This window comes from Mytilus trossulus, chromosome 8 (assembly GCF_036588685.1).
Source record: "Mytilus trossulus isolate FHL-02 chromosome 8, PNRI_Mtr1.1.1.hap1, whole genome shotgun sequence".
Taxonomy (NCBI): domain Eukaryota; kingdom Metazoa; phylum Mollusca; class Bivalvia; order Mytilida; family Mytilidae; genus Mytilus; species Mytilus trossulus.
The window spans coordinates 39709274-39781362 of NC_086380.1; the positions used below are offsets into that span (position 1 = coordinate 39709274).

The 72089-nt window shown below is 32.4% G+C and overlaps 3 protein-coding genes across 4 annotated transcripts; 2 read left to right on the forward strand and 1 right to left on the reverse strand.

The window, feature by feature from the left end:
* Positions 1–2160: 2160 nt before the first annotated feature.
* On the reverse strand, positions 2161–18007 carry LOC134680933 (uncharacterized). Of its 2 annotated transcripts, none has more exons than XM_063540245.1 (7): positions 17882–18007; positions 12506–12944; positions 10438–10500; positions 9773–9994; positions 8696–8824; positions 7323–7466; positions 2161–6427 (listed from the first exon to the last, which is right to left on the reverse strand). In XM_063540245.1, the coding sequence occupies exons 2-7, from the start codon at positions 12913–12915 to the stop codon at positions 6352–6354; spliced, it is 1044 nt and encodes a 347-aa protein (XP_063396315.1). In that variant the 5' UTR covers positions 12916–12944; positions 17882–18007; the 3' UTR covers positions 2161–6351. The 2 variants fall into 2 exon arrangements, with proteins under 2 accessions (XP_063396315.1, XP_063396314.1); XM_063540244.1 differs by having other exon boundaries at positions 12506–12960.
* A 1167-nt stretch (positions 18008–19174) lies between these two features.
* Positions 19175–32846, forward strand: LOC134727659 (lachesin-like). Its single transcript, XM_063592041.1, has 8 exons — positions 19175–19232; positions 23803–23921; positions 25027–25069; positions 25777–25962; positions 28473–28642; positions 29659–29890; positions 30986–31222; positions 32821–32846. Exons 1-8 carry the CDS (start codon positions 19175–19177, stop codon positions 32844–32846), a joined length of 1071 nt encoding a protein of 356 aa, XP_063448111.1.
* A 13683-nt stretch (positions 32847–46529) lies between these two features.
* On the forward strand, positions 46530–68602 carry LOC134681914 (hemicentin-1-like). The gene is made up of 11 exons (XM_063541546.1): positions 46530–46720; positions 47112–47224; positions 49033–49075; positions 50359–50544; positions 60545–60717; positions 62237–62468; positions 63622–63858; positions 64992–65164; positions 66685–66916; positions 68073–68309; positions 68545–68602. The coding sequence occupies exons 1-11, from the start codon at positions 46678–46680 to the stop codon at positions 68574–68576; spliced, it is 1701 nt and encodes a 566-aa protein (XP_063397616.1). The 5' UTR covers positions 46530–46677; the 3' UTR covers positions 68577–68602.
* Positions 68603–72089: the final 3487 nt, after the last annotated feature.

Genomic DNA, 72089 nt, shown 5'->3' on the forward strand with positions numbered 1-72089 from the left:
TCATAATTATTTTTACTTGACATCCATCATCATTGGCTAACTTTTACAAACGTCTTCTTCTCTGAAACAACTTGACAAAATTTCCCTGAAATTGTACACCATTATCATCAGATCATCTTAAAATGTACAACTTACAATCATACATACATCAAATAAAGCTGACCAATTGGTATATACATGTATATTGGTATCTGAAAAACTGACAAACACACTACAAAACATAAAATTGACAAATGCATCATGAAATGAGGTCAAGGTCAGATGATACCTGCCAGCTGACTAACATGTACACTTTACATTCATTCCATACACCAAATAATATTCAAGTATAATTACTACTTATAGTATTTGAGAAACAGATCAAGACACAAAAAGTAAATATGGACAAATGAACCATGAAAATTAGATTGCTGTCAGATGTAACCAGTTGGACTGAAATGTATTCATTATAATCAGTCCATACATCAAATACAGTTGACTTATATCTTCTGCTGATAGTATTTGAGAGAAACGACCCAATTATGTAATTTTACCCTTCATCAATGATCTATGAAATGTGTTGCATACTAGGACTTGTTCACTGGCGAGACAAAAACTAGCAATGATCTGCAAAGATGAATGGTCTGTTGACTTCTAATATTAGTGACTGCCCTCATATGACAAATTTCACCCTTTTTGTGTTTTGGTAAAAAAAAATAGAGAAAGAAACTGCGACCAGAACAAATGACCAGTAATTAAAGTTGAAAAAAGATGAATTCCAATAAAACTAAATCAAGATATAAATAAACTCATCATAGATACCAGGATTAAATTTTGTATGTATGCCAGACACACATTTCGTCTAAAAAAGACTCCTCAGTGACACTTGAATCCAAAAAAGTAAAAAGGTCAAATAAAGTATGAAGTTGAAGAGCATTGAGGACCAAAACTCCTGAAAGATTTGCCAAGTACATTATCTTACATTATTAACCAACTTACTACAATATGTAAAGAAATGCCCATGCTTTATAAAAGGAAAATTTTCGACATCTGGTCATTACGAACGGAGAAATTGCTGCAGCCAGTCATTACGAAATCTCAGTCATGCATTACGAAATCACACCCGTGCATTACGAAATCACACCCGTGCATTACGAAATCACAGTCATGCATTATGAACAGATGAAACTGGACATCGATTATATCAAAATGTTGTTTATTTCTTTAAATAAGTGTTACATTTTTTTATTTTTTTTAAACTTAATATCATAAAAACAAGTTTAAATGATGTTCATTGTTTTGTAACGACTTGAAACGGAAATATTTCACAGCCTTTTAATTTATGAGTACGACTTTCCATTATTATCACTGTTTCATTTCCATTGTTCAATCCTCATAATGCTGACTTTAAGATTAGTTAAACTGTCTGATTTATTCTTCCCAGCTACTTTATATTTGCTAGATGAAATGAATTTTAATAGCATACAATTAAGTACTTGGATGAGAAATCAGAAATTACATCTGACCGTCACAATGTCAACCAAAATTCCATGCGAAATTGAATGCAAAAAGACAAGTTGAAGTTCAGCTATGAAATTCCTGTATCTTCTTCACGGTAAGTTTATTACTCTTTGTTAAATCGAAAAATTAAAACCGTTTAATATTAATGTTATAAAACTGGCTTTTTCTGTATTGGTCCTGTTGTAGCTGTATAATTGTGGATCCGGAATCGAAGACTGTTCTTGAATAAATTGCCTTAGTTGGTTAATAAAAGTATCAATATATGGAATTTTTCATATTGGCCCTGTAACATCCCCTTGATATTAATAATGGCCTCCGACAGTTGTAATGGCCCTCGGCGTTGGCTCAGGGCCATTACAACCATCCTTGGCCATTATTTTACTCGGGCATGTTACAGGGCCAATATGAAAAAGTCCATACATTAATACTATATTTTAAAAATAACAAAGTTGCTTACTTTAAATATGTTTTATTTTCATTTCTTCATTGCTGTAACAACAATAAAACATTAATAAACAATGAAATACATTGTAAACAATGAAATTCATTATAAACAATGAAATACATTGTAAACAATGAAATACATTATAAACAATGAAATACATTATAAACAATGAAATACATTGTAATGACAAGTTTTATTTACAAAACAGTCTGGTTACTCAACTGGTTTTTCCTTGTAATTAAGCACATTAATTTTGTCTGAAAGTGCCGGACTAAAGGATGTACTTGGGTGAAATTAAAAAAAAAATCTAGACTTTCGAATTGATACTTTCAGTCAAAAGAGCATTAGCTAAGGAACAAAATACTGTAAACAAACTTAGTTGCGCAAGCAATTTATTTTTGCGACTTTTGCGAGTTGAAAAATAAAGTGAAATTAAATTGTTGTGAATATGTTTTACTTAGATCTTTCCCTATCAAACTACATCAAGTAAATTAGAAAATCGCGAAACTAAATCGCCGTGAATTAGACTAGCTGGGGATAAACGTGAAAAAAAGTATCCACCAAAATTAGTTGGTTTACAGTAATCTAAACATATTAATAGGTTATAGAACTCCTTTTCAAGATATTTTTGAAAAATACCGTACATTCTTGCATTGGTAGTATTTGGGCATCAAATCATATCCAAGAAATCTAGAATCTGCTTAAGGTTTGGTAAAAAGTCTTTTATGATCTATTGAAGTCTTCTTTATAAAAAGAAAAATGGGTGTTGTGGGGCAAACTATTTCACCCTCTAGGTAGGAAACACTCAAAGGAGTTTGAACATCTGACAGAAATTCCTAAACCTTACCTACATGTAAGTGCATCCTTAAATGACTAATGACTTCAATAGTCTAAGAAATATAATTATATAATTATCATGATTATAAAACAAAGGTTAATCAATATTAATTCAAAAGTATCAATTCATGACAACAAAATAATAACATGCACATGAAAAGACTAAAAGCAAATTTAAAAGAATCAAAAGTCAAAGTTGAGGTCTTCAACAGAGAAAAAATCTCCACAAACTATATGTTCTTTGCTACCCTAGTGAAAAAATGTCTCATAAAATACTATAAACCAACTTATTTTGGCAAAAACTTTACTTTGGCAAATACTTTATTTTGTGTACAGCCCTTTCTAGCTGACCTAGCTGCAATTTAATCTCACTATTTTCTAGTTCAACTTAATGTAGTTTGATAAGGAAAGTTTTAAATTTTTTGCAATTATCTATATTCGCATTATTTTTCTTCATGTCGAAGGTCGCTAAAATAAATTGGTTGCAAAAATAAATTAGTTTAGAGGATTGATTCCCATGCTCATATAAATATTTAGGAATAACCTTGTCAGGTATATTTGGGAACCAAAATGGACTAATGAGCCACCAAATTATATTTTTAAAATAGACTGTTCCAGTAATTTAGGTATTTAAGTCCAGCCAAACTGTATGAAATTTATGCAGTAATTAATATTTGGGAATAAAGTTCAATATTCAAAGACCTTTGATTAATTTGTTTTAGTACAATATTTTGCCAAGATCTAATCTGTTTTATATAACAGTGTTGTTCTATTACAGCTCTATAACTTTTGGTGGATTCAGAAATTAATTGCATGCACTTATGATTGCGAAATCTAATCAATGAGATTGCAAAAATTTTATAATGGGGAAATTACTAATGTAGGTGATCATTATTGCGAACATGATGTTATAATTTTCACATTAATAAAAAAAATATCGCAATAACTTAGAATTAATAGTACTTTAAACAACTTTAATAAAGATGTTAAAATTCTTGTTATTGAAATAACAACTATTTCACACAATGGCTGGATATCTTGATAATAAGTAATGCTTTTTTCAATAAGGACTATTCCAGAATGATTTGTACATGTTTACGGACGGAAGCGACCAAATACTAATAACCATGGGATAGGGAGTTTTAAAACAAGTTTTCACACAAATACAAAAGTAGTGTTAGTTATCTGAAAGATTGCAAGGTTTCATTAAGTGCCAGTCTTTGTTAGAATTTTGCAATTTAAAAGAATTTCAAAGCAAGGCAGAAAAAAAGCATTGACCTAACTATCCTATTTTGAAAATATCTGTAACCTGAATTAGAAAAAGAAGGTTTTTTGTTTTTACATGTCTAGTAATTTGTGAAATCTTTAGATAATTTTTGTTCAAAATGATATCAAATTGCAGAGTAATCTCCCCATAATTGTTAATTTCTAGTGGATTTTAACCAAATTTATATATCATGGAATTCCAGAACAAGAAAAGGAAACATGTTATATCTGTGTACCATTATACATGTACATTCTGAACTAAAATTAATTTAAGCTTGAATAGGTTTTTGTTTGTTATGCTTTCAATTCACTACTGTCTGAAGCTTTTGCAGATTGGCACTTTAGCAATAAACATCTTGTCCAAATCAGAAAGGTAGTGAAAATAAAGAGATTAAGCAATAGTTAGAAATTGGATGCAATTAAACATCAATTAGACTGAAAGTCACAAATGTTATGATATCTAAATATTTCTAAGAAGATAATAGCACTTCACATTATATCTTAAAACTGAGCATTTGGCTACAAAAGAGGGTTACCTGATCATGATTAATAGCAGGCACATTTATGGGGTAATTAACAATCAACTGGTACCATAGGCAGATCCAGGGAGGGCCAGGGCCCCCCCCTTTTGTTGGAAAAATTTGGTTGATTATATAGGAAATCACTAAAGCATGACTGCAGCGGGGCCCCCTTAGGTCAGTCAGCAGGCCCCCTCTTAGGAAAAGTTCTGGATCCGCCACTGGGCTTATTCAGCTGTTATTGTCTTTATGAAAGTTAAAATATGTAAGGTATTGGAAGCCATACAATAATAGACAATTTTGATTTATTTGTTAATGGCTAACTGTCACCAGTGTGAACCTGTATTAATGCTATATAATTGTCACAAATGTTTCAAATGCTGTATGACAATGCATGTTTTATTAAGCTAACAATGAGGCCAGATAAAATATAAAATCACAACATTGGAAAGCCCCTTTCTAAATGCTATAGCAAATTTATAATCAATGAGCAGACAGGTATGAAATTTGATTATGTTTTGCAGTGTGGTTTCATATCTTCACAACTAATGATATTTAATGCCCGCCCACCATTTGTATACATTAATACACATCAATATAAAATATAAACACTGTTCTTTTGTTCCATGATCTCACAGTTTATATACACATAAAAGTCTTAAAACATTGTAAAAAGTAATCTTAACAATACTACTACTGATGGTCATAACTAAGGGCGTTCTAAATAATGTTACCAAAATACTGTGCCCCAACTAATTTTTGTGAGCGATTTAATTTCACAAATTGAAAAATAGTGCTAAATTTTAAAATAAATCATCAAGGGCTTAAAGTAAATTAATGTATCAGCACAAAAAGAATGGTTTACAGTACTGTAAATTGATGTAGAGCTATTCTATAAATACATACTGGTACAAAGGACCCAAGGAAGATAACTTGAAATTGTAACTATGGGTGGATGAGAAATATATGTATTATGTTGGTACAAATTTAAAATGTATGCAGGTCTCTAAAATTGCTTATAAAGGTGGTTTCTCTACGTTAAAATTGCCTTCCTAGGTAGAATGTATGTTTAAATGAAACAGTCCTTAGTTTTGTGATTATCAAGTTTCTGAGGAGAACCATAATACACAAAGTATTTATTTGAACTAGATATATATATATTATTTAGTTTATTCCAACTAGCAAGGGGGCAGTTCTTGCCAACAATATTTTATTTCCTTCTTATATTTTAATATTTTATCTACAAACTGCTTTGGAATAACTCATCAAACAAATTTTCACTACTGTCCAGTGTATATGGCAAGATTTTGTCTTGTCAAGAAATACTCCCTCACCATTGATGGATTCAGTTGGGGTTTAGCAGGTTAACACCTCATCCTTTGGAGCGAAAAAAAAAGAATTTTTAGAAACAATTTTTAACTTTTTTTTTTCTGAAGGCTATTTTCAAAATTTAGAACCCTTTCTATAAAATCTAAAGCTGCCACTGCTCACAATGAGCTGTGACCATCAGAAGTATTATGGTTCTGTTACTGTGGATTCATTTATCTTAGAAGGTACTAATTTCCGTGGATTGATAAAATCTTGCAATTTTGTGGATATTTGTTTTGCCGAAGTCTGAATACAATATGGAAAATTTGTAAATATTTGAACAATGATAATGTACCTACAAATCCACCAAAATTAGTATCCCACAAATATGAATGAATCCATGGTATGTTACGGTTTATCTCTAATAATAGTACAATAATTTAGCTGTTAATTGCAGTCCCTAAAACTAGACATGTTTCATAAATCCATATCATCGTCATATGTTTCCATACAGCTTTCGGCTTCCATGTCTTTTGATGAATTGCTATCTACACTATAAAACATCAAAGGTAAATGTTATTAACATATAGTTAAAAAAAAATTAAGCGAGACAGATATATAAACTTTGAAACATAAATAAAATTTTCAATAGTTTTTTTGTATGTACTGGGTTCTTTTCTGAAGTGTGTTATAATCAACACTGGTCTTTTTCAGTTTATAGTGATGATGTTATGTAGAGATATTGGAAAATAAGCTCCAGGGATCATTTTGTTACTTGATGATCAGTGAATTGTCAGGAAACTTATATATGAATCTACTAATTTTACCTTTCTACTATATTGTTATTCCTGTTTTAATCTTAAGGATCTAACGGCTATAAAATGTAAACTTGGCATTTAGCAGCTAATAAATATCCTCACACAATCAAAATTAGGTTGAGTATTTTGAAAAACATTTATCTGTGTCATAGATGACCGACCTCACATATATATGTCTAAATTATTGTAACCACAATCCTGTCCTTTTCATAGATGTGACATAAAAAAATTAAACTGATTATTCAATTTGTCCTTAAAATGCATTTCACGATGGATGCCACATGTGGAACAGGATCTGCTTACTCTTCCAGAGCACCTGAGATCACCCCAAGTTTTTGGTGGGGTTCGTGTTGCTTAGTCCATAGTTTTCTATGTTGTGTCTTTTGTACTATTATTTGTCTGTTTGTCTTTCTCTATAGATCTACGAGTTTGACTCTCCCTCTGGTATCTTTCGTCCCTCTTTTGGAATAGCATCTGCTTACCCATGCTGGAGCTCAAGTTTTTGGTAGGGTTCCTGTTGCTCATTTGTAAGTTTCTAGGAAGTGTATTGCTGACATGCTTGTCAAATATTTCCCATTGAACATGAAAAAAAAATCAATCTTCAAATAAAACTATGTATTACTACCATACCTAATTTGAAGAGGTGGTGACACTAATGGTTGCTGTGACGACGTTGTGACTGGTGTACTAGATGTGTCTTTGATTACTGTTACTGATTCTGTAGTAAAACCACCAGGACTCTTCCATAGCACAACCTCCATACATGGCTTTTGACTGTAAATCATTAAATTACAAACATTTGGTTTATGGAACGAGACAATGTTTAGATTATATCTTTCAATGACAAATCTTAATACTTAGATATATAGGAAGATGTGGTATGAGTGCCAATGAGACAACTCTCCATCCAATTCACAATTTAAAAAAGTAAACAAGTATAGGTCAATGTACGGCCTTCAACACGGAGCCTTGGTTCACACCGATCAACAAGCTATAAAGGGCCTCAAAATTACTAATGTAAAACCATTCAAACCGGAAAACCAAAGGTCTAATAGCTATTAAATATTAAATGCTTCAATATTTGACATTTTTTCCTTTTTAAAAAAACTTCCTATTTCAAACATTATCCAGCACTATAGGTGCCTTAAGCTGAAATTCGTAGTGGTTATCGGAAAAATAATCTAAACTGTCAATCAGGTTCACTCATGATATAGTTTTTCACTATCCATTCATAAATCGCAAAAAGAAAGACTACTACTGACCTACCTTTTAAGTGATTGCACTGTGATAATCCTGATCATCACATTTTCCAAGACTATTTTGAATGGTGGAATCTGCCATTGTTTTTACCGGAAGTGTTTCCATGGAGTTCAATTTCATAAAATAGGCATAAAGTGCAGGAAACTTAATCACATCAATGAAAAGAACATTACAGAAAACTTCAAAAGTGAAATGAGTCATATGTAAACAAATGATCCTCATAGAAACAAAGATGGCATAATAACAATAGAAAACATTCTGGAAAATGTGAAGGTCAGGATTATTACAGTGCGATCACTTAAAAGGTAGGTCAGTAGTGGTTTTTCTTTTGACGATTTATGAATGGAATGTGAAAAACTATATCTCGAGTGAACACGATTGATAGTTTAGATTATTTTCACCGATAACCCCTAAGAATTTCAGCTGAAGGCCACTATAGCTAAGGGGTAAAATTGACAGTTATATTCATACGAATTCAAAGAGGTTAAATTATTCACTTGCAAGTAAATAATTCATCATAGATGTTTATTAGCCTATTATGGCAAAATTGAACCATGCTGGATACAAAAAGTAAATTATCATTTCACATTATCAGTTTCATTACTGGTTGAACATTTTTTGTAATTTCTTGTAGCTAATCCTTCTTAAAGACTATTTTGCAAATTAAAACTAATCCCTTTACTGCGACTTACAAATTATCTAGTATTTTCTGTGGTATAAGAGGTTGTGACCCAGTGACTTACAAATTATCTAGTATTTTCTGTGGTATAAGAGGTTGTGACTCCAGGATATTTTTTGCTATACTTTCTGTTATATGAACTTTCACTCCATCTTCATCTGGAAGATCATCATCTTCTGATTCTGAGTTTAATCTGAAATTTGAATAAATACAAGTATGAAATGATTACAAACAAAACAACTTGTAGCAACCTGTAATTTGTTTTTTAATTATCCAACATCTGGGTTCATAATTAAGAGCATATTGTACAGTGGTTGTCATTTACTAGTGTGGTTCATAGATGTTTCTTGTTTTTGTATGGAATGACTGTTGGTTTTCATGTAGGAATTGTTTATCACTAGCTATTTTGGGGCCTATTATATCTTGCTGTTTGGTTTATGTCAAGTTTCTGTGTTGAAGGTTGTACTTTGAGTTTTGATTATTTATTTTCTATACATTGTGACTTGAATAGAGAGTTGTCTCATCGGCACTCATACCACATCTTCTTATCTATATTCTTAATGCATAGATATAACTTTGTTGACATCTACCATTTGTAGATGTCTGATGTAAGAAGGCTTGAATATACTTTTGAGATGAAGAGCAGGAATACATTAGTATGTGTCTATGTTTTGGGTTTGGGTTTGGTCAACATGGTCAAGCTTAAGTGTTTTTAGAGGATTTATGCTTGCATTCATAATTAAAATCTTTGACATTGCATAATGAGCACCAGAAATGCTTTATTCTTTCATAATACTATAATATAAGATGTAGTAAAAGGAAAATCACTTCTATATTTCCGTAGGTAAAGTAAATTCAGAAATTTTTGCGATGTTTTTATCATTGTGATAATGGGTGCCTGAAAGAATTAAACAAAAAATATTATCTAAAACTAAAACTTTTTGTAACCAGCATTTTTTTTTTTAAATTGTGATACTTAAAATATTAATCTTGTAATTTTTTTTAAAAATTGTTCAACAATCACCATAATAAATGCACGCATAAATTTCTGAATTAACAGTATCTAAAGTGATTTAAAAAAGATGTTCTCTAGATCAATTTCAAAAAGAATGCTAAAATGGATAGTGCTACATTTCCTGACCTGTTTTCTATTTCCCTGAATCTTTCCCATCCCCCAGACATTGTTGAACAAGTTGTACTGGATGTAGTCATGTCAGTTAAGTCATAGTCAAGAGCTGGTTGGAACTGGTACTCTGTTCTTTCACTACCACTAGGGGAACCAGTATTCATTAGAGATAACCCTTCCATTCTGGCAACCATTTTCTCAGCTGTAACTCTACATTTTGAATTTGGTGCTTCTTTTCTGAAATGAAATGTGTAATTTTGAGATTGACAAAAAAAATAATCTATGTGTCAGTAAAAGAATGAAACTGTTGGCATTTTAAATCGAACTTTTTCATTCAGATGTAAATTTTGTAACTTGAAAAAGTATCTGTCCAAGTTGTGTAACATGTACACTTCATGATAGTTTGTCAAACATGACAAAGTTATATAGATGTCAAATATTTTTTTTACAAACAATACTTGTTATGTCATGTATGTCAACTACTAAAATAGCCAAATAAGTATAACAAAATCTGTCATCATACCACACTAATTACATCACGAGGTTTTATCTAAATGTATATGTTTAAATCTTGTTGAAACCACTTTTTTGCCTACCAGTATTGACAATCTATTTTTGCATGGACATATTCAAAACTTCCAATTTAACAATTTTTTTACAGATGCTTTTAAAAAACTTACTCTATATCTACTGAGTGCCGACGTTTTGGTCGATTTGGTGTGGTACTGCATGATGGTATACTACTACAATAAAAATCAACCAATCAGAATAAAGATATTTTTTAATATAAGTAACTATTAAAGTAGCACTAGCTACGATATATATAAAAAAATAAAGTATGATTTTTTTTAAATTAATCATTAATTAAATTGGAATAATGAAATAATAATTTGCTTTTGGCAATCAATTTGCTTTAATTTTGTTGAAATAAGCGATTATACATAATTTTTGACTGATTCACTTGCAAGTGAATACGTCATCATCATTCTAACCGGTATTCATGTGACCTTCAATTTAACATCTAGCTAGAGACTGACAACGCATGCATTGTACGTGAACTGGTTATTTAAAGAAAAAAAATGTCAACAATGAAAGTGAAACTACGGTAAATCATTTGATTACTAATTCGATCCACATAAATCATTCTTATTCGGTTAAAAACAATGAGAAACTTATATTTTTAATCTATAAATTCAAATCAAACAAACCTATAAAACTCCAATTGCACGTGCTGGTTTAACCTATTCATATCTTTATTTGTGTTTACATCGCTTATATGGTCATCTGAGGTCAAATCGATAGTTAATTAGATGGCATCTGGATTTAAATACACACGAAACGAACCTACATATCATCTACCCCATGCTCTGTAAACTGTTTATTTTTAACGTTTGATAGATTGGATCAATGTTTTACATTGTTATTAATCAAATATGAGAATTTGAGTCAAATTGGTGACCATGAATTTGACAGCTAGTGCCCCTTTAACATAACAAAATAGATTTAAATATATACACACATGGTCATTTTCCATCTGTAAACAATAATCTATATCAATAGATATATGATTGTAACATATATACACTTTTGTTGTTCTGACAGCTACTGTGGATTAATTCTTTTTCATTGATTACCAAATTTCTTATATTTCAAGGGTGCATGTGAAGCTCAAATTTAAATGTTCAACAAATTACAAATTTTCCATAGGCTTGTATGCAGACTTTGGCAGAACCACCAAATTAAATGTCCAGGAAAGTATAAGTTTTGTTCAATCCACGAAAATTGGTAACCACAAAAAAAAATGAATTCACATTATTGTATAATAGATATAGGAAGATGTGGTGTGAGTGCCAATGAGACAACTCTCCATCCAAACAACAATTCAAAAATTAAACCATTATAGGTTAAAGTACGGCCTTCAACACGGTACATTTGTTGTTCATAGTGTTAACATTGTATGTCTGTTTTATGGTCTATGCTTTCAGACATCTCAGATAAAATATTGAATCTCTTGATGTTGATCATGTTGATGTCAACATTCAGATTGCATCTATAAAAAAAAAGCTTAAGATTTTAAAGAACTACGTGCACCATTACATGATTACAAATAATTGTTGTAAGCAACTTTAGCTATTTGAGTTAAAATTGAGAATGGAAATGGGGAATGTGTCAAAGAGACAACAACCCGACCAAAAAAAAAAACTACAGCAGAAGGTCACAAACAGGTATTCAATGTAGCGAGAAATTCCCGCACACAGAGGCTTCCTTCAGCTGGCCCCTAAACAAATATATACTAGTTCAGTGATAATGAACGTCATTCTAATTGTCTTCACTTGCATTCTTTAAAAAAAAAACTAACTTATAAACTATGAATCATGCAACAAAATATTTTTTGTCATTTCAATAGTATTTATTGTCTGAACAAAAGAAAAAAACCTTTGTTCATTTCAATATTGCTTAGGATTGATGTGATTTGCTATTTCTTTGACATATACTTGTACATGATATACCCTTCATTTCCTTTTCTCATATAAAAATTTCCTATTTCTACATTCAAGAATCAACAGATTGTACTTTTTCATAATGAATTTGATATTCTCAGTCATACTAAAAAGGTAGATCAAACTAACTCCCAACTATGAGGTTCTGCACAGTAATAGCTCATTCTTAAAAGTCCACATTTTATAAGACAATGTAAGGAAGCTTAAGGCAAATGTACTAGTTCTAATTAATTAAGACAATACATACCTGTAAATACTAAATGAAGGTACAGACATGGTTGGTATGGCTGTAAATGTAGTTATTCCAAAGCTAGTAGTAGGTGCAGTCCAATTTTCTGTCCATGGCATCCGACTAGGTACTGAATGTTGCCATGACGCCCCAAATCCAGGCACCATACCCTGCTGACTAATTGGGATAGAATAGAGTCCTCTTGGTTGGTGGGTGTGGCCTATTTGGCCCAAGGTATATGAACTGGCCCGGGTTGGGACAGCAAATGTGAATTGAGCTCCCTGATTGGTTGATGGCAGACGACACCTCTGTAAGTATCCATTGTTTCCTTGGTTACTAAACTGTCCAATATCAGGCAGGTAGTTATTGTTTGAGAACATATCAATTCCTGGGTTTTCAGTTATGTCAGACATTGTGTTACATACCATTCTTACAACATTTCTTCTTTCACATTGGTCTAAAAAAATAATAAGCTGCAAATCAAAAATTAATTAATTGATTGATGGTTTACAATTTAAATAAACATTCAGTCAGGGGTACTACTTGTACAAGTTATTTTTATTTACATGTACTTGAAGAAGTAAAAAAATATATGCACACATAACATGCATAAGTAAATAAATAATGTTTGAATTATAATCTCCCCTTAATGTTCTTAAAAATTTACTTGTATAAGTAATTTTTTCTTACAATCCCACAAAATTCTTCAAGTTTTGAGATTTTAATTCATGCCTTTAATGATTTTTCCCAGGTTTGCTCAAATTTTTTTATTAGAGTTCAATGTTTCATCTCATTAATTCAACAAAGAAACTGATTGTGCAAAGATCTTAAGTATTTGCGCAGGGTCCAATAAATGAAGATAGGATGACTATTTTACTTCTACTGTCTATTTTTTTTTTTTACCTATACAAGTAAATAAAATTCACTTGTTTTATAAGAAACCTAAAAGTTAATATTACTTCTTCAAGTAATTAAAAATAACTTGTACAAGTAGTAACCCTGACTGACATTAGTGTAAGTAAAAAATACAAAATTAAAAAAAAATAATAAAAAAAATAACAGAATGTTAATCATTGTTAATCATGTTAATTAATAAATACAATTTACACTTTCAAAATGTTCAGGTTTGCTATAGACACATGTACACGGACTACATTTGTACATTCAGTGAACAAAGGCCTGCCAACTCACTCCACTTGTGAAAAATAGTAAAAGCCCTAATAATTGATAATTGATTGTATACCAAATACATAATGTATGTTAACTATATGGTCTGCAAAAAGTTAAAAAAATAACATAAGGACCTAAGAACTATATTGTTCCCCAGCTATACACATAATATGAGGCAGGCATTACCTGTAAAAGGGGACGAAGTCTGAATGCATTATTCTTTTTTAATTCAAAATTGGTATTATGTTCCTTCTTATATTTTACTAAACTGATAAATATATATTTTACTCAAAGTCTCATTACAAACATGACAAACTGGACCGGAAGAAGGAAGTAGATGTCTGAGGAAAAATTTAAAAAGCATGGAAAATAAAAAGTTAATGATTATGAGTTCATTAGAAGAAAGTTTTTTTTGAGGGAAATATATATGTATTTTTTTTTAAACATAATAACATGAATAGGGCCATTAGTGGACTCTGTCCCCTAAGTATAGACATATCCAATAATTCAACTGGAATTTGAAGAAAAAAGGTGCACACAGTGACCGACGAAAGTGATTTGTTTAAATGCTGTGTGTAGGGTGCTTATGTGTAATGTAAGCAAATTCGAGTGGTTCTCATACTACAGTATAATGTATTGATGTGTTCTACATGCTGTACAGATACATGTATTGTAGCAGTGTGATTGTCCTACAGGCTACAACAGTACAAAGGATGTTTAGATTTGGAAGACGATCACAGGAGTTTTGAAATTTTAGCAATAACGGTGTATAATTATAGTCGAGTTTGAGAGAATCTCTACTGTGATAGTCGAGTTTGACATATTTATACACCGTTATTGCCAACATTATAAACTCATGAGTTCTGTGGCTGTGATGAGATCTACTATACCTTTATACCTTTATACCTTTATACCTTTATCTTCGGGTCGTTTTAAATAAGCCAAAGGCTTCTACTGACCCCTCATCTTGGATTGTCGTATATGCATTTCTCTTCTCATAATTAATATATATATATATAATATATATTAAAACTTATAGTAAAAAACACTTATTTGGGTGTGCGCAGCTGAACGCTTAATTAACACGAACATATGAATTTATAAGGGTTCCAGTTTTCGCCATTTAGTGCAGACTTAAAATTATTTAGAGTCTTTGCCGTCACTGTTAAATCAGACAGGTTATTCCACTGATCCACTACTCTAATTGAAAAAGTATTTAGTCTATGTGTGGTCTTACACTGTTTTTTAAACAGTTTTAATGAGTGACCTCTAGTATTATTAGATGGTGCTAAAGTAAATAGCTTCATCCAGTCGATGTCATCTATACCATGCAACGATTTGTAGACTTGTATCATGTCATTCCTATCCCTACGATATTCCAAAGTTGGCAAACCCAATGAACGTAGCCTGTCTTCATAATTAAGATGACAAATATTTTTCACCAGTTTTGTGGCCCTCCTTTGTACAGATTCCAGTTTACGGATGTCTTTTTTAAGATACGGTGACCAGACGCATGTCGCATATTCAAGCAGCGGACGCACTATTGATTTATAAATAGTAAGAAACATATCTTGATCCATGTAATCAAAAGAATGATGAATAAGAGACAACACTCTCTGCGCTTTGTTATAAATATCACTTATATGTTTTTCAAATTTCAAATTAGACTCGAAAGTTACTCCAAGATCCTTTTCTTCATTCACTGTAGATAATGCAATAAAATTTCCAGATTCATCCAACATGGTATAACGATATTGCAGGTCATTGTCAGGATTAATATGCAATACTTTACATTTAGCAGCATTAAATTTTAATTTCCACATATCTGACCATTCACATAATCTGTCCAAATTTGCCTGTAACTTACTTTGCTCATAATCTGACGAGACTTTAGAATAAACTTTACAATCATCAGCAAAAATTTTCACTATGCCCTCTACTACATCAGGAAGATCATTTATAAATGTTAAGAAAAGAACTGGTCCTAAAACACTTCCCTGAGGTACACCGCTCACAACGTCTGACCATGTTGATGTTGTGTTATTTATACGAACACATTGCTTACGCCCAGATAGAAAACTTTTTATCCAGTTTAAAATGCATCCCTTTATTCCAAGTTTTTCAAGTTTCAAAAATAAACGCTGATGCGGTACAGTATCAAACGCCTTGGAAAAATCAAGGAAAATCGAGTCCAGTGGAAAACCACTATCAATTAATTCTGACCACTCATCCAGAACCTCTAGGAGTTGAGTAACACATGATCTACCAGGACGGAAGCCATATTGACTACTAGTAAAAAGATTGTTTGTAAGAATAAACTTCATAATATTGTCTCTAATAATGGATTCACATATCTTACATACCACTGATGTTAAGCTTACAGGTCTATAATTACCAGGTTTTAGTTTTTTCCCTTTCTTAAATATCGGTGATACTATGGCATTTTTCCAATCGTCTGGAACTTTCCCCTCTTTGATAGACTTATTAAAAATTAGAAACAATGGATAACAAATTGCATGTCTAACTTCATATAAAACTTTCGGATGGAGACCATCAGGTCCTGCAGATTTATCTGTCTTTAATTTATTAAGTTTCTTTATCACATCTTCCTGACAAATATTAATATCATTTAAATAATTGTTCGACACTGAATTAGTATCATAATCTTTCAAGTCCTCCGTTTGAGTAAAAACACTAGTAAAAAACTGATTTAAAACTTCAACTTTGTCAGCAGTACTGGATGCTAAAGTACCATCCGGTTTCTCAAGCGTACCTATTCCTGATCTAGTCTTGAGTTTACTGTTAACATAATTCCAAAACGACTTTACATTAGTCTTTGATTCTAAGGCCACTTTTTGTTCAAAACTAAGTTTGGCATTTTTAACAGTATTTGTACATTCATTGCGATCCTTCACATATTTGATATATGACAAATTATTTCTTGAATATTTATATTTTTTCCATGATTTACGTTTCTTGACAATTGCAGACTTAGTAGCTCTATCCATCCACAAAGGTGGGCTTATAAATTTACGGTCATTTTTCTTCTTCGGAATAAATCTATCAATGTTATCGGACATAACAGTAGAGAAACATTTCCACATTTCATTAATGCTTTTATTATTTAGCAGAACATCCCAGTCAATGTCGTTTAGAGTCTCATTAAAAATCTCATAATTACCTCTAAAATATGAAAAACGATCGCCAGAAGTATTCTCATTATTCAAATAGCAACAAAAATCGAAAGTTATCATGCAATGGTCACTCTTCCCAACTGGCGAATCCATTTGTATAGAGTCTTTGGATATCATATTTTCTTCATTCGTGAAAACCAAATCAAGTAAATTGGCATTTTGACCAGTACGAAAACGTGTCGGTGTACATATATGTTGAAATAGGAAATTGTTTTGCATACACTCATAAAATTTAAAAGGATCTGTGTTAATACCACTTGATACTTCATTATCAACCCATTTGATTTCAGGGTAGTTAAAGTCTCCCATAATTAAATAATGGCTGTACTTTAAGTTACGAGCATGACATATTAAATCATTTAATTTCTTATTATTACAGGATACAGACGACGGACTCCTATAAATACAGCCCAATAACAGTTTATCAGTTCCTTCTAATTTAACTTCACACCACACCGATTCATTAAAAGCAGATTCCGATAAAATGTCAACTTTAAAAGCAGTCAAAGACTTGTGAATATAAATAACTACACCTCTATCCCCCACTTTGTCCGGTAAATACTTTTCATAATCAGCTAGATTTAGCATGGATGATATAGATTTATCCATAGAGTTCTTAGGATATATTTCGCATAAACCTATTATATGTGGCTTTTCAATTGATAAATGTGCCTCAAACTCTGAACGCTTATTTGACAGGGTGTCAACATTTGAAAACAAAACTCTCAACGACTTCAAATTATCCTTCGGAGTAAATTTCTTATCCTCCTTAACTGGTTGGGTATTGGAAATACCTTGCGACATATTTAACTCATTTGTACTGTCATTAACTGTAACTTTAACATAACTATTAACTGGAACAAAATTATCAACATTAACTGTTAACATATTTACATTTGAAGTATCTGAATAATCATTGTTATCATTATGTATCTAATTTTCAACACCTTTGTCTGCTTACAACCGTACCGGGATTCATGTAGAATGTATTTTCCCTGATATACTAAAAGATCATATAACAGATACTTACTACTGCTAATGTATTATGGTATTTAGTTTAAAATCTTTTAATATCACAAAATTCATATTCTGCGAACAAAAAAAAAGTTACCGGAAACGCACAGATTTACATAAAACTTTACTCATCTCGGACTAGACGTGTTAAAAATCCGGAAAACTCTATTGTTGACGGAAAGAACTTCAGCTATCATTCTTGCCAGTATTTGTCAACACTATTTACTCAGAAGAAAAGCACCGACTGCACATGTACCGTTTCCTTCGTCGTATGTAATTCCAATCAGAAACACTATGCATGATGTAAAAAAATGTTTTAAAAGCTACTGCATCAAACATGCTAATTAAAACTGAGTTTCACTGAGTTTAGTTACTATCAATGACGTACGTACAACATGTACGTTGTATAATTATCTATCATGGGGCATTAAAACGTGCTCATTTGAATATAACAATCACTGAAATTCAGTTCATATAGTTATATAAATATTCAAGAAAGAATGACATCTACTTATATTACATATTTAAAAATATATAACCAATGCTTATAAGTTGAACTTTTAAACGAATTGATTTAATTTATTATAAAGTAATTGACCATACCAGAGACATATAATACAATTATATGTCTCTGACCATACCTAATGTAGAGTCTCGGCGCATTAAAAAGAAGGGTACGTAATGGTTTAGTATAGAATCTCGCAAAAGTGCCGGTGCAAAAAGAATACTAATTAAAATACAGTCTCTCAGGAATTGCGTAATACCCTGCTATAATTATTTTACCACTGGGTTTGTACTAACATGACCATGATCATTCACATCTGAAGCAGGATCTTGTGCACCATTCCGAATCACATGAAATAGGCAGAGGCGGATTTAGGGGGGCAGGGGGCCCGGCCCCCCCCCCCTTTTTGGAAAAAAAATTGGTTGCTTATATAGAGAATCACTGAAGCGTGACTGGAGCGGGTCCCCTCTTAGGTCAGTCAGCGGGCCCCACTAATGTAAATTCCTGGATCCGCCACTGATAGGACCCATTTTTTGGTGAGGTGCTTGTTGCTCAGTCTCTGCTTTTTATGTTCGTTTGTGTTCTGTTTTCTGTCTGTTGGTATTGTTAAATAGCCATGGAGTTATCAGTTTATTTCTATTAATGAATTTAAATGTCCCTTTTGGTATCTATTGCATTTCTTCTACTACAACCATAATTAATATTTATTGTGTTTTTGACAAGAATTGAATCGAAGTTACAAATGATTGGAATGCCAGGGACTTAAAACTTTACTTAATTTGTGATTGTCCAATACTTATAAAAATGTCGCCATTGTTGCCAAGGAGAACAAAAACGATATATCTAAGACAAACAGACAATAGTAAGACGAAAGAAATAAAAAGACACACACCAGTCTACTGAACATCGAATTGAAAGAGGACAATTTCATAATCACGAATATCATACAAACGTGTCTATATGTGGTGTTGTGGAATGGAAACAAATAGATATAGGAAGATGTGGTGTGAGTGCCAATGAGACAACTCTCCATCCAAATAACAATTTAAAAATTAAACCATTATAGGTTAAAGTACGGCCTTCAACACGGAGCCTTGGCTCACACCGAACAACAAGCTATAAAGGGCCCCAAAATTACTAGTGTAAAACCATTCAAACGGGAAAACCAACGGTCTAATCTATATAAACAAAACGAGAAACGAGAAACACGTAATATATTACATAAACAAACGACAACTACTGTACATCAGATTCCTGACTTAGGACAGGTGCAAACATTTGCAGCGGGATTAAACGTTTTAATGGGCCCAAACCTTCTCCCTTTTTCTGAAACAATAGCATAACATCACAACATATAAAAACATACGATAAAATATCAATTAGCAGACTTAACTCAATCAAAAAACGTATGATTAACTCTACATTCAATTCCTTTCTATATGTTGTTATAAAACTATTGTAAAAGTTTTAAAAAATTGAAATGAAAATTTATAACTGCAAATGTCCTTGGGAACTGTCAAAATAAGGGACTCATCATTTGTAGTACTTAGCGTAATTCATCTGACCTTGGTTTTCTAGCAAAATAGATTGGATAATTACAACCTTCAAATCATCACAGTTCATTCCAGCTGTCTTTAGAATTAAAAAAATCATCATCATTGCTGAACTTTAAAATCGCCTATTTCAAGCACGTTTTTATAGTGAAATATTGTGAACTAATTTTTGAAACGTATATAGTGTTAATATTCACACAAGAGTCTAAAAATGATAGAATAACTACTCTTGACTCACTATTAAAATAATTGGTTATTAAAAAAAAATAACATGTTTTTTTTAGATTATAAACAAATAATATCTACTAACCATAAGAAAAAAAGGACGGCACACTGATTATTTTGAAGGGGTTTGCAGAATAGAGGAATAAGGCGCAAAATGTGGAAACATATAAAAAGAAGAAAAAAGACAGAGAAAAAAATGAAAATAATAAATATATAAAGGTAAGTGTATAAGGGTAAGAATAAATAAAGAGTAGAAAATATAACGAAGGGCCCCTATATATTACGATCCTCTTAACTGGAAATGAGACGATTGAAATGTCCTTTTTCAACAGAAAAATAGTTTGTTTAATATCAGTTTTGTTTAAAAAAAAAAAGCTTGTATATCTTCTGTTTTGATCAAGTGTTCTAAAAATATTGGACCCAATAAAACTAGAGACTCTAAAGAGCCTGTGTCTTTATGTTGTACTGTTATACCACTCGGTCCCAGGTTAGGGGGAGGGTTGGGATCCCGCTAACATGTTTAACCCCGTCACATTATTTATGAATGTGTCTGTCCCAAGTCAGGAGCCTGTAATTCAGTGGTTGTCGTTTGTTTATGTGTTACATATTTGTTTTTCGTTCATTTTTTTTTACATAAATAAGGCCGTTAGTTTTCTCGTTTGAATTGTTTTACATTGTCTTATCGGGGCCTTTTATAGCTGACTATTAGGTCAAGATCTATCTGCCATGAAATTTTCAGATGAATCGGACAACCGGTTGTTGGGTTGCTGCCCCTGAATTAGTAATTTTAAGGAAAATTTGCCGTTTTTGGTTATTATCTTGAATATTATAATAGAGAGAGATAAACTGTTACTAGCAATAATGTTTTGCAAAGTAAGATTTACAAATAAGTCAACATGACCGAAATGGTCAGTTGACCCCTTTAGGAGTTATTGCCCTTTATAGTAATGTTTTAACCATTTTTCGTAAATCTTAGTAATCTTTTACAAAAACCTTCTCCTCTGAAACTACTGGGCCAAATTAATCCAAACTAGGCCACAATCATTGATGGGGTATCTAGTTTAAAAAGTGTGTCCGATGACCTGGCCATCTAACCAAGAAGGTGGCCACGGCTAAAATAGAACATAGGGGTAAAATGCAGTTTTTGGCTTCTAACTAAAAAACCAAAGCATAAAGAGCAAATCTGCCTGAGGTAAAATTGTTAATCAGGTCAACATCTATCTGCCCTGAAATTTTCAGATTGATCGGACAACTCTTTATTCGATTTCTGCCCCTGAATTGGTAATTTTAAGGAAATTTTGCCGTTTTTTGTTATTATTTCGAATATTATTATAGATAGAGATAAACTGTAAACAACAATAATGTACAACAAAGTAAGACCTTCAAATAAGTCAACATGACCAAAATGTTCAATTGACCCCCTAAGGAGTTGTTGTCCTTTGTAGTCAATTTTTAACAATTTTCATAAAATTTGTAAATTTTTACTAACATTTTCCACTGAAACAAATGGGCCAAGTTTATTATAGGTAGAGATAATTGTAAGCAGCAAGAATGTCCAGTTAAGTCAGATGTACAAACACATCACTAACACCAAAACACAATTTTGTCATGAATCCATCTGCTCCTTTGTTAATATTCATATAGACCAAGGTGAGCCTTTAGTTTTGTTCTCAGTGTTTGTTTATCGGTTAAATCTAATCTAAGTGTCCTTTTTTTACTATCAGTATAACCATAATATTTGCTTAAACATAGTTTTGACCACACGGCTTGTCATAGTTATTACAAGTAAGCCATGACATAATACCCAGTTTTATAAAAATCAGACCTTTTACTTGCTATCGTTTATGTATATGCTCCAACGCGGTATATGAGAAAACGACAGTACTGAGAGGTTTGATTCAAACAGTGATCTGAAGGGAAAAAGATATCGGTTATTAGATCCTTATAACGATTCAATATCAAAATGAAGAGATGTGATGTAAAAATAAGAAGATAATGTATGATTGCCAATGAAATAACTATCCACAAGTAGTAAAATGACTCAGGCAAAACTATAGATTTCCGTATGGAATTCCAAAATAAGTAAACCCAAAACCGCAAAGTCTACTTTAAAATCCCCGAAATAACATCAGTTATTGTAAAAACTATCAAAAGACAATACAAACTGCCTGATTAATGTACAAAAAACGATTTACAGCAACAAACTACTACCACTGAATTGCAGGCTAGCTCCACACTAGAAAATGACACCTACAGAATGCAGCAGGATGTAATTAGTTTGAAGTCGACAACCCTCAACTTACCCGAGAAATTAATTTAATAGTTCAATTAAAGAACAAACTTTCAGTTGAAAAGTGCTTAACTCATCATATAAATACGAAGTAGAAATAGTTCAAAGTAAAACAAACAAAAATATAGTGCACATATGCCTAAAATGATGTGGTTGCAATTGATAGAATTTATCAACTACTTAGAGACACATGACAAGGAAGTATTCAACTACTGGTCATCATATGGCAAACAACATTATAATATAATGATCACTTATTATATTAATACGTCTATCAGTATATAATTACCGTTTTAGATAATGACAAGATCGTTTAAAGTAAAATTGTATAAATATGTAAAAGGAAATCAGTACAGAGAAACCATTTAATCTGATACAGGCTCTTGTTTATGTCCAGCGAAAGGGGAAAGGTCCGAATATGTTTTTACTTTTACTTTTAACATTGGGAGTTCTTCATATAGGTAAGTACTATCTTAATCATTACCTTTCTTAATATCTTAAACGGGTTTCAAAAACAATAAAATAAAAATCATAGTTACCTCGATTATATTTTTAACTTAACTTAAACACAATACTGCTTTATAGAGCTAAACTCATCTTGGTCAAAGATAGAGAATGACACAGTGAAGTACAGAATAGTTTACAGTATAGATCAAAAGCAAATAATACTCATAAAACAACTAAATTAAATAGAGATGGTATTTTAAATCGGAGAAAAGTACTATTTGTTTCATAGTAGAAAAAGGAAAATTTGAGTACTGTTATATACGAGCAATTATTTTATTGAATATCATTTATATCGCAAGTCAATAAATAAGACTGTTGCATCAAAAACACTCAAATCAAATGTTTGATCGGAAGGAGAATTTAAAAGAGTAGTAATGACCGTTACCGTCAGCCATTGACTACATTGTGCAAGCCCTCTGATAGTATGCTTTGTTTTATTTTTAACTTCAGTATATGTACATAGTTTTTTATAAGCTGGATCTGATTACTCTTTCAGACCAACTGATAGCCCCCTTGGTTTTATATGGATTCGCGTTTGTGTACTGTCTGGTTTTTTTTCAATTTTAGCCATGTCCATGTTAGTTTATTTTTGATTTGTGAATCTTTTTGGCCACTCTGTGGAACTTTTTGTCCTGTTAAATTACATATTCAAGTTGCTTAAAACAATTCTTTGAAAATATATAGAATCAAGATTCTGAATAAAATAGGACTCCTTTGATAGAAAAGATACACCAATTCCCGTTGTTTTTTTACAATATATAAAACAGTTGTTTAGTTTGTTTCTCATTTCGGTAAAATTGTATACAAGTAAACATTTTTTTTCTTATACATATAAATATGATATCCTTCAATTTCAGTTGTGGGAACTGGGCCAGCATTTGAAATATCATATGAAGAAATAGGCATTCAACCGACTCTTAAAACAACTCTTTATGCCATAACATGCTCGGTTAAAGATAAGCCTGACAATTCCAACGTACGTCTAGGTATACGTATAAGAAATGTTGATATAAGATGATAACATGTTTACAATTATTGTTTGCTTGTTCACGAACCAAATCAGAAACATGCCAATAAAACCATCAATATACTAGATATAAGAAGATGTGGTATGATTGCCAATGAAACAAATCTCAATCAAAGTCACAATTTATTAAAGTAAATCATTATAGGTCACAGTACTGTCTTCCACACGGAGCCTCGTCTTACACCGAACATCAAGCTATAAAGAGTCCTCAAAATACTAGTGTAAAACAACTCAAATGGAAACCAACTAGCTAGTTATATAAAAAAACGAGAAACACTTATGAACCACATCAACGAAATTATCAGTCCATATTTCAGTTTTTCTTATCATTATCTTATTAAGCATGTTAAGTTTTTCAAAAAAAGTAGGATGTTTTTTGAAGTGGTTTGTTTTTCGCAGTCTTTTGTTTTCAAAGATTGTACTGTTACTGCTGTTTGCCCTTTTGTCGTTTAAGTGGTTTGCTATGTCATTATTGTTTTATTTTCTCCAGAGATGAGTTTGAAATTTTTTTAGTATCTTTCATGGTTTTGTTAATTCATAATAACACAAGAAAAGAGCACATTATCATAAAAATAATAAATTGTTCAATATGATCATCATCAAATCAAATCAAATATTTTATTGTCATATAAACTTTACAGTTTGTGACCAACATATATTAACACAATAAACACAATAAACATACATATTAAACATACACAATAACAACAGCATCATTTTTTTAACAACAAACAAGTTGTTAAGAGTCCCCTGCCCTCAGTTCTAATGACTAATGTAATGACAAGAAGGATCCTAACTTATTTGTTTGTAAAGTTGAGAAAGATACCAGTCTCATAAATAAGTTGTCCAGTCGCGCGTTACGGAATCATCAGACACACATTAATAATTTTAAACAACGAAGTTTGCATGTCTGATCAGTTTATATATAATACTTTTTTGATTCAATTTTAGACACAAAAAAAATGATATTCTGATATGGGTACTACTATGATATCCTTGAACATAAACTCAGGTATTCTCATTATACATTGTATATATCTTGTATATCTTGTAGCTATGGATTACGGCGAAACCATCTGACGGTGGAGATATCTCATGTAAGTCTTTGTTTAAATTGAGAAAAAGAAGTAAGCCGTATTTCCAAAAATCATAAGTCTAACTTCAGGCCTATTCAAGTGAACAAAACCTGAGCAGAAAAAGAACAGTTCACACTTTAATATCATAAGGAATTAGCAACGTTAACACAATCCACAACAACAACAGTTCTAAAAGAAATCTTTTGATTCGATGAATAACAACTGTCAACATTTTGTTGTATCATTATTAATCACTAAAACAAACAATATATCACGAAAAAAAAAATTGCATTTATAGTCAAAGGACGTAAGCAAACATGAACATCAAGAATATGTGCGAGATGCATATTAAGTATCAAATAATATGCATACGACGCACTTGATTAAGCTGCTAACTCAGTTTCAAACTTACAAATTTTACATTAAGTTCTCTTAACATTGACACTCTCTAGAATAAATAGTTTCGAAATGATTGATAGACAAACTTGAAAATTATGAATCATTGGCCGTCAACATATACATTGGTGAGTTAGAACCACACCCGTGTCGACGTGTATTCAACTCCGACCTTAATTGATACCTGTTAAAAATTTGTTTACTCAAATGAAAAAAATATACTGACAACTATTTCAGCCAAGATTTTTAGTTTAGCACCAACAAATAAACATACTAAATAGTTCAATTAACATGTAAAGATAATGAAACATGTAATGATGTTGTTTACTCAGATTTTACAGGAACCTGGAATATGGATTTCTGGTATACAGTTCGAAATGATTCGAACAGTAGTACAACTGTTGTATTCCACTTTTTTGGCCCTACATGGGAAGGACAATATCAATGTGTTATTGAATATGAAGATGCTGATTTACCATCGATATGGTCCCAAAAGTCTGTTTATCTTAAATATACAAGTAAGAAATGTTTAACTATTAGTAAGCATTAATCATCCTTGTACATTATTTATAATAAGTAATGATATACTTTTAATGTGTTCAACAAAAGTTATCAACAACAGCTGGATTTTTTTAAAGGTAACAAAAATAGAGTTGAGAGACGGAACAAAGAAAAACAGTAAGGACATTAATAAATGATTATTTTGTAAATACAAATGTATTCTGTGATTTGACATTTTTCGGCCACTATAAGTATGTATATCTCCTTCAACAAAGAGAAAACCCATACCCCTAGTGTAGAGGAATCCTAACGAAACTACTATCGACCTGATGTATACACAAAACAATAAACGAAACAAATATGAGATACAGCGGCTGCAACAATCACTTTATTACATTCCCGACTCGTCATGCGTATGCAGAACAATGCGGGTGTAAACATTAGTCAAATAGTTATCAAAGATACCAGGATTTTAATTTAGTACGCCAGACGCGCGTTTTGTTTACATAAGACTCATCAGTGACGCCCATATAAATATATGTATAAGCCAAATAAGTACAAAGTTGAAGAGCATTGAGGATCCAAAAGTCCAAAAAGGTTGTGTCAAAATACAGCTAAGGTAATCTTTGCCTGGGATAAGGAAATCCTTAGTTTTTCGAAAAACTTATAAAAATGACCACAATATTGATATTTATGTCAACACCGAAGTCAAGCCCTCCTCATAACTTTGATCAGTGGCACGATAGTAGGAAATATGAGTACGATATTAAAAATACCAAAAGTGAATTACCAATTGCAAATTTGACAGAACTCGCACTGAGTGCCAATTTATATATAAAAAGAAGATGTGGTATGATTGCTAATGTTTCAAATCTCTACAAGGTACAAAATGGCACTGAAATAAATACCACCTTCAACCATGAACAAATTCTATACGTGACCGTAAACGTGTACATCAAAAAACAAATTTAAAAAACATCAGATCTCAGAGTATTCGCAATTACTGCCAGCTTGTTCAAAACCAATAACAAGTAATAGAAAAAACAAGCATCTAAGACTAAATTATCAAGTATACATCCATCATCCAATAGATTAAGGGTAAGGACGTCATAAACAAAATACAGAAATCGATAGATTGTAGATCCATGAAAGTGTGCATACTGTATACGAATAATATTTTGTTTGCTTTTTATTTACTGATAGCAACATCAATATGAATACCATTAAATATAGTTTCCAAAGAATGTTGTTGAATTAGTAATCTTTTTGAAGAACTTTTTTTAAAGGATCGATAAAAGAGGGACAAAAGAAACTAGAGAGACATACAAACCCATAGATAAAAAAACCTGACAAAGCCATGGCTAAAAGAGAAAACATAAAAAAACCATGACAATAATAGTGTAAAAGACACGAACAAGATCATTTATAAATTTCAAGACACGATAAAAAATACCCTCATTTACGTAACAATTGAATGTTCTATCTCGTTTGAATTAAGTTTTTTATTGGTACAACCAAACTTTGAAATTAATTCTTTAAATGTATATCTAACAATACATTTAGTAAAAGTAAGAAGAATCTTTTTGGTAACGATAACCGTGAATTTACCGATAATACATAGATTTTGTACTTTAAAAACTAGATGTCACAACAGACACTGGCAAAGCAAATGAGTTATGAAATATTAACACTGAAGATGGTGCAAAAGGAACACCACCATCTTTAAAAGGAAAATTAACAATAGGAAACAAAAAATCGTCTCTTTTGTCGGAGATTTTAATGTAGAGTTTAATTCCCGTGTAAAACTAATAACTAAAAGTATCATTACATGCACAAGCATAGCTTACAGTTTGCAAAATAAAATTATCCATTATTATGGTATTTATTAGAACAGTATATAGTTTATTGTGTTTCATAACTTACTACATAATATCGGTGGTTAAATTGATGAGCTGTCATTGAGTACAAACAATTATGTATATATATTAAGTTAAGTTTCAAATGGAAGATATACTTTTAAATATTGCTTCCACCATGTCTTCTAGGAAAAATTACTGTAAAATTACAGAAATTATTGCGTGCATTTATTATTGTGATTTTGTCACTTAAGACTAAATTGCGATTTTAATGTTTGCGCCATTGAGAAAAATCCTGTTTAGTACATATAAATAAAATCAAGAAGCGAGTATTACCTTGTCGAATTTTTCACAATGATAAAATCATCGCATAATATCTGAAGTTAAAGTATTACGGTATTTGTACCTGACGGAATACAGGGTATGCATATGTCTTCCAGCAGAAAAGGCTACTACAATTTATCACAATATTTTAAACAGAGTTATCAGATTTACTGCTATTGAATTATTTTAACACTTACTAGTATACGTTGACACATGACCACAAATTGAATATGTTAAATAAAATAAAAAAGTTATTTTCGGTTCTCATTATATATCTAATTCTAACCTTTTACACAAAATCTGAGAAATTTAATTTTAAGACGTGATTTTTAAAAACACTTTTGCAGCTATGTCCCAGATACATGAAATATCATTTGATCGTGCATACATGTTGGATTATGATCGACGACTATTTTTGAATAATGGTTCTGCGCTTCATTTGGAATGCAAAGTTACTGGTGTACCAGTACCAAAAGTTGTATGGAAAAAGAAAGGGCATGACAACTTTATAGCTCAGGTGAGGGTCAGCTATTCATTTGGAAACAAAATTATTTTAAATTTTATTTTCAAAATACAAAATGACATGAAAAATCATTTAGGTAAGCCATAGATTTTTTTGTGTTACTACATACGACCGATATTTGCGAAAAGGCAATATGTCTTCATCCAAACTGTACCAATTAATTCATGGCATTATAATACCTTAAACATCAACTTCTGCATGATAAAAGAGGCCGAATTGTGAAACAATTTGTAATTTATTTTCCTATTTGATATTGTAAAGATGAACGGTTTAATGCATTTTGCGATTTCATATTTTCATCTTATCTATTGAGAATTCCTAGAATATCATAGATCCATAAAAGTATATCAAATGCTCCTTTGTATAATTCAACAATAACATCTCATGCATTATTATGAAAACGTATAAGTCTCCGGTATATTGAAAATCGACGAATACCCTATTAAAATCTTTTCTAACCGTAGATTTTCAATATACCGAAGACTTTTACATTTTCAAAATAATGCTTGAGATGTAATACCTTAGTTATAACTCTAATATTGGTCGTTACATTTTTAAAGGAAAGAAAAATGCAACCTTTTTTTCTTCAAACTAATCAATATTTATTGTGGCATCCATAAGAAAACATCGATCTAGGAACATGTAAATTACAAATCAAGTATTATGGTCGTGCATGACAATATAACAAAAAAGCATATACTATCCAGCTAAAGAGCAAGACATCATATACCAATACCAATACCAATACCAAATTATTTATTATAGTGACATGTGTTTTATGACAATATACAATATTTCAATAAGCAGATGTAATTACCTGTATCAACACCCGGCCTTTGGACCTATAAGTCACTTAAAAAATTTATACATAAAAAATAATAATCATTTAACAGCGGACAAAGTTAGAACTTATGTTTGATTGTTTATATAATAAAACACCGTTTAATCATCTCAATCAAAGATGACTTATACTAAAGTCTCAAGAATAAATGCTTAATTGTATGATTCAGGGTACAATGTTGGATGTGTCATCAGTGACCGAGGCTGATAGTGGGTTTTATTTTTGTACAGCCGACAATGGTTTAGGCGATCCAGTTATAAGTTGGCAAACATTAGAAGTAAAGGTATTGGACTTCTTCCAACCAGAAATGAAGTATACATCAGAACCAGTTATAACAAAAACACTAGAATTTAGCCATGTATGGATGCAAGTGGTTACTGAATTGGAGGTCTTGGTTAATGGTAATTTAAAGTACAATAGAATAATGAACCACAAGTAAGGGCGTCGATGGCCAAGTGGTATAGGTAGAACTAATGATGTTCTTAAACCTGGCAAAGATAACCTTAGCCGTATTTGACACAACTTTTTGGCATTTTGTGTCATCAATGCTCTTCAACTTAGTACTTGTTTTGCTTTCTAACTATTTTGATCTAAGCGTCACTGATGAGTCTTATGTGGACGAAACGCGCGTTTGGCTTATTAAATTACAAGTTAGGAACCTTTGATTACTAGTTCATATATTAGTATCTCAAGCCTGTAACACCTGATTGACCAGTATTGTAAATTTTCCTACCAAAGATCGATAGTTCTCTCAAGAAAATCGGGATTCTGCAACAACTTCAAACGAGACACAGGTAGGAGTGCTGGAAAGTGACTGACAACAACAAACAATAAACCCTCTTTTTATGATGCATTTTACGTACAGTTTAGACATACATTGTAACTAATCAATACACTAAAATTTTCCTAATCAACACAATTAATTTCAAGTAACGATTTAATGGTTTTCATGGTTTCATTTTGTTGCCAAGTACCCATGCCAAATCACAGTAGAGCCATGATCCCACTACGACCCCATACATTATGGAGACAAATAGAAGTCGTAGAACAATTCGTGTTGGTCGAGGTAAGGTCGTAGTAATTTCGAAAATGTTTTAAGCAATCTAGTGTTGTCGTATAAAAAAACAGGTAGACGCAGTTCAATCATGGACACACATAAGCAAACAAAGAGCGCCGTGACAACGTATTTGAAAAATAGTGGAGTCCTGTGACCTTGCGTATTATCGTATTTACTTTCTGATTGCGTAACTGACTCAGTGACATAAAAAACAATTTGCGTATAACATATAAATATATTATTTGGTAAATATAGACACGACAGCAAACACACAACACAAAAATAACATTTATAACCGAAAGGAGATGTAAGGCATACGTCCATAAACCAGAAATCCCTAAGATTTCTAAAGTTCAGCATTTGTCATTAAAATATCATATACCATCTAGTAAAAGTATATATATGTATCCTAAAACAATAACGTCTTCTATTTCTATAGGTTTTCATCCCCCAGCCGTCACATGGTGGAAAGAGACTGAAAGCGGAAGGGAGCAAATTATGATAGATAGTAAATCTAATCTTCGTTTCCAAATGTATGATGGTTTTGTATATTACCCTGAGACAGAGATAGAACACAAGCTGATAATCAAAGGTCTCAGGGAAGATCAAGTTGGTGCATATGTTGCTAAGGCAGAAAACAGTCTTGGTGTTGCTGAATTACATTTCACAATTATTGGTAAGATCGAGTATAAATGAAGTTTTGAATTTGACCTAGCAAAAACGAATTGTTAATTTCAAACGCCACTGATGAGTCTTTCGTTGACGAAACGCACAGCATGCGTTCCAGATCATTAAACCTAGAATCTTCCGATGTTTTATTTTTTTCATTTTTGTCATGAAATTAAAAATTACCTCTGTTTTATTAAAAATGAAAATCACAAAAATACTTAATAGGAAATCAATTCGGAAAGTTCATAATCACATGGCAAAATCAAATAACAAAACACATCAAAAACGAATGGACAAGAACTGTCATATTCCTGACTTGGTACAGGCATTTTCAAATGTAGAAAATGGTGGATTACCCCAAGGAACTTACTTTAAATAAATTGAATTTATTCGGTCCTTTCCTGGATTTAGATATTTCGGTTTTAAACGGGGAAACTACACACTAAAATTTACGACAAAAAAGACGATTTTTCGTTCCCTATTGTTAATTTTTCATTTTTACGGTGTTTATATTTCACAACTTGTTTGCTATGCCCGTGTCTGTTGTGACGTTTTTGATTATAACGAACGCAACCTATGAATTACTGGTAAATTATTAAACCAGGAATATCGTTACCATAAATTACTTAAAACCTTTACTAAATTTTTCCATAGAATTAAAGATTTGGTTTTGAAGTTTGGTTGATCCATGTACACTTGTTGCTCCTTTAAATAAACTTATTCTTAAAGGTTACCTATTCAACACTGTGATAAGATCAATGAATATTGTTTTTATTGGTATAAATATTGACTTTGTTATAAGTAGATTAAAAGCTAACTAAATATTACTAGTATGTTATATACATATACATTTTCATGGATCTACAATCTGTCGATACCTGTAACTTCGCATTGCACAATGTCATATTCTTCTTTGACTGTTTATGACGTCTTTACACTAAATCCATTGTATGTTGGATGTGTACGGATTGATTGCTTAGTCTTAGAGGCATGATTTTTATTATGAGTTGTTAATGGCTTTGAACTAGCTGTCAGATAGCTGCTTGTACTCTCAGACCTGTTCATTGTGTCTTTTTGTGTAGGGAAGGATAAGTACCCGGCCATGTCAACTTTTATTTTTTGTCTATCTGATGAGGTAAGCCTTTTTCAACTGATTTTTAAAGTTCGTTCTTATGTTGTACTGTTATACCACTGTCCCAGTTTGGGGGGAAGGGTTGGGATCCCGCTAACATGTTTAACCCCGCCACAGTTTTTATGTATGTGCCTGTCCCAAGTCAGGAGCCTGTAATTCAGTGGTTGTCGTTTGTTTATTTGTTACATATTTGTTTTTCGTTCATTTTTTTTACATAAATAAGGCCGTTAGTTTTCTCGCTTGATTTTTTTACATTGTCTTATCGGGGCCTTTTATAGCTGACTATATGCGGTATGGGCTTTGCTCATTGTTGAAGGCCGTACGGTGACCTATAATTGTTAATGTTTGTGTCATTTTGGTCTTTTGTGGATAGTTGTATCATTGACAATCATACCACATCTTCTTTTTTATAAACCTGGTTCTATAGATTGTACTATGATAGTTTTTAATACTTTTTTCGATCTTTTTTGTAGCTTCTAGGTATACAGCACAGAGATAAAGAGTATAGATAATCAGCTTTACTTCATTTGAATAAAGGGAATACATATTCATTTATTTTGATAAATTATTCATAATTTGCCATAGTTTTACTTTCTTTATTCTTATTTGATTTTAGTATTTGTCTTATATCATTAATATGTCATGGCCATTGAAATTATTAACATGTTTTAACTTGAAATAAACATGAATTTGCAAAGCATATATTTTCTAAATCCTATCTAGCTAATTCTTTTAAAATAAAAAGCGGAGAGAAATGTTATTGACAATTAATATAAGTTGCGTTTTAATGATGCAAATCTGTTATTTTTTGCTATATCTTTCGTATTGAAAACTTTAACTTCAAAAGTATCTTAACTTAAAGAATGTGTTTTAAGACGTTGAAGCTAACCCTATGGCATTTGTTAAGATATGTCTTTCACACGATTTCTATTTTAAAGTATAACCCGAAAAACCTGAGTCAGGTTGCCAGTGTTTTGGTACTGTAGTAGTGTAAATATTACATTGTGATAGAACGATTTTAGTGTGAAATATTGCATTGTGAGAGTACGATTTAAGTGTGTAAATATTACTTTGTGAGAGTAGGATTTCAGTGTGTAAATATTACATTGTGATAGTAGGATTTCAGTATGTAAACATTACATTGTGAGAGTAGGATTTCAGTGTGTAAATATTACATTGTGAGAGTAGGATTTCAGTGTGTAAATATTACATTGTGAGAGTAGAATTTCAGTGTTTAAATATTACATCGTGAGAGATGGATTTCAGTGTGTAAATATTACATTGTGAGAGTAGGATTTCAGTGTGTAAATATTACATTGCGAGAGTAGGATTTCAGTGTGTAATTATTACACTGTGAGAGTAGGATTTCAGTGTGTAAATATTACATTGTGAGAAGGATTTCAGTGTGTAAATATTACATTCTGAGAGTAGGATTTCAGTGTGTAAATATTACATTCGGAGAGTAGGATTTCAGTGTGTAAATATTGCATTGTGAGAGTACGATTTAAGTGTGTAAATATTACTTTGTGAGAGTAGGATTTCAGTGTGTAAATATTACATTGTGAAAGTAGGATTTCAGTATGTAAAAATTACATTGTGAAAGTTGGATTTCAGTGTGTAATTATTACATTGTGAGAGTAGGATTTCAATGTGTAAATATTGCATTGTGAGAGTAGGATTTCAGTGTGTATATATTATATTGTGAGAGTAGGATTTCAGTGTGTAAATATTACATTGTGAGAGTAGAATTTCAGTGTGTAAATATTACACCGTGAGGGAAGGATTTCAGTGTGTAAATATTACATTGTGAGAGTAGGATTTCAGTGTGTAAATATTACATTGTGAGAGTACGATTTCAGTGTGTAAATATTACATTGCAAGAGTAGGATTTCAGTGTGTAATTATTACACTGTGAGAGTAGGATTTCAGTGTGTAAATATTACATTGTGAGAAGGATTTCAGTGTGTAAATATTACATTCTGAGAGTAGGATTTCAGTGTGTAAATACTACATTCGGAGAGTAGGATTTCAGTGTGTAAATAATACATGGTGAGAGTAGGATTTCAGTGTGAAAATATTACATTCTGAGAGTAGGATTTCAGTGTGTAAATATTACATGGTGAGAGTAGGATTTCAGTGTGTAAATATTACATTGTGAGAGTACGATTTCTGTGTGTAAATCCTGTGACCTCACTTAACGTAAGAGTGACACCAAATCGCCTTACACCCTTTTAGTGTTGCCCCTTTTCTTTAGTTACCAAAATATGAGAGTTTGAGCAAACGCCATGCTCATTTCCACCCGAAACACTTACTGTCTTTACTGATACGTTGTACGTTTTTATTTTGTCTGAAGTGTTTAAGTCTTAAATTGTACTAGTATATTCTACTGTTATATGATTTGATACAATATATATTGGAGATTTTTAAAAGAACTTCTTTAATAAATTTTTCTACCAGTTATGCAAAACAACACAACTTTCAAATATCGTATCGTAACTTATTAATTACTTTCATTATTTGAATACGAAACTTGACGTTTTGACATACAGTACTGTATAAAGATTTAAAAAAAACTCAAAAAAACAATTATATGCCTGTTAGAAAATTCATCAAAATGTTTTGAGGATCAGTTCTTTTTTGCCAGATTTGTTTTCTAATAATATTATGAATACTGCCCAACATTATTATTTTTAAACGAAATACCAGCAAGAAAAGGTAACCTCCTCCACTAAGTCCTTTTGACTGATTTATAATGTATATCTTTATATAATTATTTAAATTTGAATTCCGATATTGACATTCTTTGTGTAAACATGCCGTTATTGAACATGTTAAATACGGTAAATTGAATATATACAAGATCATCTTTATTATAATAAGGCTGACTTCATACAGAAACTTATTAGGAAGAAAGATAAAAAGTAAGCAATAGTCTTTAATTTTACTTTCCGCTATATAGTAGTTATCAAAGGAACCAGGATTATAAATTTAATACGTCAGACGCACGTTTCGTCTACATTAGACTCATCAGGGACGCTCAGATCAAAATAGTTATAAAAGTGGAGTGACAAATCAGGAAAAGTCGCTTAGTTAAGAAGTTTAATGCACCGAAATACCTCACGGCTGAAAATGCACATGAGGATAGAGTTGACATTCTACTTTCATTTTAGCCCTGTCGTAGAGTTTTCCCGCGGTGCATTTTTTTGTAAAATTGCGATAAAGTGTGACGTTCTAATTTTTTTCTTTTAAATTTTCAAAAACGGGAACGTTTATAACTAATTCCCGAATGAAGATATCATCACAAAAGTTGTTATCAGATGAAAGAGTAATGTATCAGCTTTCATTTGATATCAAACTTTCTTATCATATGAACATATAAATTAAGTGAATTGGACGATTTTCAAATGTTTATGTCATTTTTTTTCGATGTTACCCTCTGACAAAGTATAAAATATTTCTTATATATATCATCAGTGGTACATTTTCACAAAAAACAGTATAATAATCAATATGCAAGAAGTTTTAATGCCTAAAATTTCTAAAAAGCATGCAAAATCAGTTTTTCGGGCCGTTTTATAATACTTATCATTTAGCAGTTTTACTATTTGATTTTCACCTCCTCATTAAGTCTTGTTGCTTTCCCTTTTCCTATTTTCCTTTGACTTATGTTTCGCTGTTTTTCCTCACAGAATGAAATTGTGTATTTTCTTTATTTTCATCTATAGACTAGTAAGACATATTTATATCATTGTCAATGTCTAGTTTTTGACTGAGTATACAAATTTTATGTGTTAGTGTTTTTTTATAGTTTTATTTTTTGTTGATTTTGTTGAATAAACTAATTTAAACAACATTGGTACACCCCCGAAATAACCCGGAAAATAATGGACACGAGTCCTGTTAAGTTTGCTCACTCAGTTCCAAAAAGGAGTAGGCTTAAGGTAGCAAAACACAGTTAGGAAAAAAACTTAAAATTGACACTCATAATTTTTAAACACCCTCTTTCCCCTACTGTCTGACAAAGAAGGCTTTATATGTGTGTTATGCATGTATATGCTTGTAGAAAGAAAATCTTCCATAGATTTGATTTCTAATGGTCATAAGGGTGAAATATAATCCCTTTTGGGTGTAACCATGGCAACAATCTGCATTTCTTAGATACAAAATATAGCAAAAAAGGGGGGTGAACATGTCACAAAAGTCTTCAAAATTTGATCTAAAGGAAAATTTCAATGAATTACAGTGATACCTTTCCTGAATCCCTAGGTTTCTATCTATCAAGTGATCCAAAAATAATCATATGCTTTCCTGCTCGTTTTTCCATAAAATTGAATTGAAAAGATCGAGCGCAAAATCTTTGTTGATAAACACTACAATAATGTATGGACCTATGAACGGTACGGATAGGAAAATACGCACTGTCAATCATAAAAATGGCCTATAAAACATGTTAAAATCAATCTAAATGTTCATATAAACCATATATTATTCTTTAATTATCTAAAAATCAATTTTATTGTACAAAAACTTCCATATTTAAAAAACTCACATGGGCCATACTGCGAAACTAAACCTCTAACTGTGTATTGCTACCTAAGAGTAATTTTGATTATGCGTTTTTTGCAAAATATCTACTTATGAAAATTTGTCAAATGCAACAGAAAAAGGGAAGACTACTGTTTTAGACGCAATAGATGTCAGACAGGGTATTGTTTATCGCCGCCTTTATAATGAATTTGAGTCAACGAAAGTGATTCCATTAGAACAAATAAATTATCATAGCTCGTGTTATAAAGCCTATACAAGTAAAAAAAACTTGGAAACATTTCAAATAGAGAAAGAAGTATGCTCAACATCGAGTGAAAACCATTCTGTGTTTGAACCAACTTGTGTTAAAACACGCTCAACGGTATTACAATTTGACTGGTCCAAATGTTTGTTCTGTAAACAAAATTCCTACAAGATAGATAAGCAATTACGGCGAGTCGAGTCTGTTGAACGTGCTGATAATATATTAAATGCAGCAAAAGACAAGTTTGACTATCAAATGGTAAGTTTACTCTCTATGGAGAACTTCAAGGACAAGGCACTGTATCATTCAACATGCATTGCTAACTATATGCTAAACTGGAAACGGGAACCTTCTGATGATGTTTCAAATGAGTCGGAGCATGATATTGCTTTCAAGAACCTGACGGAAGTTCTACACGATGATCTGTTTTTCAATAAGAAAGCATTTCGTTGTCGAATATACTAGACACATATTGTTCCTTTCTTCCACAAGAAATTAGAAGTAGATATACAACTGATAAACTGCAACACAAACTGGAAAATCACTACTGTGATCGCATTGTTGTTCAGTCTCAAAGAGGACAGGGTAAATCAAATATGATTTTCAGTAGCTCTATCAGTGTTTCTGAGGCTATTTGCTCTGCCAGTATTTTAAAAGCAGAATTAAAATTTTCTGAGATGAAAACCAGTTTTGTTAATGATTCCATACATCAAGAAGATCAGACCCTACATGATGCGGCAAAAATTTTGAGAAGCAGTTTACAATCCTTCACAATTTCGGCTAAATTTTATCTATCTCCGTCTGAAGTTTCTATCCCTACGGCTTTACAATTCATACCTACCGCTTTGATAAACTTTCTTGCCAGATTAATAGATGATAACTATTTTCATATGGAGATTGATTTCAATTCACTCTCAGGTGATACGGTACGGAAATGTATAGCTTTAGTCGAGTGTGTGATATCTCTGCATAAAAAACAGTTCACCCCTTTTAGTGTATCATTGGCTCTTCAGTTGCATCATGAATATGGTTCTAAAAATCTTATTGAAACTTTAAATTCACATGGCTTTTGTGCGTCTTACACTGAGGTTAGACAATTTCTGACTAGTTCAGCAAACCATGAAATTATAAGTTCCCAAAATGAAACATCCCCAATGGCATATGTCCTAAAATTTCAGGTTTGAGACTTCATTCAAGAAGGGTCTGACAACGTTGATATCAATGCAGAAACTATTGATGGTAAAAACACATTCCATTCTATGGCTCGTGCAGTTTTTCAGGTTGTGAATAGTCCGATTTTCAGACAGACTTAGCTAACGTGAAAATAAAACGCAGCCAAGAAAGATCCCTCGCTCTGGATGAAAATACTTCTAGTTTCATGTCATGTTTGCCTTACTGTAAGCCTAAAGAAAGATTCGGCCCACCTAGATGTACCGAGCCATACGGCCAAATCGAATCATGTACAACCAATAAATCTGACGTGTGTGATATGGCTTGGGTATTGCTTCGATCACTTACAAGCGACATTACTGAACTACCTTGGTTTCAAAATGATAAAAAACAAATAATACCTTTTTGGACAGGTTTCCACAAAAGACTTTCCGACCGAAAAAACATTCATGTCGTCGTTGCATATCCTCCAATCATAGACGCAAAACCTGCTGACATGGCGACAGTGTATACGACAATGGTGAAATGCCTAGAAATGTCAAAGGCCGCAGGTCAGAATAACCCAGAACAGACCTTCGACCAACATCTTTATGCCATAGCTCAACAAGTAAAGTGGTCCATGCCTTAGATTTTTCACCCACACGTTGTTAGATTAGGTGGATTTCACATGGTTTCGTGTTACATTTCAGCAATAGGCAAAATATGGGCATCAGCTGGGCTTCGGGATTTATTGGTCGATTCGGGTTCATATGCAGGATGTACTGTGGATCAGATTCTCCAAGGCAAGCAGTTTAATCGCGGTGTTAGAGCTTACACATAAGCATATGAAACTGTGATGGCACTATGGTTCAAGAAATTTTTTCAATGGTGTTCAAACCAACGAAAAATTGCTAACATAGACGAAAAGTTCTGGCAAACAAAGCTTTCTTGTCATGATGCATTCAGTGACCTTAATACATAGGTATTAGATCTTTATGAATTTTTAATTCTTTTCCGGGAACAGTTATCCCCGTTGCTTTCGGAGTTCAGAGAGTTTTCTTATAGAGCATCTCCAACTTTTAAATTTTGGGAAATGTTTTTACGAGCCGTTGAAGTTATGCTTATGAATGTCAAAGCAGAACGTGATGGAGATTGGACTTTACACCTCCAATCCGTGTCTTCTCTGTTGCCATATTTCTTCATTGCAAACAAGACAAATTATGCTAGGTGGACACCAGCTTATTTGATTGACATGCTGAATCTCCCAGAAGAAACTTATTCAGCTGTCATGTCCGGAAAGTTTGCAGTCAGACAAAAGCCTGGTGTATTCAATGGCATATGGTGTGATATGGCAACAGAGAAGACCATAATCAAAGATTCGAAGGGAAACGGCGGTATAGTCGGATTAACTACGCAAAAATCTGCTCTTCTTCGTTGGACTTTTACTAGGCATATTCTTGCAAGGTACGCTTCTGAAATGAGGAAAAGGTCTGGAATTGCTATTGGCTCTGACGAAAATCACGACGAGAGTAGACCGACAGCGATGAAACGCGATGAGCAGCAAGTGAAGGAACTTATTGAGCATGTTCAAAATAATATGACAGATCCATTCGACATTGAAGAATGTCCCAAATCGCTAATAAACATTGCAACAGGTTTGCATGCCAGTAGAGAAGTTGAAAAAAGAGGGACGAAAGATACCAAAGGGACAGTCAAACTCGTAAATCTAAAACAAACTGACAACGCCATGGCTAAAAATGAAAAAGACAAACAGAAAAACAATAGTACACATGACACAACATAGAAAACTAAAGAATAAACAACACGAACCCCACCAAAAACTAGGGGTGATCTCAGGTGCTCCGGAAGGGTAAGCAGATCCTGCTCCACATGCGGCAATTAAATTTCTCCGATTGATAAGCTATTTCAAGCATTTCATAATGGTTAATGCCCAAGAATGTATAAACGTCCACTTCTCGTTAACTGTTGTTCGTCTTAGTACACGAGCTTACTTGTTATTGTCACTCATTATTATGTGGTACTTTAAGTATTTAATTTCATATGGCATGGGGTTTTCATCATCATTAAAATTCACCATATTACGTTCTGACATATTTCGTATAAGGCATGACAACTCGGTGAACAATTACTTCTTGCATGTTTAGATTAAAGTGCTAGTCCAAGTATAGTCTACGTTGTTTAGGAGGCATTAACAATGAAAAACTAGCACAGGTATTCAAAACAGAAGTAATATATTAACTAGATATATGATTAACAGTGATGCCTATTTGATTTTTCGAAAGATGTTCTCAAGTTATAAGGTAAAACAGTTTCGGTATATTAGTTGGCTGTAGTAACCTCAGTTCAAAAGATAGATATATAACTATCGTATGTAAAAGAGAAACATATGTAGATTATATTTAAGATTTAAAAATAAAATCACACATGAACAAGAGCAACCTTAATAAGATTTGAATATCCTCAGTATACATGGTATAGGTGCAGTTTTTAGATAAAAGAAAATCTTTTTTAACAAGCTAAAGGATGTTGTCACATCACTTAAAAAAAATAATTTAGTTAAAAATTTGAGGTTATTTGGTCAAGTATGATTCACATTGGTCGTGTTTTGTTTGGAAATTAGGACGAGTATAGTTTAAACTGTAGACATAGGTCAAGAACTGGTTAAGTACAGGTCGAGAAAGGGTTTAGACTTTGTCGGTACTGCACGAGTAGCAGGTAAAATAATTTTCAATGGCAAAGACCAGGGCCAAGTACAAATCAGTGTAGTCGAGCTTCTTTTCTTTCCTCATAAGAAGTTCCTGTATGTAGCTTCCAACATATGCATAAAACATGTCGACAAGAACAGAAGAACTGAGTGTTTCAATTAGAAGGCAGTGTAATTGTTCAAAACCACATCCTCCGAACGTAACCAATATGTTGTCAATCAAAAAAGCAGGCATCTTGATAACAGAGAATTTTACTCAAAAGGTTATCATGGATATGTTTTACTACAAAATATATTTTACAAATGTTTTTTTTTTAAATTCTGCGCAAATGTTAAAATGCATTAACATTGGTATACCACTGCTACATGTATATCCTATATTTAGGAAAGGCATTAAAAATGCATCTACTGTGATGCAATCAGAGGACATAGACATGATACTTTTTACCGAATTCCTATCAGCCATAAGCAACATGAATAGTTCCACTACCAATATACATTTACCAATTATGGATCACTTTGAGTTCGCAATAGGTCCGAGTTGCTCATCCTTTATTTGGTATATGGTGTGTGGTTTACTTTCTTCTTCTTTCTGTATATTTGGTCCAAAGTTGGAGTCGATTTTTCCTCAACAAATGAGTTTTGATCAGATCATGGTTATACTGAATCAATGGTTATTGAACCAGTGTTCCATTTCAAGACTGCAAACTATCCTGCTTAGAATATACTACTACTGAGTTTGTGCTACCATACGCAACACGCCGGGTGCAACCTTGGAGCAGAAACTGCAAACCTTCCAGAACACCCAGTATATGTTTTTCTATGTTGTTTTTAGTGTACTGTAGTTGGCTGTTTGTCTGTTTGTTTTGCCATGGTATTGTCAGTTTGTTTTTAACCTATGAGTTTGAATGTTATTTCACTTTCTGTCGCCTTTTTTCTATTGAAAAAGTTAATGTTTTTAAAAAGAATTGAATGGATAATCCGCTTATTTGAAGTGATGGCCATTTAAAGATTGCCATTGTTATACATGTTATATTATTGTTCGTTTCTGTGTGTGTTACATTTTTTTACGTTGCGTCGTTTGTTTTCTCTTATTTTTGTGTGTAAATTCACATTGCGATAAGACGTGTTACGGTACTTGTCTATCCCAAATTCATGTATTTGGTTTTGATGTTATATTTGTTATATTTGTTATTCTCGTGGGATTTTGTCTGATGCTTGGTCCGTTTCTGTGTGTGTTACATTTCAGTGTTGTGTCGTTGTTATCCTCTTATATTTAATGCGTTTCCCTCGGTTTTAGTTTGTTACCCCGATTTTGTTTTTTGTCCATGGATTTCTGAGTTTTGAACAGCGGTATACTACTGTTGCCTTTATATAGCACTGCAAGTGACATAGATCTTTACTTTCTTTTTTGTCATCGTTCAATACTTTAAAAAAAGTCATCAAGATTATCAAAGGGACGTTACGTCTCAGACAAACAAACAATAACACAACAAACAAATAAAAAAGACACACAACAGCAATTTTTTACACTTCACTGATAGCCGACGATTTCAGCAACACGAATTCCATAAAAGGGAGCTATACATGGTGTTTCGGAATGGTATTTAAACCTGTTAACAAACTTTGCATTAAACATGTTAAAATTGTAAATTCAAATCACTTATGGTGATCTATCTTTCTCCCTTTTGAATAAATATCTTTATACTGTTGATGATCGTATATGTTGAACTTTCGGATAATTATTAAAGATCCAAATAGACTCTATGTATTTAAACATGTCTCCTTAAAAAGTAGAAGTCTATATCATATTATCGGAACGCTGTCTATTTGACGTTTACCTTCGAAATATTGTTTTTAAATTATTTATACACATCTAGAATAATATTCCAGAACTATACAAGGAAATCATATCATATGTTGATATCAAACCATTTTGAAATATTTACTTCAAATGACGATGTATCGGCAAATGTCTCAGAAAACTGAGGAAAGAAGGGATACATCAACATTCATACCACATCTCATTATATGTATATAAACATTTTATCTTTTGTATCATTGTAGTTCTCCTTGAATAAACCACTTAGCAATAAAGACATAAAACCAATACGTGTACCAAATATCCAAGCATATATAAACACTCTGGATATACACGCCATAAAAGGCCATACAATATCAAAGACTTTGTAAAGTATATAGTCGCACGACAACGCAAAAGTTCTATATTTAATATGAAATAAACATTATTCATACATATATCTACACTTATAAGAGAGAAGACGTTATTAAAATCAAAATATATTTTATTGGCGAAGTAAGATCATGGCTTCTGTCGGTTACCGACCTACAAACAAAGGATTTTGGGCAACCGTAAATTAGATGCAAATAAAATAGATAAATAACATTCAAAATTCAAATAAAAACAAAAATGAAATAAAATTTTGAAATAATGGGGTGCTGACTTGAACCCTGGCAACAGATGTCCAAAATCAACATGAGAAACTACGTTTGAGGTGGAAATGAAGATTACATGGATTAATGTTCTAAATTAAATAATAATACAGTGATAAATCAAGTTCATCGGTACTGGTGCAGCCTATAAAGTCCGACCTAGTGATGAACTCTGCTTAAAGACTGTCATAACATTATTTATCGGTACACTATGACTGTTAATCCGTCATCACTCATCAGATGGACGTCATACTGTGGTTAATTGTGTTTATAAACTGGTGAAAAGTTGTAAATCCAGAAGCCGTGACAGGAGTTCTATGTTGAGGTTAAAAACAAGCAGAAATCTGTAAAATAAGACATAAAACAGCAGTATCGAAAAAATAAAAGAGGAGGGATGGGTGGGTTTACATTAATTATGCGTACAATAAACTCAACAATCTGACCTTAGATAAATTCAGTTACTTCCTAGCAGACCGTGCATTCAAAATATTGTGAGGAGTGCTTTAGCTGTTAAAATTGATATGCCGTGTAGTCGAATTAAGACATGCGCGTTACATTGACCTGTGCATGAACTGTCGCAAGTCTTGCCTTCCTCTGATAACGCGATTTAACGATCAAGCCCTTTAAATCGAAATATAATACACAATTCAAACATCCGTATCAAACAGACAACTCTTCAAATATAAAGCTCAGTGAACTTTAACCAGAAGTAAAATTCACCAAGAAAATTCGACTGTTCAGATTGACGGTGTCGTGCTGAATGATTACACACGCATTAAAATACTGCGAAAATAATTTTGAAGCTGGAAAACATAACGCTCTCTATGCTACATATGATGAAAACACCCAGGAGAAAGTAATTTTTCTAATACACTGCCCGTTTAAACGAATAAAATTATAACTAGTATAATTGATCAGACCTCGACCTCGGTTTTCTAGCGAAATAAAATTGAGTAATTACAATCATTAAAAGTTTAGCCAGCCATCTTTTAAATAAATGTAATTATCATCCTTGCTGACTTAACAATTGCCAATTTCGAGGCTATTTATTTAAAAGATAAATGTGTGTGAAATAAAATGTTCAGTGTTTCTGATTTTTCACAGTTTTGGTTTGTGACCCAGATTGTGTCAGTTAAATCGTTTTATGACTATGGAACAGCAGTATACTATTATTGCCTTAATTTAGAATGTAACAGTGTTGAAATACTGTTCTAAGTAGGTACATATGACACTAGTACTTTGATTACACACATATATATATATATAAGAAGATGGGGTATGATTGGCAATGAAACAAATATTCACAAAGGACAAAAATGACACACAAATTAACAAATATAAGTCACCTTGCAGCCTTCAACAAAGTCATACTTGTACACAGGGGTTTAAAAAAAGTGGCAGTAATATCATATCTACTTCTAGTAAAAAAGCAATTATTAGTTATTCTTAAATATCACAAATAACATCTAGTTTTCAAATCATTTCTGCCTCCATATGAAATGATTGCATGGCAACTTACGATTGGAAAAATTAATAACGTTCAAATGAGAGACTTCAAGAGGTTTGCAAAACAAGAAAAGTTTGCAAAACGTGCAAAATAAAAATGCCAAAAATATAAAGAATAGAGGAAAATAGGCAAACATACAGAGAAGAGAATAATGATATGATAAAAATATAGAAAATAGTCAATAACGATTGGAATAAATAAGGAATAGAGAAAAATAATAAAAACATGATAGTAAGGGCCCTTATCAAGATCAGCTTTACTGGGGTTAAGACGACTTAAAGTAAATGAAAATGTCCTTTCTTCAAAACAAAAGCAGTTAGGTCATTAATCATACAATGACGATTTTACACTTTCAGTTTTGAGTAAGAAACAAAATTTTTGCCACGATATTAAAAAGAGAAAACAAGGTCAATGTTCTAAAAGTTTTAAAATCTCACTGTGTAGTTTTTAATTCTCAGTGTTTGATTATTTGTTATGATCTAATCTAAGTAAGCACTGAAAGGATGTTTAAAACTTAATGTGTATTTTTCATTTTCAGTGTCTGCTTTAAAGTCCTTTAATCTTAATTGATTTCTTCTTTTTTTCTTCTTTTTTTTTTTTATCTCAGTGTGTATAATTTTTGTAAATGTCTTAAACATAGTTTGTCAAGAACAGCTTCCCATAACTATAATAAGCCTTAAACTATCAGTTAAATCTAAGAAAACAATAAAGCTGTTTTTTCCAAAAAAAATTCAAGGCTGAGTATATAATTATATGTGAACTTGAAATAAGAACACAAAAAGAACATTTACTATTACGGGATAAAAGTATATGAATATATTTTCAAACGACAAGGAAAACTTAAAATAGTGATACGTAACAGTAAAGAGCCTTGTTTCGGAATTCCTCATTGAGGTATTTTTAGTGTGAGAGGTTAACTAGTAAGTAAGCCATATGATACCGATCTGAAGGGAGAAAAATATCGATAGTTAGGTCCTTATAACGAGTCAGTATAAGAATATGGAGATGGGATATAAAAATATGAAGATGTTGTATGAAACAAATATACACAAAAACCTAATGACACATACATTCACAACTATAGGTCTCCGTACAGTCTTCAACAATGAGTTAAACTAGTCCGAAGGATCCAACCCCCTTAACATTGTACAGTGGTGTAACAGTAAAACATAAAAGCAAACTACAAAATCAGTTGATTATCTCATCAGATAGATACAAATTAAAAATACATCTAGCAAAACCCCAAAGTGGACATGACAGGGCATTTAAAAATCCATCAACAGAATGATATAAAGTACAGCATATATGTACAGATCTGCTAGTACTCGCAGTTGCTGACAGCTAGTTCATAGCCAATAACAATGAATAAAAAACAAACATGCATATAAAACTAAAATTATGTGATCGCCAATGTTACAACTTTCCCACAAGTAAGAAACAACAGGGCAAAGATGTATACAACTCTAGGTAATCATACGGAAATAATACGATCATTATAAAATAATGATCAATACTGAGGATATTAAACCATGCTGGTTAAATCTGTCAACTTCGTCCGTAGATAAGTGGTATATTTGAAATTCATTTTGTAAATTGCCCATTAGTATATAATTAGCATTTTAAATTATGATTTGTTCAATGTAAAATCGTATAAAAATGTAAAATAAATCGGTACAGGGACACCATTTTATTCTGATCTGAATATGATTTTACTTTTATTTTTAACGATTGGAATTCTTCATACAGGTAAGTGATTTTAAATTAATAATTAAGTTCTCAAAATTCAAACGGATTTCTAAAATACGAATTTGATCATATTTCTATCTCAAACACAAAATTATATATACAATGTATATATAGACAGTGATAGAGCTGAAGCCACTTTGGTCAAAGTTTGAGTAGTATTTCAATGAAGTACAGACGACTGTGTATTTACAGTATAGATCTAAAGCAATTAATACGCACATGACGGATACGAACAGCTTACTAGTATTCAAATACGGTAAACTAAAATTGAAGAGAAGTAATCATTTTTCTTTCATGCTAGAAAAAGAAGGAAACGTGAGGACTTTTATATATGTTATATACCAAAAATTTAATTAAAGGAATATTATATTGCTGATATCTTCAATTTCAGTTAAGGGAACTGAACCTGCAGTTGAAATATCATATGAAGAAGTAACCCCTCCATATATGGCAACTCTTTATTCCATAAGATGCTCGGTAACTCATATGCCTGTCAATTCCAATGTACGTCTAGGTATATATTTATAAGATGTGATATAGAATGATACATGATTTTTTAATAAGAAGCAAACAGTTTTAAAATGATGCTTCGTTTCTAATGGCTCTCGCTTTGTAAAAAGGTAATTAGTTGAAACATAAAAGATATAATAACATGAAACATGAAATAGAAAATAGAATTCAAAATTTCAACATATCGTGAATGATTAGATAAAAAGTCCATTGGAAGTTCATTTATCGGTGTTTTTTTTTTTTTTATATTAAACAAGATAACTCAAAAGTGCCATTGATAATTCGCACTGTTTAGAGAACAACACGTATATTACTTAAAAAAGGTCTTCATACTGTTTGGAAAAGGAGAGGCGGGAGAAACAAGAGCGACATTTATTAACTGACAACGCCGTGATTAGAATATAAAAAAACAGACAATCAATCGTACACAAAACACAACATAAAACACTAAAGACTAAGCAACTTGAACCCAACAAAAAATTGGGGGTGATCTCAGGTGTTCCAGAAGGATAAGCAGAACCTGCTTCACACATGGCATCCGTCGTGTTGCGTATGTTAGTACAAACCCGGTAATAAGCAGGGATACTGAATTATAATCATTACCTGGTTTGTTCTTATATGAGTAACACGACTGATGCCACATTGTTCAGCAAGGTATACTCACTCTTCTGAAGCACCTGAGGTCACCCCCGATTTTTGTGACCTGCCAATTTAGACTTATTACCGGTTTTGAACTAACATGAGCAACACGACAGGTGCCACATGTGGAGCAGGATTTGCTTACCCTTCCGGCACAAGTGAGGTCAAACACAGTTTCTGGTGGGTTCGTTTTTCTCAGTCTTTTGTTTTCAAAGATGTCATATGTGTACTGGTGTTTGTCTTTCCGTTTTTTGCTATGGCATTATCAGTTTGTTTTTGACTTATGAGTTTGAATCTTTATTTGGTATCTTTCGCCTCTTTTTTTAAATCATTATGATAAAACATAACAATACAATGAAATTAATTGATAAGATCATCAATCTTAATAATTGGACGCAATAGACCACTTTCGAGTTCATCCGTCACCGGAAAAAACTCGTCAATTATACGCGCCTTTATCATCGTCATTTGTGCGTTTAGAAGCGTCGTCACTTCCTTCCAATGTTGAGCGAGTGGTTGGAAAACTATAATTCTATATAGCACGAATTATTCGGCAAATTGAATTCTCAAAATTGACAATCAACACTGCTGTCATTAGGGAAATGTCAGTAAGTACCTACAGAGCAACCATTATTTCTAGTTTATCCTGCACAAAGACGATCACTAAGACGCTTGATGAACGTAAATAGTGCAGGGATACAGGCGAGCCCCTCTATCTGGCAAATGACGTCATAAAGGCGTGTATAATTGACGAGTTTTTGCCGGTGACGGATGAACTCGAAAGTGGTCTATTGGGATAAAAAGCTCTTTGTAAAATGTAACTTTCTAACGTCCGATATTGAGTTTAATATCATTATTTCATTTCAAACTGACATAAATATAACACTTTAGTTTTTTGTGCAATATGAAAAAGGGTTAGAAGTATAATTTGAAAGATGGTAGACTTATGAAAAAGTACATCATACGGGCGTTACGTCAGCATCAGACTAATCAGTGACATTCGAAACAAAGCAATTTTAATTATTCATCAGTTCATATCAAATAATATTTTTGATTCAAGTTTCGACTTCAAAATGATTTTTGTTAATAGGTGAAACTATATAATCTATGAACATATACACATTTGTCTTTATTACATGTCTTCCACACCTAATTACTTGCAGTTGTGGCTTTCGATGATTTCTTCAGCCGGCGGATATGTCGAAAGTAAGATATAACAAGTCTTCGTTAAAAGGGAGAAATGAAGCCAAGTCAAAAATCATTATTAAAAGACATCAGCCAAATCCATGGCAACAAAATCTGGGCAGACAAACAGTTTACAAAACACTTAACAATACATACAGAATAAGCAACGTTAAGACGATCCACACAAAAACAGTTATGAAAATGTATATTGATTTGATGCTAATTAAGTAACTAACTATTCGAATATTATTTTAATTACAAGTATAAAAAGTAAATTAACAAAGAAAAAAATCCAAGGTGAGCTCAACTCGAAAAGTCCATTATCAAATGGAATGATCGAAAACACATCAAACATCAGGCAATTTTTTATATAGAACATGGGGAATTAAACCCTGCTTTTTAGCTATCTAGATCTCTAACTTGTATGATAAATGCTTCATTATATTGACAATAATGTGTGAACAATACAAACAGATACAATATAAGTAAAAATGTCGGAAATAGGGATACAGCAGTCATCATTGTGTTATAATCTTTATCACTATAAAAACAAACAAAAATGTAAACACCGAAAAACAAAATGGCATATAGACAAAACACATATATGGAAATGAAAGACAAGAATAAAAAAAAAATTGGCGAGATCCATAAGTACCAAGCCACGCCAAAACGGTATTACCAAAAATGTAACAAATATAGACAAAAATATTATATACCTTCATGCGCACTTCATTGATGTGTAAACTCCGCTTAATATTTACCAACTTCACATTAGATTCTCTTCACATCCCATGAGTAATTATTGCTTAAATTTCTTCTAATGAACTTTTATAACTGTAAGACAAACAAGATCACTAGCAGGTCAACTCTTAGGGTTGTGAGTTCCAACCTCCGCTTTATACATACAAACTTAACATTAAGTTGTCTACACATTGAGTTCTCACATTTTAAAAATTTTCGAAATGATTGTCATCAATATAAAAGAAACTTGCAATTTTTTGGACATAAGTCTGTCAACTTTTGAGGTTGTGAGTTCGAACCACACTCGTGTTGACGTGTTTTTTCAACTCCGACCTTGATTGACTTCCTGTCGAAAGCCTGTTTACTCAAACAAACAAATAACCGATTCCGACCTTATTTGACTTCATGTCGAAAATTGGTTTACTCAAATAAACAAAAATTGACCACAATTTAAGTTAAGATTGCCGAATGTTGAGTCAAACACCATCGAACAAAAAAAACAAACAGAATAGTTCGAATGAAGTGTAAACATAATGAAACTAGTAATTATGATGTATGCTTAGATTTTACAGGTGAATCAAATAGACGTTTCTGGTTTACAGTCCGGAATGATTCAGACAGTAGTGTCACTGTTGTATTCGACCATTTCATTCCTCAATATGAAGGACAATATACATGTGTGGTTCGTGAAAAGACAGATGATAATCCATTGGAATGGTCTTCAAAGTCTGTCTATCTGAAGTATACTAGTAAGAAATGTTGAAGTATTAGTAAGGATTAATCTTTTCATGTATATTATGTCAAATATGAAAGGATAGATTTTAATGTTTTTTAAGAAGATATTCGCAATGGATGCACAATTTTTTTTTTAAAGGAAATTGATAGGCGATGCAAAGAAAACATTTCCGACAGTTATAGAAGATTTTTATTTCATTATAAGAATAAGAAGAGTTTGTCTGAATACCAATTGCAATGAGACAACCCTCCATCAAAATCCAAATGACGCAGAAAGTTAGCAACTATAAGTCACCATACGTCCTTCAAAATGAACAAAACCCATACCGCATAGTAAGGAAGGATAAATGTAAATCAATTCAAACGAAAATACTAACAACCTGACTTATGCACAAAGCAATTAACGGAATAAAAAGACATACAGCTGCTGCAACGAACGACAACAACTGAATTACAGACCCTACTTGAAACAGGCATATACAGAATTTGGCGGGTTAAACATGTTTGGCAAACAATCCCCCTAACCTTGGACAGTGATGTAACAGTACGACACAAAAACAAACTATACAAATCAATTGAAAAGGGCTTAACTCCAGAGATCGATACTAACAATAACACAAGAGAAACATAGTACGAATGTGAGAGTACTCGTAGTTTCTGAAAGCTAATTCAAAGCCATTAATAACTTTAAAACATCAGGTATCTAATATGGAACGCCGGAACTGTCTTATAGTGTAAATATTTAATGTGTTTTGTCACTTTGCCTTTACGTCCTGTCATTTCTTCTTTATGTTATGTGCAGATGCCTTTATATCCTGACACGGCATCTCTGTGTTATGTCAAATTAGTAATTTGTTTGGTCAAACAATTGTATGATATGTCATTGCTAAACTTTGTTGTGTAAAATATGCATTACATTATGCTGTAACTACTATATATTCTGTGAATACTTCGGAACTTTATGATCAACCACCTTTACATTCTTTCATATTTTATCTATGTTGTGTCTATTCTTCTTTTACGTAAGTCAGTTAATAATTGCGTCCTGTCTCAAGTGTTATTGTTATGTCAAATGTTCTAAACGTTTTGTTTTGATACACCTTTGTTCTATGTAAATCTCATGATATTATAGTCTTTTGGCGTTATGTTGTGTTTATACATATGTATCTCCAGTGAAAAACATAATACATCATGGTATAATTCATATGCGTTTTGCCGTACAGTTGATACTCTCTGTGAGCATTCATTACGTCATGTGCAAATGCATTTTACATTATGTGCAAACAACTAATACGTTTTGTGCAAACCTCGTTTACCTTATGTGCAATTATCGTTCACCCTATGTGCAAACATCGTTTTCCTTATGTTGAAACACCTATTACGTTATGTGCAAATACCTTTTAAGTTATGTATAAAAACTACATCATTATGTGCAAATACCTTTTAAGTTATGTATAAAAACTACATCATTATGTGCAAACACTATCACGTTATGTGCAAATACCGCTTACATTATGCGCAAACACCGATTACGATATGTGCAAATGCCTATTACATTATGTCCAAACATCTATTACGTTAGGTGCAAACACCTTTTACGTTATGTCCAAACACCAATTACGTTATGTGCAATCACCTATTACGTTCTGGTAAACGCTTTTTTGACACAGATTTTAAAAACAAAACGCATCAGTGATATACACTTTGAAAATTAAGAAAATTATAAGTTTTAGCTTTCTAAAAAGCTCTTAACTACTTCGCTGTATTCCTTTTAAAGGTAATATCCATTGGATGCTGAATGTGAACTGAAGGTAATATGTGTGCATCGGGTTGTTGATTTAGTATTGGAAATGTAGTATTTTTATATATTGATTGATATAAAAATGTTATATAGATATTTAGTTTTTTGTTCTACTTAAAGAGTGTGCGTTATACATCCATTCTTTTTATATTTTGTTCACTTTACTTGTTGAAAATTAAAATAATTACAAATATATAGTGTCTCTCTGGAGGTGTGCCTAAATTGACAGAAGTCATAAAATACATTTAATGCATTTTTGAAAATTTTGTACAGGATTATTTTTAGCAAACAAATCGTACATATTGCAGATTCGCAATGCAAGTAAAGACGTATTAATGATTGATATTTCAATTTTCAATTTCAGTGTGTAATATATGCATAATAAAACGACCATGAATTAATAATATTTGATCTGAAATGTAATACACACAGTTAATTTTCTGGCATTTGATGGCTTAATATCCTCAGAAGAGAACAGTCTGTAAATAATTATCTCATTTAAGCAAATATTTGTTGCTAATTTCAGTCACATCATGAAGCAACCAAACATAATTTAAATGTGACAAGTAATTATTTCAAGATGGAGTGTATATCGACTGAAACTAAAATCTCTGCCCTGTTATTCGAAGCAAAAAAAAGCTACATGTAAAAAACAAAATGCAACCTCATTTCTTTACGGAAAATGTGAACGGAAAATAAGTTGATATAAAAAAAAAAGAAGACGTGATATGATTGCCAATGAGACAACTCTCCACAAGAGACCAAAATGACACAGAAATAAACAACTTTAGGTCACCGTACGGCCTTCAACAATGAGCAAAGCCCATACCGCATAGTCAACAATAAAAGGCCTCGAAAAGAATATGTAAAACAATTCAAACGAGAGCACTAACGGCCTTATTCATGTAATGTTCTGTTACATCTGCACAAAGCAGGTCATTCCATAGGTCGCCATATCTTGCATACATCATCATAACATATGGTTTTGGAAGGCGCCAAATTACATTTATGAATTATAGACTTTTGACAAGGTCAACACATTATATATGCGTCTATTCAGATTATATTGACTGAGGACGAAGATATTTTCTGGCCACCTCTTATCTTGTATTTTTTATAATTAGCAGGCAAAACTGAGTTCCGAGCACCTTCTTAATCAAACTGCTTATAGTACCAACAAACGCAGCTCCATCATTTTCAAAAATGCTGGTTCCGCCACTGGTTATTGAATGAGAAATCAAAAAGAGTAAAAAAAAAGGTTTTTTTTAACATAAATTAATAATATGAAAATTTCGTTAAACTCGTTAGAAACATAAATAAAGTAAAAAAATCTTTAATATTTATACACACGTACAGAAAAGTGTGTACCGCATGCGGAAGAATATCCCAAGAACGTTTGCGATATCCCATGCAGAGTTATCTGTCTTTGCTCCCTCTCTCTGCGTGGGACATTGAATGTTTTGCTGGAAAATATGAATGCCCACTCAAATGCAATCTATTAGAAAAATCGAAATATTACAGAAGAGTGTCCACCATGCACTTGCACAACACTATAATTAATATAGTGCAATAGAATGATATACAAATGGATGAAAATTATATATACATGTAACTGTAATTTACAAATATTAAAATAATGCATAACAAAAAAACAGAGTTTAGTAGTTACTGATTTGTATCACTTCTACGATGAGGTTGAATTTATCATCCACGCACAGAAAATATATATATCTGTACTTTAACGTCACTTTGAGGTAAAGAGATGTGATTTGGTTTTCTGCGACAAGTGCTTGTGACCGTCCCCAAGAACTTGCGGTCATCCGATGTTCAGTACTTCAGTACTTTGATTCATATCTTTAACATAAAGATGTTCTCATAGTAATAAAACATAACAAGGCTTTTATATTTTTTACAAATGTCTTATTGTCCTTATATTATCTTGATTCATTTTGAGAACTCAAATCGTATCAATGACATACTGCACATTTAAAGATTTTTGAAAACTCGGAGTTAGCTGGCAATTGTTTCATGGTGCTTTAAACGGATGAACAAGAGGGTTACGAAATTTCAATAATACAAAACATGACAATTGAACTTTCTTGATTTATAATCAGTAGCAGGAAAATTACAGAAGAATTTTAGCCTTCCCTTTTGTGTTAAAGTCTGTCACAGTTTTCTTTTCGTTATATAGGTGATTTTTTTTTTAAAGAATTTTGACTAAATATGTTACGTCGATTTCAAGGCGAACAAGATTGCATCAATTCAAGATTGTGCCCGCACTTTGAGGATAATTTGGATTGAATCATATGAACTTCATGCCTCGCTAGCCATTTATAAAAAAAAAACGTCTCGCTTTATCAGTAGCCGAGAAAAGGGGGACCGATATATCTAAAAAATCGTAAGGGTTCCGTGGAAACCAGTGTCTCAACTATTTGTACTGTTAATCGCAGGCTCAACAAAAATGAGGTAAAAAATCAATAAAAATATTCCTCTTGATACGATCTTTGATTGTAAGAAGCTTCTGTCAACGTTTGGTAAAAATACAGGCTAGTTTTTGAATCTAATACATGTTGTAAATGTTTTAAAAAAAGAACTTCAGACTGTAATGTTAACTGGAAGTCCATTCATTAAGCCTCGGTCACACCTTACCGGATAGAACGAACGGACGCCTAACGGATGAAAATAAAAGTTGTCCGTTGACAAAATTGGTATCCGTTGGGAGTCCGTTGATGTACTGACCGAATAAAACGGACGTGTAACGGATGCATAACGGACACACACCGTATATGCAACGTACGAGAAACGGACACGTACCGGACAGAACGGATGTCGAACGTACATCCAACGGACGAGTACCGCATAAAACGGACACCTAACGGAAGCGTACCGGATTAAACGGATGAACAAGATATACGGAAAAATCAAAAGCAACAATAATAATACATGTAAATCGCATAAATATTCAAAATGTTTCTGTGTAACTGGTTTTGGTTTGTTCTTCAAATTTCCGCCAAAGGGCAGTATATGGCCTGAATACAGAACTGCTTGATTGTGAAGACGTGCCTATACTCTAAGATCGATTATGAATAATAAGAATTCATGAACCTTAAGAAATTTGACAAACCAATACTTGGCATTTCTGACGCGAAATTTTCAATTGGCATTTATCCGTTTCAGATCCGTTCAATATCCGTTTTATCCGTTATACGTCCGGTAGAAGTCCGTTGGTGAATTTTATCTTCCAGACATCAAACGGATATATAACGGACACGTAACGGATACAAAACGAAAACGAAACGGACGAGTACCGTACAAAACAGACGCCTAACATTTTATCCGTTGGACGTCCGTTCAAAGTTTTGAACATGCTCAAAATTTTCCACCGGACAGAACGGACGTCGACTGATTAAACGTACGCTTAACGGACATGCAACGTATATGGACGGACGTCTAACGGATAAAAATGGACGTCTTACGGACATGAAAGGTTTGAAAAAAAGTTATCCGTTAGGCGTCCGTTCGAGCTATCCGGTAAGGTGTGATCGAGGCTTAAGTAAAACACAGGTACAAAATCTTAACAAAATTTCCTTCTAGATACTACCTTTTGATCACAAACAAGCTTCTGTCCAAGTTTGGTTCAAATCCAAAAGATTATAAGAAAGTTATTAAAATTCTAAAAACATTAACCGCAGAGTGAATATGTAATATTTCCTGGCAGAAAATCTAAGTTCATTTATAAGTAAAATACGGAAAAAAATGAATTTTATTTTTAAAAATTTTAATTCTGGATACTACATGTATCTTATGATCATAAACAAGCTTCTGTCCAAGTTTGGTAGAAATCCAGTATAGTTTAAGAAAGTTATTACAATTTCAAAAACTTTAACCACAGAGTGAATATTTGTGGACGCCGCCGCCGACGACGATGACGACACCGACGACGACGGAGTGTAGGATCGCTATGTCTCGCTTTTTCGACAAAAATGGCAATATTCAACGGAAACTGTCAAAACATAATTTAGATCCAATGGAATATATTTAAGAAATAATTCTTTCATGCCATGCTCTATGCTCATTTTAACATGGGTAGGCATTATATTTGTTAATATCTTACTACCGAGCGTTAGCGAGGTATTAAATGTTTACAAATATAATGCCTAGCCATGTTAAAATGAGCATAGAGCATGGCATGATAGAATTATTTCGATTCTAATAGGAATATTTTGAACTTTGTTCTTCGAAGCGGACCCATAGTAGACGCTCGAAACGTCGCCATTTTGATTGATGAACAAAAACGTTATAGAAAAATCAACAGTTTATTAATAAAAAAAAACAACAGAAAAATTGTAACTTACTTTTAGAATGTTTTTATTTAATTTTCTAGCGAGCAACACCAACAAAAATGTCCATTTGTATCTCTGATGTTGTTTAAAAATTCATCTGACATTGCAATTTCAATTGTGACGTCAATCACGTGCAGCCCATGTTCTATTCGAATTAGAACATGGCTTTGTACCCAAAGCTAAAGAAGCACGTCCTATCAGAATATGAAATTTTATATTTTTTAAAATAAGATTCGTCAGAATAGTGATGTGCAGCAAATTCCTTTTATGAACATTTGGCTTAATTGTGTATTTAGCTATATTTATCGAACCATTCGCGTTCATAACTAAACGCATCGAAGCTTACCGTTAATACCGTATATCCCGTAATAATATTCATTGAATTTATGACTCTCCGTTCGGAAAATAAGTTTATGTTTCTAATTTATACGCCGATATTCGTTGAACTATTGAACAGAAAGATAAACTCATACAAACAACTGTGGAATAATGTATTGATTATAAATGTACTTCGTCGGTAAACGTGAAATTTATTTGTACGAGCTTTAAAAACAGGACGAAAAGCGAGGCTTGCCGAATTTTCTCCTGTTTCGCAGCGAGAACCAATACATTTTATTTTTAGGACAATGTACATATATTGTTTACAATTTACACCTGGTTTTTGAGAATAAGTTGTTTAAATCTTAACCATTGTCTCTGATTTTTACAATTATTGAAACGCAGACTCGAAGAAAACCCCAAAATGAACTATTACCAGAAGGAAATCCATATTACCGATTGATCAACATGAAATCGGGTAGCAGGAAAATTTATTTGTATTTGTACAAACAAAGCAAAAACAATGTTGTTTACCTGTTATTTGTATACAATAACTAGCTAATAGCAGGATAAAAGCGAATTACTTAACTGTAACAATTTTTTTTTTAAACTGGTGAAAAAATTAAATGGGTTAAAAAAATAAATAGATTAGCTGACTATGCGGTATGTTTTGTTTTGTTTGTTGAAGGCCATAAGGGGATCTATTGTTATTTATTTCTTTGTCATTTGGTCTTTCGTGGAGAATTGTCTCATTGGCATTCATACCACATCTTCTTTATAGATAGTCAGTATTTTCTGAAATTCAAAAGGAAAATTATGTTATGATGACCATTTTAGCAACGAAATTATTTATTCTTATAGACAACAAAAGAAACGATATGCACATCACTTATAAAAAAAATAATAGAAGAAAACAATAATAATTTACTAGATTATGTATTTTTTTTGTATCGTTCATGATGACACGATTCGAAAAGTTACCGGACCAAATACGGATAAATGAAAGTCTTTTTCTGGAGTTTCAAGTTGCGGGATTTAATTTCGAGTATGGCTAGTGAAGGTGAAACAAGGCTGATAACCCTTTCTTTCAGAATAATATGTGTATGCGTCATTTTTGTGGATTACAGGATAAGGCAGTTTTTAATATGAAAAAAATCTGTTTTTTTTTTTTTAGAGAAAATGCAGCTTTTTGTTACACCCGTCTACCTGTCTGATCCAAAATCGGATCAAATTTTTCCAACATCCCTGTGAGTTTAAAAACAAATTATCAGATAAGAGGGGCGGGTCACCTGACCACCCCTTTCCAGGACACCCACCTTTTCAACACGACTTGTCAGGGACGGAGGAAATAATAAGTCTTAGGAAGGTTATTCAGAATAATATTCACAACTGTTACAGGAAATGAACGAAAATAAAATCTTAAACATTTTGTAGGATTCCTTAGCTGCTACATGAATAGTGGGAGACGTCATTACATTTGTAGCATTACTCTAGTACATATGAAAACCATACTGGGAGGGTAATAACAAATCATCCTGGTCTCTTGTGAAGAGTTGTCAAATTATCATTCGTACCACACCTTCTTTTTTATATCGTTTTGTTCCTTACGGTTGCACCTCTTGGACACTAGTGTCGTGTATGTATATTTGTTAAAATTTTCAACAAGTAAATTGAACAAATTTTCAAATAAAATTTAGTATGGAACTGGGGAATGTGTCAAAGAGACAACAACCCGACCATAGAAAAAACAACAGCATGGATGCATAACGCACACTTTTAAAGTGGAGCAAAATAATTTCCCATAACACTAGATACATTGTATGTATATAGCATTTTTACACCAATCAATATAATTATAAAAATCCACAGTTTGTAAGAAAGGTCAAAATTTTAATTTTCTTCATTTTCAAATGCATATCATTGATGCGTTTTGTTTAAATCTGTGTCAAAAAAGCGTTTACCAGAACGTAATAGGTGTTTGCACATAACGTAATAGGTGTTTGGACATAACGTAATAGATGTTTGGACATAATGTAATAGGCATTTGCACATAACTTACATGGTGTTTGCACATAATGTAAGCGGTATTTGCACATAACGTAATAGTGTTTGCACATAATGATGTATTTTTTATACATAACTTAATAGGTATTTGCACATAACGTAATAGGTGTTTGCACATAAGGTAAACGATGTTCGCACATAGGGTGAACGATATTAGCACATAAGGTAAACGAGGTTTGCACAAAACGTATTAGTTATTTGCACATAATGTAAAAGGCATTTGCACATGACGTAATGAATGCTCACAGAGAGTATCAACTGAACGGCAAAACGCATATGAATTATACCATGATGTATTATGTTTCTCAATGGAGATACATATGTATAAACACAACATAACGCCAAAAGACTATAATATCATGAGATTTACATAGAACAAAGGTGTATCAAAACAAAACGTTTAGAACATTTGACATAACAATAACACTTGAGACAGGACGAAATTATTAACTGACTTACGTAAAAGAAGAATAGACACAACATAGATAAAATATGAGAGAAGGTAAAGGTGGTTGATCATAAAGTTCCGAAGTATTCACAGAATATATAGTAGTTACAGCATAATGTAATGCATATTTTACACAACAAAGTTTAGCAATGACATATCATACAATTGTTTGACCAAACAAATTACTAATTTGACATAACACAGAGATGCCGTGTCAGGATATAAAGGCATCTGCACATAACATAAAGAAGAAATGGCAGGACGTAAAGGCAAAGCGACAAAACACATTAAATATTTACACTATAAGACAGTTCCGGCGTTCCATAATCTAAGACTAAAATATCTACATCTATGGGTTCGGTAAACAACATCACCGTAAAAATAGGATGTACTATCCTGCTTCTACAGGACTGGTCCAGCCTAACTCCAAACGAAATATGTGTATCTATTGAAGAATTTAGTAAAAGTTTAAAGTAATTTGTAGTAACGAAATCCTTGATTCAATAATTTACCTGTAATACATAGATTAGTTCATTGAAATCCAAAATATCACTACGGACACGGGCATACCGAAGGGGTTGTGTAATATAAACACTGTAAGATTCTTACATCCACTATACACGTGTTGATATTTAGTAGAGAACAGCATACAGTTTATTGTGTTTTATAACTTACTATTTAAAATCGGTGGTTAAATCGAGCAAATCTCATTGAGTAGAAATTCCTTTATAATTTTAGTTCCAATTGGAAGATATATTCTGACATATTGTTTCAACTGGGACAAAATATTACAGTATTTGTTGACGGAATACAGGGTATCAATAATTATTTCAACAGGAATAGCTATGACAATGCAAATGATTGTTTTTTTACAAAGTTTCCAGAAAAATTTCTGATTGGATAAACAATTATACATTTGACAAAGGCTTAAATATTGAAACAAGTAAATACAAAATATATTTTTGGTTCTCATTAATGTCAAAACTAACCACTTACGCACAGTCTTTATTTTAAAAAGACGTGACTAATATATTTTGCAGCTATGCCCGAAATACAGGATTTGATATATGATCATGCATACATATTTAATTATGATCATAGGCGACTATTTTTGAATGATGGTTCTGCACTTCAGTTGCAATGTGCGGCTTCTGGTGTTCCAGAACCTAAAGTTGAATGGAAAAAGAAAGGGAATGACAACTATGTAATTGAGGTGAATGGCAACTGTTCATATAGACACTAAATTGTTTTTATTTTACTTTAAAATACCCAAATTACCCAATGCCATGAAAAATGATTCGCGGACCTAATAGTTTTTTTGTTTATTATGTTAGTAAATCATGTATATACGCTCGAAGTAAATATTAAAATGTCGCATTCAATCAATTATACATCAAAATAAACCTTCTTCCATTTTAGGGTACTTTTTAACGGACTTACAATTTATTTCTTCTTCATTTATTTTTCTGTTGAATAGCAACGAAATTATGTGACAAACAGTCCAGTAATGATATGTATATTTCTTATTGTCCTCATGGAACGTTGATGGTGGTAAATCGAGAAAATCTCTTCGGATGCATCAGATTAATCAAACGTTATTTCTGGCGCTGTGCCGATACTGCTTTAATATTATTCTAAAAGAATTCAAATTCTTTAAATTAAATTTTTGATTTTCAATATTTTGTTTACTGCTGAATAGTTGTTAGGAAACTATGATTATAAAATTTATCTGAGTTACATCGTTTATCTGCGTACTTCAAATATGAGTGCAACATTTTCGAACTTCTAGATTTCCTTGGTTTATATCTTTATCAAGACAAATGCATTGGATGCACTGTGCAGTTTTTTGTAAGAACTAAATATGTTTGATGCATATTGATTCAAAATGTGGAAAATACTATAGCATAGAAAGCTCTTTCCATTCATCTATTTTTGACTTATTCCTTACATACCTCAGCCTCATACGTTTTCAAAATTTTGCTTGAGATGTTATCTCTGTATTATACAAAACTTCTGTCAAAAATTCATAATAGATAACCCAAAACCGTATGCAAGTTAATTGAAAAAACACTAAGCCCATTGATCTGTCAAATATATCGAAAACAGAAAATAAATAGTTTCACAATTTGGCTCCTTTGATCATGCTGTCCAAGATTCTTGAAATCAGATGAATGTTTGGCATAGTCATTGGTGTCTAATAATAAAAGAAAATTGACCACACACTTAACCTAAATGTTAATGATGCCAAATGGATGTAGAATTGATATGTCTCGCTTTCGCGACTTTCGTCGCAGATTCGACAACAATATATTTTCAATTGTATCGGCAATACAGACTACCAAAATAATGTTAAAAGTATAAAAACTACACAAACAAGATTTTATCAAAGAATACTAGTAGTTACTGTATATAAGCTAAGTATACTATATTTGCAATAGTTGGTATCATGTCTATGTTTACTGTTATATCGGTCGTTTTATTTTTTCAAAATAATTAAAAATACAGAAAAAAATATTTTCCTGTGCATTTCCAAAAGTCAACATTGATTCAGAAATATAGTTAACTAAAACACAAATATTTTAGTCGTGTTTGAAACTGTAAATGAGTTAATCAAAATAAATCCCCTATCAAGCTAAGAAGCAATACACAGACAAGCGTTCAGATAAAACCATTTTAACTATATCAATCAAGGAAGACAGAAATTAAGGATAATTTTAAACTGTATGATTCAGGGTCCATTGTTGGATGTGCCATCAGTGACCAAAGCCGATAGTGGGTTTTATTTTTGTGAAGCTGATAATGGTATAGGCGATCCAGTGAGAAGTACAGAATTAGAAGTTAAGGTATTGGACTTCTTCCCACCAAAAATGAGGTATACTTCGGAACCAGTTATAACAATTACAGAAGATTTAAACCGTTACTGGAGGATGGCAATGGGTACCAAAATGGAGGTCTTGGTTAATGGTCAGTTAAATAATAGTATATAGTATATAATGAACCACAAATGAAACACTCAAGGACTGAGGGGCGTCTGGTCTATCAATCACTAGCCTGTCAACACTGAGGTTGTAAGTTCGGACTCCGCTCGTGACAGCTGCTTTTGATTCCTATCTTAATTGAATAGGATTGTCAGTTTTCCTACTAAAGATCGGTGGTTCTCTCCGGGAACTCCGGCTTCCTCCACCAATTCCACCGAGATATAGCTAAGAGTGCTGAAACTGAAAGTTGCGTAAGACAGCAAAAAACAATCAAGCAGTCCTCTTTTTTGAGATGCACATTTACAGTTGCGTAATAACAATCAATATACAAAAATGATCTCAATCAACTTACAATTAATTTACAGTAAACGATTAAATGTTTTTTTTCTGGTTTTGTTTTGTTTTTTAGATTCCATTTTGATAAGGTATATTCCACATTTCATTTTATTCAAAGTTAAAATTATTTGAGTTCTACACATAAACAGAGTAAGCCTGGTGATTTGATGAGTTTCAGGGGTTGTTTGTTCGACATAATTTCATTTCAACTTTGTTGGAAATTTCAGGATAATAAATCATGAACGGACATACACAAACATTCACTAGTTGAAACGAAATGGTTACGATTATTTGTAAAGTTATATAGATAAATCAATGGTTAAAAAATTGACGAATGTATAATAAACATTATATTACACAGTTAGCCTCTGCATATAAATTTTTAAGATGCCTTTATTTCGTGGACGGTTCAGATCCTGAGTATAAACGTCCGTTTACTTGGACTTTTACATGTATCAGGTTACTGTCTCATTGACACATAACCAGAATGTCTTGTTGTGTATACCATCTAGCCATTTTATTTATTAATCAAATTGACCATTTGGTAAACATCGACAGCAATAAAACAGCTCAAATTAATTATTGTAACTGAAAGGAGACGTGGGGCATACGTCCATACGACAGAAACCCCAAAGATATCTCGTAATCAGCATAGTATGATCTTCAACAACAGATAGGTGTCTATTCAAAATCATTATGCACATTGTGATAGATTCACACTAATGTCATTTAGATATCATATAACCTCTAGTATCAGTATATGTATCCAATAATAATGTCCTCTTAATCTTATATCTTTGTAGGTCTACCTCCTCCAACCGTCACATGGTGGAAGGAGACTGAAATTGGAAGAGAGCGGATTATGAGAGAAAGTACTTCTACTCATCGTTTTTCAATTTATGAGGGTTTTGTCATATATCCTGAGACCGAGACAGATCACGAACTGTTTATAGACGCTCCTACGCAGTTTCAGCTAGGCACCTATGTTGCTAAGGCAGAAAACAGTCTTGGTGTTACCGAATTAAATTTTACAATTAATGGTAAGATTAAGTATAGATGAAAAATTCGATTTGACCTTATTATTGTTTTGATTCGAACGCCACTGGTGAGTCATATGTAGACAAAACGCACATTCTGCGTTCCAGATAATAAAACCTGGAATCTTTGTTGGTTTTTTTTTAAAGTAATTTTTGTCATGAAATAACGCCGAAGTGTTTCTTTTAAAAGATTGTACTATCATATTCGTTAATACTTTTGTCTTTCTTTTTTTTTGTCCCCCTAACCTTGGACAGTGATGTAACAGTACGACACAAAAACAAACTATACAAATCAATTGAAAAGGGCTTAACTCCAGAGATCGATACTAACAATAACACAAGAGAAACATAGTACGAATGTGAGAGTACTCGTAGTTTCTGAAAGTTAATTCAAAGCCATTAATAACTTTAAAAAATCAGGTATCTAAGACTAAAATATCTACATCTATGGGTTCGGTAAACAACATCACCGTAAAAATAGGATGTACTATCCTGCTTCTACAGGACTGGTCCAGCCTAACTCCAAACGAAATATGTGTATCTATTGAAGAATTTAGTAAAAGTTTAAAGTAATTTGTAGTAACGAAATCCTTGATTCAATAATTTACCAGTAATACATAGATTAGTTCATTGAAATCCAAAATATCACTGCAGACACGGGCATACCGAAGGGGTTGTGTAATATAAACACTGTAAGATTCTTACATCCACTATACACGGGTTGATATTTAGTAGAGAACAGCATACAGTTTATTGTGTTTTATAACTTACTATTTAAAATCGGTGGTTAAATCGAGCAAATGTCATTGAGTAGAAATTCCTTCATAATTTTAGTTCCAATTGGAAGATATATTCTGACATATTGTTTCAACTGGGACAAAATATTACAGTATTTGTTGACGGAATACAGGGTATCAATAATTATTTCAACAGGAATAGCTATGACAATGCAAATGATTGTTTTTTTACAAAGTTTCCAGAAAAATTTCTGATTGGATAAACAATTATACATTTGACAAAGGCTTACATATTGAAACAAGTAAAAACAAAATATATTTTTGATTCTCATTACTGTCAAAACTAACCACTTACGCACAGTCTTTATTTTAAAAAGATGTGACTAATATATTTTGCAGCTATGCCCGAAATACAGGATTTGATATATGATCATGCATACACATTTAATTATGATCATAGGCGACTATTTTTGAATGATGGTTCTGCACTTCAGTTGCAATGTGCGGCTTCTGGTGTTCCAGAACCTAAAGTTGAATGGAAAAAGAAAGGGAATGACAACTATGTAATTGAGGTGAATGGCAAATGTTCATATAGACACTAAATTGTTTTTATTTTACTTTAAAATACCCAAATTACCCAATGCCATGAAAAATGATTCGCGGACCTAATAGTTTTTTTTGTGTATTATGTTAGTAAATCATGTATATACGCTCGAAGTAAATATTAAAATGTCGCATTCAATCAAATATACATCAAAATAAACCTTCTTCCATTTTAGGGTACTTTTTAACGGACTTACAATTTATTTCTTCTTCATTTATTTTTCTGTTGAATAACAACGAAATTATGTGACAAACAGTCCAGTAATGATATGTATATTTCTTATTGTCCTCATGGAACGTTGATGGTGGTAAATCGAGAAAATCTCTTCGGATGCATCAGATTAATCAAACGTTATTTCTGGCGCTGTGCCGATACTGCTTTAATATTATTCTAAAAGAATTCAAATTCTTTAAATTTAATTTTTGATTTTCAATATTTTGTTTACTGCTGAATAGTTGTTAGGAAACTATGATTATAAAATTTATCTAAGTTACATCGTTTATCTGCGTACTTCAAATATGAGTGCAACATTTTCGAACTTCTAGATTTCCTTGGTTTATATCTTTATCAAGACAAATGCATTGGATGCACTGTGCAGTTTTTTGTAAGAACTAAATATGTTTGATGCATATTGATTCAAAATGATGAAAATACTATAGCATAGAAAGCTCTTTCCATTCATCTATTTTTGACTTATTCCTTACATACCTCAGCCTCATACGTTTTCAAAATTTTGCTTGAGATGTTATCTCTGTATTATACAAAACTTCTGTCAAAAATTCATAATAGATAACCCAAAACCGTATGCAAGTTAATTGAAAAAACACTAAGCCCATTGATCTGTCAAATATATCGAAAACAGAAAATAAATAGTTTCACAATTTGGCTCCTTTGATCATGCTGTCCAAGATTCTTGAAATCAGATGAATGTTTGGCATAGTCATTGGTGTCTAATAATAAAAGAAAATTGACCACACACTTAACCTAAATGTTAATGATGCCAAATGGATGTAGAATTGATATGTCTCGCTTTCGCGACTTTCGTCGCAGATTCGACAACAATATATTTTCAATTGTATCGGCAATACAGACTACCAAAATAATGTTAAAAGTATAAAAACTACACAAACAAGATTTTATCAAAGAATACTAGTAGTTACTGTATATAAGCTAAGTATACTATATTTGCAATAGTTGGTATCATGTCTATGTTTACTGTTATATCGGTCGTTTTATTTTTTCAAAATAATTAAAAATACAGAAAAAAATATTTTCCTGTGCATTTCCAAAAGTCAACATTGATTCAGAAATATAGTTAACTAAAACACAAATATTTTAGTCGTGTTTGAAACTGTAAATGAGTTAATCAAAATAAATCCCCTATCAAGCTAAGAAGCAATACACAGACAAGCGTTCAGATAAAACCATTTTAACTATATCAATCAAGGAAGACAGAAATTAAGGATAATTTTAAACTGTATGATTCAGGGTCCATTGTTGGATGTGCCATCAGTGACCAAAGCCGATAGTGGGTTTTATTTTTGTGAAGCTGATAATGGTATAGGCGATCCAGTGAGAAGTACAGAATTAGAAGTTAAGGTATTGGACTTCTTCCCACCAAAAATGAGGTATACTTCGGAACCAGTTATAACAATTACAGAAGATTTAAACCGTTACTGGAGGATGGCAATGGGTACCAAAATGGAGGTCTTGGTTAATGGTCAGTTAAATAATAGTATATAGTATATAATGAACCACAAATGAAACACTCAAGGACTGAGGGGCGTCTGGTCTATCAATCACTAGCCTGTCAACACTGAGGTTGTAAGTTCGGACTCCGCTCGTGACAGCTGCTTTTGATTCCTATCTTAATTGAATAGGATTGTCAGTTTTCCTACTAAAGATCGGTGGTTCTCTCCGGGAACTCCGGCTTCCTCCACCAATTCCACCGAGATATAGCTAAGAGTGCTGAAACTGAAAGTTGCGTAAGACAGCAAAAAACAATCAAGCAGTCCTCTTTTTTGAGATGCACATTTACAGTTGCGTAATAACAATCAATATACAAAAATGATCTCAATCAACTTACAATTAATTTACAGTAAACGATTAAATGTTTTTTTTCTGGTTTTGTTTTGTTTTTTAGATTCCATTTTGATAAGGTATATTCCACATTTCATTTTATTCAAAGTTAAAATTATTTGAGTTCTACACATAAACAGAGTAAGCCTGGTGATTTGATGAGTTTCAGGGGTTGTTTGTTCGACATAATTTCATTTCAACTTTGTTGGAAATTTCAGGATAATAAATCATGAACGGACATACACAAACATTCACAAGTTGAAACGAAATGGTTACGATTATTTGTAATTTAGTTATATAGATAAATCAATGGTTAAAAAATTGACGAATGTATAATAAACATTATATTACACAGTTAGCCTCTGCATATAAATTTTTAAGATGCCTTTATTTCGTGGACGGTTCAGATCCTGAGTATAAACGTCCGTTTACTAGGACTTTTACATGTATCAGGTTACTGTCTCATTGACACATAACCAGAATGTCTTGTTGTGTATACCATCTAGCCATTTTATTTATTAATCAAATTGACCATTTGGTAAACATCGACAGCAATAAAACAGCTCAAATTAATTATTGTAACTGAAAGGAGACGTGGGGCATACGTCCATACGACAGAAACCCCAAAGATATCTCGTAATCAGCATAGTATGATCTTCAACAACAGATAGGTGTCTATTCAAAATCATTATGCACATTGTGATAGATTCACACTAATGTCATTTAGATATCATATAACCTCTAGTATCAGTATATGTATCCAATAATAATGTCCTCTTAATCTTATATCTTTGTAGGTCTACCTCCTCCAACCGTCACATGGTGGAAGGAGACTGAAATTGGAAGAGAGCGGATTATGGGAGAAAGTACTTCTACTCATCGTTTTTCAATTTATGAGGGTTTTGTCATATATCCTGAGACCGAGACAGATCACAAACTGTTTATAGACGCTCCTACGCAGTTTCAGCTAGGCACCTATGTTGCTAAGGCAGAAAACAGTCTTGGTGTTACCGAATTAAATTTTACAATAAATGGTAAGATTAAGTATAGATGAAAAATTCGATTTGACCTTATTATTGTTTTGATTCGAACGCCACTGGTGAGTCATATGTAGACAAAACGCACATTCTGCGTTCCAGATAATAAAACCTGGAATCTTTGTTGGGTTTTTTTTAAAGTAATTTTTGTCATGAAATAACGCCGAAGTGTTTCTTTTAAAAGATTGTACTATCATATTCGTTAATACTTTTGTCTTTCTTTTTTTTGTAGCTGCTGAGACTACGTATACAATACAGAGATAAAGAGTATGCTTATTGAGCTGACCACATTTAAATAAAGTGAATATATATTTCTTCATATTGATAAATGATTCATAATTTGCCATAGTTCGACTTTTTTTCTTATTTGACTTAAGTATCTTATGTCTAAAATCATTGATATTTCATGTCCCTTGCAATTTTTGACATGTTCAAACTTGAAATAAACATGAATTTGTAATACAAATATTTTCTAAATTTCATGTAAGCAAGGATGTAATACGATATTCCTTGTTTGTTAAGCATATGGAAATAGGACCATTAACAGACCGATAGACGGACGGATGGTCAAACAGTATATACCCCGGCTTCTTCGTAGAGTGGGTTATTATCTATTCTCCGACTGATAAGCAATTTCAAGCATTTCATATCGGTCAATGCCCCAGAATGTATAAACGTCCACTTCTCGTTAACTGTTGTTCGTCTTATTACACCAGCTTCTATGTGCATGATGTTATTGTCACTCATTTATATTGCTTGAGTTTTTTTCATTGTCATTAATAAAATTAACGGTACCAATTTTCTTGCACCAGATGCGCATTTCGACAATACATGTCTCTTCAGTGATGCTCGTGGCCAAAATATTTGAAATCCAAAGCTTATATAAAAGATAAAGAGCTATAATCCAAACGGTTCAAAAAGTAAAGCCAAATCCGTGAAAGGAATCAGAGCTTTGCATGAGGGAGATACATTCCTTGATTTATAATAATTTCTAATATTTTGTAACAGCAAATTTTAATAACACAAAAAATCCGTATTTCATGCTAGTACCGAAGTACTGGCTACTGGGCTGGTGATACCCCCGGGGACTAATAGTCCACCAACAGAGGCATCGACCCAGTGGTAGTAATAAAATTAACGGTACCAATTTTCTTGCACCAGATGCGCATTTCGACAATACATGTCTCTTCAGTGATGCTCGTGGCCAAAATATTTGAAATCCAAAGCTTATATAAAAGATGTAGAGCTATAATCCAAAAGGTTCAAAAAGTAAAGCCAAATCCGTGAAAGGAATCAGAGCTTTGCATGAGGGAGATACATTCCTTAATTTATAATAATTTCTAATATTTTGTAACAGCAAATTTTAATAACACAAAAAATCCGTATTTCATGCCAGTACCGAAGTACTGGCTACTGGGCTGGTGATACCCTCGGGGACTAATAGTCCACCAGCAGAGGCATCGACGCAGTGGTAGTAATAAAATTAACGGTACCAATTTTCTTGCACCAGATGCGCATTTCGACAATACATGTCTCTTCAGTGATGCTCGTGGCCAAAATATTTGAAATCCAAAGCTTATATAAAAGATGAAGAGCTATAATCCAAAAGGTTCAAAAAGTAAAGCCAAATCCGTGAAAGGAATCAGAGCTTTGCATGAGGGAGATACATTCCTTAATTTATAATAATTTCTAATATTTTGTAACAGCAAATTTTAATAACACAAAAAATCCGTATTTCATGCCAGTACCGAAGTACTGGCTACTGGGCTAGTGATACCCTCGGGGACTAATAGTCCACCAGCAGAGGCATCGACCCAGTGGTAGTAATAAAATATAACGGTACCAATTTTCTTGCACCAGATGCGCATTTCGACAATACATGTCTCTTCAGTGATGCTCGTGGCCAAAATATTTGAAATCCAAAGCTTATATAAAAGATGAAGAGCTATAATCCAAAAGGTTCAAAAAGTAAAGCCAAATCAGTGAAAGGAATCAGAGCTTTGCATGAGGGAGATACATTCCTTAATTTATAATAATTTCTAATATTTTGTAACAGCATATTTTAATGACACAAAAAATCCGTATTTCATGCCAGTACCGAAGTACTGGCTACTGGACTGGTGATACCCTCGGGGACTAATAGTCCACCAGCAGAGGCATCGACCCATTGGTAGTAATAAAATTAACGGTACCAATTTTCATGCACCAGATGCGTATTTCGACAATACATGTCTCTTCAGTGATGCTCGTGGCCAAAATATTTGAAATCCAAAGCTTATATAAAAGATGAAGAGCTATAATCCAAAAGGTTCAAAAGTAAAGCCAAATCCGTGAAAGGAATCAGAGCTTTGCATGAGGGAGATACATTCCTTAATTTATAATAATTTCTAATATTTTGTAACAGCAAATTTAATAACACAAAAAATCCGTATTTCATGCCAGTACCGAAGTACTGGCTACTGGGCTGGTGATACCCTCGGGGACTAATAGTCCACCAGCAGAGGCATCGACCCAGTGGTAGTAATAAAATTAACGGTACCAATTTTCTTGCACCAAATGCGCATTTCGACAATACATGTCTCTTCAGTGATGCTCGTGGCCAAAATATTTGAAATCCAAAGCTTATATAAAAGATGAAGAGCTATAATCCAAAAGGTTCAAAAAGTAAAGCCAAAACCGTGAAAGGAATCAGAGCTTTGCATGTAGGAGATACATTTCTTAATTTATAATAATTTCTAATATTTTGTAACAGCAAATTTTAATAACACAAAAAATCCGTATTTCATGCCAGTACCGAAGTACTAAAATTCACCATATTACGTTCCGACATAATTCTTATAAGGAACAATTAAGGAATAACAGTACTGTAGTTAAAGAGTTGCCACCGTCAATTGTCGATTTGCAGTTTTACTGGCGACGGGTAGCAGAGACAGAAACACGGAAATTTGCGACCGTCAAATCAAAATTGACGGTGGCAACTCTTCAACTACAGTACTGTTATTCCGATTCTAATGCATTACAAAAAAAATACGTTAGAGCTTGAAAAAATGTATAAATTTGACATACAAAAACAATTCCGCGAAACTTCATGAATAGTTTTGCCGCAAAGACGTCATTGCTAAACGTGACGTCATACACATGAAAACTTACAAACTGAAGGTTATTACGTTACCTCTACGATTCAAATTCGAATAAAATCACATTCAAACGGCGAATTCGAGGTAGGTGTTGTTTAATTTTCGATAACATTGTAGTAATCGAACATTTGATGATCCAAGAATTCAAAATGGCGGGTCCCTCCTTCGTTACGACTGGTCAACTGTGGATTTGACGGCAACTTTTAGCTAATGAAAAAAGTTGTTACATAAAGATTGCTTTAGAATTACTAATTGCAAGCTTAGATTAAAGTGTTAGCCAAAGTATATCCTACGTATTTTGGGAGGCATTTAAAATGACAATCTAGCACAGGCATTCGAAACAATTTATTATATTTACTAGACATATGATAATCAGGGATGCCTATTTAGTTTTTCGAAATAGTTTCTCAAGGTATAAAGTTAAACAACTTTAGAGAATTTGTTGGCTGTTATAACCTCATTTAAAAGGATGGTTATATAACTATTGTATGTAACAATGAAACATATGGATTTTATATTTAATATTTTTAAACAAAAGAAGACATGCCAAACAAGGGCCACCTTAACAAGGTTTAAATACCCATAGAATACAGTAGGTGTGGTTATTAAATAAAGTAAAATCTTTTTTTAACAAGCTTAA

Bases quoted from the DNA above. Each gene is read 5' to 3' on its own strand.
- LOC134727659 (XM_063592041.1), top strand. From the start codon at position 19,175: ATGTCGCCATTGTTGCCAAGGAGAACAAAAACGATATATCTAAGACAA. The intron at 23,922-25,026 runs GTACGTCTAGGT...TATATCTTGTAG, and splicing joins ATAAGCCTGACAATTCCAAC to CTATGGATTACGGCGAAACC. The intron at 31,223-32,820 runs GTAAGATCGAGT...TCTTTTTTGTAG, and splicing joins ATTACATTTCACAATTATTG to CTTCTAGGTATACAGCACAG.
- LOC134681914 (XM_063541546.1), top strand. From the start codon at position 46,678: ATGATTTTACTTTTATTTTTAACGATTGGAATTCTTCATACAG. The intron at 50,545-60,544 runs GTAAGAAATGTT...TATATTTTGCAG, and splicing joins TGTCTATCTGAAGTATACTA to CTATGCCCGAAATACAGGAT. The intron at 68,310-68,544 runs GTAAGATTAAGT...TTTTTTTTGTAG, and splicing joins ATTAAATTTTACAATAAATG to CTGCTGAGACTACGTATACA.
- LOC134680933 (XM_063540245.1), bottom strand. From the start codon at position 12,915: ATGGTATGTAACACAATGTCTGACATAACTGAAAACCCAGGAATTGAT. The intron at 10,501-12,505 runs GTATGTATTGTC...TTTTTATTGTAG, and splicing joins CCTTCATTTAGTATTTACAG to TAGTATACCATCATGCAGTA. The intron at 7,467-8,695 runs GTAAGTCACTGG...AATGATTTACAG, and splicing joins CAGAAAATACTAGATAATTT to TCAAAAGCCATGTATGGAGG.